At 41.2% G+C, this 72,089-nt stretch overlaps 1 protein-coding gene across 1 annotated transcript; it reads right to left on the bottom strand.

Moving 5' to 3' along the window:
* Positions 1-25,678: 25,678 nt before the first annotated feature.
* On the bottom strand, positions 25,679-65,920 carry MOB3B (MOB kinase activator 3B). The gene is made up of 3 exons (XM_075727111.1): positions 65,503-65,920; positions 26,215-26,417; positions 25,679-25,777 (listed from the first exon to the last, which is right to left on the bottom strand). The coding sequence occupies exons 1-3, from the start codon at positions 65,918-65,920 to the stop codon at positions 25,679-25,681; spliced, it is 720 nt and encodes a 239-aa protein (XP_075583226.1).
* Positions 65,921-72,089: the final 6,169 nt, after the last annotated feature.

Raw genomic sequence — 72,089 nt, 5'->3', positions numbered from 1 at the left:
AGACTTGGTAATAGCGGCTCCCCAACTACAAAGGGTACCACTCTCTGTGTCCTTTCCACAGAGACCCAGGAATTTTCTTGCACATGAACACTGAGACAATGTTTACCCCTTAGGTTTCTGCACATCTTGAGTAGTTGTCTGTAGGTCTCCACAGAGTTACACATTAACTGTTTTCCCCCTCTTTCCCTGCTTTGTTCTTAATGAATCCATTGGTTGGGAGAATTAAGTACCTTGTCTGGAATAAGTTTTGCTGCTTAGAGCCTGAGTTCTTGGAGAAAACTCAAGTTTTCCTAAGTACCCAACTCCTCTCAAATCTGATGGAAATCATCAATTTCACTGCTGTGTATCAGCAACTGCTCCCCCACCCTTTGTAGACCCTGGGACTCCAGCCTTCATAAAACATAAGGGAGGTTACGTTAAGATTTGTTTCCTGTTACATTTGTCACTACAGTGACACTAGCCTATGTTCACACAAAGCAGAAGTTCATTACAAAATCCCTCATTACAGAGACAATCAATGAAAGCTATTAAGTCTTTAATCACTGAAGGCAGTTTTGGTATCACAGGAACCTTTCACGCTCTGAAGTAAAGCTGACTGTGGTCTCAGCTGAAGTGATCCCTCTTATAGTGCCTTGAAGCTTAACACTAACAGCATCTCTTAAGTACCACACTAAAAAGAAATTGTTTTTTAGTCAAGAAAAACAAGACCTCATTGAAAGACCAGAAAGGTGATTAAAAAAAAAACCCAACAAACATAAACAACAACAACTTCCCCCTGCCAAATAGCAGAACCAAATGAAATGCTGGAATGATTAGGAACATACATAATTAAGATCAGGTAGAAAGTTTTTCTCAGTAGGTGAAATGGGTGCTTCTGCATACAATCATGTTTAAACTCAGTTCTCATTACATATCCTGAGGAATCACATAAATCAGGACCTGCAATTAACAACCAAAACACGATTCTGTCCAGACGTGGCCCTGAGCAAATTCCTGATGAAGCTGGAATCCTTGAGCACAAGATCCAACAGGACTGCTGCCCCTGTCTCCTCTATGGGAAGGGGTAATATGGTACTTTTAGGTAGTGATGCCACGTTCCAGACATTGTTCTTACTGGGATATCAAATACCAGGCACAGGAAAAGGAGAAATGGCCCATGGCATGAGATGGCCAGGCCATGGCTGAATACCTCTGCAGTGGAAGCAAGAGTACCTGTTGGGAGATATTCAGCTGAATGCCAAACCCTGCCATTTGGAGGAAGTTTATTTCATCACCTAGCAAACTCCACATTCTCCCCAGCAGAATAAGCAACCAAAACAAATACATTTTGCACTTCTTTGTGGCTGGTCCAGCTCCTGGGTTGTAATGGGCTTTTCCCATTATTGGAATTTTGGCCACATCAAACACAAAACCTGTAGGGTTCAACTCTGCATTTCCCCCCTTTGCCTCATGCAGTGTGCTGTAGTAGAAAAGGAAACAAGAGTTTATGAAAAACAGTTTTAGGAAAAGGAAAATACTACAAAAGGTAAGTTTTGCATTCACAAAATTAATGTACTCACAAAAAAGTTATTCAAAAATAATTCAAAGTAGCTGGGAACAAATTCTGCTTCATCTTCAGACTGAGCTACAGTGAATAGACTCAAAACAGCATATGGTAAGTAGCGCAATAAAATGAAGAATAAATTATTTTATACAAAAAATACCATGTTTTTCAATTTATGTAGTGGCTTTGTTCTTTATGCACAAAATTCCACACATTTGCATCTTCATGTTAATCTTTAAAATGTGGCACTGCAGTACTGCCCAACCAAAAGAACACCAGATGGGAACTGACCACAGTGAAATTCAAGAGCACTGTATCAGCTACGGCTGCATCTGCAATAGTGCAACAGCCCAGGCACTTTGGAAGAGTACAAGAAACCCTTTCACAAGCAATCAATGTCGTAATTCCAGGCAGCTGTCATCCACACGCACCTTCTTCCAAAGAGGTAACATTTCTCATCTTCTTTAGAAGGAGGCAACTAAGCTCAGCTGTGGCAATGAATTCCACAAACTAGTTATATCCTGCAAAAATGCCAGCAGGCCAGAAATTATCTGTGGGTGCACTCCAATCCCCAAAGAATTAACCTGATTGTGAAGACCACCAAAGAAGGTAGGAACACTTCAGTCCATCCCCTTGAAAGCAAAGGATAATGCTGCTTGCATAATTCTAAAGATGCAGAAAAGTCTCCACCCTAATTACACTGAATGTTCACAGACAAAAAGCCCTTTGTCCCAGCCAGGACATGATCACTAATATTTACAAGCCCTGTTTTAAGCAAGCAGGCAAGCAAATCAGAATGTACCACAATATGAGCTAGAAAAGTTTGACCTTATTCTTTAGTGTCTGCTACCCTGTTATTTTAAATGTTCCAGTCACTGGATACTCTATGAGATTTGCTTCTGATACTGTCTCAGAAGATGTAAACATACCTAACTCACTCACTTGAGGGGAAGGCAGCAACAGGGTTCAGCACTTACTCACAAAGGAGTTATCTTTCACAATAACACAAATGTGCAAAATTCATTAGAAGGCACAGAATCTATGGGTGCGTTCCACTTGATTCCCGTTTATTCAGCTGTATCTCTCTTGTGATCTCTCTGTCCAGTATTGCTTTATCTTTTTTTGTAGAAGAAAGCCTCTTATCAGGGCATATTTGGCATAGAAGACTTGATTTACTGCAATGGATCCTTCCAGGCTGTCCATACATGTGTTAGCTAAGTTGGACTGAGTACTGGAAAAAGATTTTGTGTTAGTCCAGTGTGGAAAGCAAATCACACTGCCGGACACTGTTCAGATGTAACAGAGAACTTCACTTAGTCCCCCCTGCTCTAACCTTTATAGTACTCATCCTGACTGTATCTTCCTCCCAGTTACTAAGATTAAATTTATTTTTCCCTGAAAAGATGAAATTTTACAGTGAATGAGAGGGATCCTTTTTCTAAGAGGACGGAAGGATACCAAATGACACGACAGATTGGTGTACTTCATAAGGTACTTCAGGAAAATGCTGCTATAGCTGCTTTTCTATGTACTGTAGAAACACTGAGCAGATTTGCTCTCAGTCACAGTATGAATTCAAAGAAAAGACTTCAACACTGCTATATCTGGATTCCCACTCATGTAACTGAGATCAGAAACTGTCCCATTGTCACCCAATTATGAGTCATAATGAAGCACAAACTGCCTGATCAGCTGAAGGACACGGCCATGTTCCTGGAAACACAAGGCTCACTGGCATTTGGGAACGGCAGCCAAGATTCGGGTGGCATAGTGAGGGGTGGGGGCTATAAAAGGTCTTCTGCGATTCCAGAACATCTTAATATTCTGCTGCACTTAGGAAACAAAGGACATACCAAGAAACAAAAGAAGAAGAAAACAACATTGCAGCTAACAATACAGTTTCATTTCAAAACAACTAATCTGGAGGTCAGCTCAGGGATCTGAATTTCAGTAAAGCTCTAGCAGCAGGAGCACAGTCTGTCATCATTCGTGGCTGAAGAGGTTCTTATCCCTAACGAAGGAGCTAGAACTAATATGAAGTTGATTTTTCTTTTTCTCAATAATCCATGCCACTCAGATGAGGTTCCTAGCAGCATATTCAGGGTTAAGAACATTGACAGTGGTGGGAAGCATTTGTGAAAGTAACTGTGGCTCCCAACTTTCCTGCTTTCATGGATTAACAAGCGGGCTCAGTCCATGCGGGCTGTCACGTTCTTGAACTCCGTGGTAAGAAGGAAATTGGACTTTGCTTGTCTTCAATGGGTAACTTTTTAGTGACACATCCTGGTTGTCATCTCTTTCTGTAAAACAAGAAGGGAAGATTAAAAAGCAAATGGCATTTGTTGTAAAGTGCACACACACATCTTCCCCATTAACATTTCTACATCTCTGCAAATTCATGCCGTCTTACATGCCACCACAGTTCTTCTCCTCTCTGTCACTTTCAAGGACAATGAACATAACTGGCAATTAGCATGCAAGATTTTGTCATTTTTGACAGCTTTAATACCCTACTAATTCCCTAGCCATGTCAGGTAAATGGTATTGCATTCCACAAAAAAGAAATAAATCACCTGCAAAAGCAGGAAACTTTTTAACTTAATGTAGGAAAAAGGATTCCAATTGAACCTGCAGCCAACGGGAAACATGGAGATACATTCTTTGCCTCATTATTTCTGCCTACACATGGACGCAAAGGGTGCGTGGACAGAATCTTCTTTAAGACTTGACCAAAGATGTGGCATTTGTCTCTAGGATGGGGTCTTAGAGCATTCACAGACTCCACAAGGAACTGGGATTTGGGATCCATATAGCATTTTATTTGATCTGATTTACAGGCACTCTGATACAAACTCTGTGGTAACTGGCTGCCCCATTCAATAAAACTCTTCATATTTGTCAGCAGATTTTCTGGAAAGATGTATCAGATGATCTGTCCAACAGCCACCCACATACATGGCATTACTGTGTGCCGTTTGCTGTCAGGTCTGAAAGGCTACCATGTCTAAGGGTCACCATAGTTGTGCAGGTTGTCTCTTTAGCTCCTCCTTCATAGTGTCTCCAGACCATACAGCATTTCCCATGGAAAGTCTATTTAGATTTGCCGAGTTATCAGAAGTTTCTGAAAATCTTCTTAGCTTGCTTGAATAATTTGTTATAATTTATGAGATGATTAATAGCTAATGTAAAGGTCTTCCTGACAGTCTTGTAACTGTATCTTACCCTGTGCTTAACCGATAATTTCTCCACCTAGAATCCTAGGCAGAACTGTAGGACTTTTTTCCTCCTTCCAAAGCTTTAGTTTTCATTTCCTGTAGATTCATAAACTATCTCACAGCACTTGTTATTTTGCTATCATGCATGTAACAGAATGGAATATTGTCATTTGCAGCTGTTATAAAGACAATGGTCATTAGTACAGTAATTTGTACAGTCATGTGTGATCTCCACAGTGATCCGTACAGTAATCTGAACTAGTAGTTGCTTCTTCTCTAATTTGTTAAAGGTGATAAAGGTGAATGTTCATGGAAAAATCTGTCCCTTTCTTTCCTTAAATGTTTTGTGTTTTTTTTTGGGGGGGGGTCATTTTGTTTTGTTTTTCTTTTAAACAGCTGTAATTAGGCTTATTCCTTCAGAGCAACAAACACCAAATGCAGATCTTTATATAATTAAGCACACTGTTGGAGAGCTTCCTACTGTTTTATACATGAGCAGATACAAAATGCCTCTCCCTCTTCTTTCTTTGAGAGATCAGAAAAAGCAACTATGCAATAGAAATACTGAAAGAAATACTGAAGAGCAGCATATAATTTGCTACTACATCAACCATGATAACTAGCTCTAACCAAAGTAGGCATCTAGAAGCTGGTAAAATCCAGCACCACTCATTTTGATCTGAAGCCCTCAGGAAGCTCTTCGCGGGGAGGGCAGGGCAGGGCAAGGGCCACAAGCCCTGATGTGGTTTGACACCATGGAGAAATTTTACTGACAGGGCCTGATGCTGTTTCCAGAGCTGGTTTTCCCAGCCGAGGATGCCAGGTGCTGCCCCGGCAGTTTGCCAGTGGTCTGCACTCCGAGCTGCCTCTGCAGGGTGGTGACAGCCTTGTGGTGACAGGCTTTTTGCTATGGGCTGAGGAGGCACATGCGTTGCACAGACTGCTCAGCACCTTCCTCAGCAAAAACTGCCACATGTAGAAAGGAGCTAAAACACGCTCAGGAAGGGAGTACTCGTTTCCAAAGTCTGTTTTCTTGCTAGATTTTGTATTATTCTCTTATTTCCTGTATCTGAAGATCAATTAGGCGCTAAAGCTTCTTGAGGCAGCATTAATCTTTGCAGACCCCTAAATTTACACATACTCAGTGTCTGCATGTCCATACTGTACTACCAATAACCACAGCTGGTATGTCTGTGAGGTAAAACACCAGTGCTTCTTTCTGCAGCTGCTGCTGAACAGCTGTTTGCAGCCAGACAGTAGCATCTTATCCTGTTACAAAAGCAGTAAAGAGGGTAATGTGGACAGTATCAGAGTCATTGTAAACTTGGCCACTCTCCTTCAGGAACAGTGGGACACAAACTGCCTCCTGACAGAGCAATAAAACATCATAAGTAACGCATTCAACATGCAAAATGCATCTCCATTATTACTGTAAAGAAAAAAACACCATCCAAGGCAGTTTAGACATGGATAAATGTGTTCAGGCAAAGGAAAGAGTAGGACCCTAGATTATCTATGTGTAAGATGTAAAATAGAGGGCTTTAAACCAGTTTGCTATGCGAGTTTCTGAAATGTTTCAGCTATGTGCACCTGTGAGTGTTTCACTGCTCAAGAGTCATGAAATGTGAACCTACCATGCCATTCCTGACTTCTCTGTCAAGGCAGAATTTATTTTTTATAGTAATACAAATTATCTCCAAGCCTCTCTCTCCCTTCATTTCTGGATTTTTTTTTGGTTATACAGTTATATTCACAGTCCCTTACATCCACTGTCTTCCCCCTAAATCCTTTTTCCCCCACCCTGCAAGGAGAATGTTGCTGCAAATGGCTCTGCAGTTTTCTCCCTGCTTCTACTTAAAGGCCTTCTGTTCCAACACCTGCTTGGCTTTTGTTTTGGAAATGCTCGCCAAAGTAGTAAAGTCAGAAAAATGTTAAAACTTACAAAACATCATCATCTCCGATGCACAGAAACTCTTTCTGAATTACCTATATTGTTATCTGGAAATGAATGACACAGAAGTACACATATAATGGTCACACTGCATTCCTCCATATATGCGCCTAAGCTTTTACTGGTTCCAATGACAATGAACTAGATGTGGTTTTCAAAAAAAAAACCAACCCAGACAACATGATCCTTATAACAGTGATTTGGTACATGCTTCGTGAGAGTGACCTACTTCTAGTTGTTTTTTTTTCTTAGAGGAATTTACAATAGGGACGAAAAACAAACAGGAAGTGGTTTCACAAAGAGACTGATGTAATTATGAAGCTGGCAAAGAAAATTTAGCTTCACGCAAAATGCTGGTGAGAATGAGAGGAAGGGTCATACCCACAGCGTCCAACCTTGGCTGGGTGGCAGCACGAGGCATGCTGTGTGCTGCTGAGCCTACTGATGAGCCTTTTACAGACTAAACCACTCCTATTTGCCAAATGCTCCTTCTCGGATACTTACCTTTAAAAACTCATCATGCGCTCTTCACAGAGCCTGCTGGAAAATCTCTCACTGATTCTCATGGGCACCAGGGAACTTAGCACACAGTCGCACTCCACTTACTCAGTGGATAAGTCCCCCTCAAACCTCATCAGAGATCTGGCTCCTTAGTTATTCTGGTGGTGCACAGCCATTAGCTGAGCACTGCCTTTAGCACAAACTCAAAGCTGAGTCTTCTTCAGTGTTTCCTGAGTCTTCCTGGTTTTGTGCTTCTCTGAAGTGTTACTGTTCATTTTAATTTAGGAAAGGTGTAGAGGTATGTTCTTGACTAATAATTGTCAATTAAAAGCATGTTAGGATACTTCCCAAACATGGGAAATGACAACTAGCTGTTGATTGACTCTTCTGAGAAGGCAGAAGACTGGAAACGCTGACTCTTTGGCTTAAGGTACTTATAATACCCAGCCCTGGCTGGATATTAAATGAAATATGCAGGCTAGACAGACAAGTTGGAGAATCAGACCCAGAGAAACAGACAGGCATACACAAACATTTTTAAAGATATTTAAAACTTTCAAAGTCTTTCTGTGCTGACTAAACACCCAAAACATCATTAACAGAAACTCTCCATACCAGATCTTTTGATGCCAGATATGCTGCTGCTTGAAAATGAATTACAAGAAATTCCAGAGCGTTGTTCTGTATTGCTACATTCAGACTTGTTCCTGCTCTCAATTTTGGATTACACAATTAACTCAAAAAATGAAGGCAGAAATAAATGCTGTTCTTCAAAGTCAAAATACAAACCAGAAAATAAAATCTGGACCCTGTTGATGTGTTGAATATGCCCACAGACCAGTCACTGAGGAGCATTTAACACAGAACTAACTTCCAAGTAACTTAGAGAAACATTTGCTATTCTTTGTCAAGTCCTTAAAGCCCTTCCTCATTTGCTGGAGTTAATGCTAACAAGCCATTCTGTAAGCACCAGAAATCCATCTGTTTTGTTAGTATTTGTGTTTTCACGGAAGGATGCATTCCTCAATATTTTTCAGGGAGTACCAACATGATTTCCCAGAAGAAAGGAAAAAAGCAACACACAGTCTTAAAAGGGTAATCAATCCTTATGTCTGATGGATGTCTGGTCCTCTCCCCTCCCTGCTGCTCTAACATGCACATCAGATACGTTCAGCACATAAATCTATATCTAACTATTTGAATTTCTGCTCCTCAGTTGACCTTTAAATAAAACAGGAAAAGAATGGAAAAAATCTGACATCTTACAGCATGCATGAGTAGCTGAAGAAATTTCTTTTTAACGGGACAAACCTACTTATGGGGAGATGCTGATCAAATCTGAATGGGCTACAAGAAGAATGAGTTCCCCAATAAAGAATCATGTTCTTCCAAGAAAATGGTGTTTCTATGCTTGTGTGATTCAAATATGGAGTTGGCAAAACACAAGGCATAAAAAAACCAGACATCACCTTTGTACCAGTATTTAATGGAAGCAAGGGGTCTGCAGTCTGTCTTGTGCATAAACTGATGGGAAAGTGGGTGAAGTGACATGGGTAAATATTTTAAATAATAGTATTCTATAAGAACACCAGAAAAATTAATAAATGCAATAATCACCTTCACTAAAACCAGGGCTGCTTTAAAGATTTGAATCCTCGTTCAGTGCCTGTGTCCTACTCTCACTTCCAGTTCCCCAAACTAAGGTGGAGCAGGGCTTGCCATTCCCCCTCCTCACCTCCTCCTACTGCCAGCTGGCAAGCCTAACAATGATGTGATAACAGCTTGTTTTAGCCCTTTGACAACTGTTTTAAACATAGTGAGAGTTTAAGATGTGGATACAAGTGTCTCAGCAGAGAAGTGATGAGAGAAAATGTATTACCTCCTGACGGGCAGGGATACCCTGCCCGGAGGTATCCAGCAGCTTGGAAGACCTGACCAAGTAGCTGACAGCAAGGAGATGCCAGCAATGGACACCATGTCCAATTCACTTGTCCCAATTTACCAACTTAGATAAAACAATCTTCCACAGGTAGCCTGTCATGTACTCACGTCTTCAAACACTGCAACCCAAACAAAAGCATTGTCCAGCCTTAACCATATTCTTATGGTTAAGGAACTTAACATCTGCATAACAATCTGGTGAATAAATAATGATGTTGGGCAGGAAGGCAATATACAAACAACCCTTCTGATCGGTGGTTCATGAATAGAAGGCTCTGCTGGAGCAGACACAAGCATCACTGGGACATACCTTTCTCCTCCCTACTCTCACAGACAGAAAAGCAAGCCACACCCAAGGGGAATCCCATATATATGCAGGGAGGCTCAGTGATGTACCCATGGAGCCAGTTCACAGTCTTTTTGTTGTTCTAATCAGAACCACAGAGTAAGTGGACAAAGCAGCAAAAGGTTTAAAAGAACATTTTACATACTGTTCTTCAAAGCACAATGGGCTATGACTTCTGTGACTTTTTTTGTTGTTTTCTTCACAGAGATTTCAACAATTGACAAATAATCATCATGTGGACAAAGCTCTTTGCATCCTGGTCACAATAGGGGCTGTTTACTATGGAATAGCAAAGATTACACGGTCTAAGATCCTGTGCTGCACAACTAATCTATATTCAGACAGCTAATCAACCAGGATAGGAAGGCTGAAGCCAGATTTGTAACAGTTAAGTCATTTGCAAAACTCCTTTTTCCTGGCATTTTTAGTCAGAGCCATGCCTTGAATCTTCACTTAGAAATTGTTTTCTCCAGTTACTAAAAAAATTTCCTCTACTTCTTTAGTTGCCCCTGTCTCCGTATACTGACAGAAAAAAACCGACAGACTGGTAATTGCTATCCAACTGGCATGTTGGTCATATGGGTATTTCCTTTGTTAGGTTTCAGGATGTCTTCCACTTGAATGAGTCTCAGATATCATGATGCACAGGACTAAATTAATCTCTCCTACAGTCTGTTTGGCTTCAGGGTAGTTATTTTGAAGCTAAGGATGGCCTGATAATAATCCTAGTTGATTACTCCTTAATTTGTATGGTCATGTTTGCAGGACATAGATAATACTCCTGTCTGCCAATGTAATCCCTTATCACTGATGACAAAGCCATTTTATCAACTGACTGCAAGTGGGAACAGGATCAGGAAATTACACCGCGAAATGCACCTGTCAGTAGGGTTAGATCCATGTAGATACACAGAACATGCATTTGGATGACCAACTTGCTCAAAGGCATCGTATTCCAAGGAGGTATTTTCACCTTCTGCAGGTTTTTGTCTTCTGTAACACTAAAATAAAAGTCATTCTGTGGTTGGTTTTAGCGTATCTTATCCTATTAAATGGACTTTAAATGTGCTGCTTTTGGCACTGAGGTCATGCAGAGTGGGTAAGCAAATAGTAACACTATCTCTAGTATGAAATGTTTTCAGAAAATTTATCAGGAGACATGTTAGTTCTCTACTATGAACTACAATTTTGTTGTATGTAGTACAGCTTTTACATAAATAATTTTATACACTAACAGATCTATTTACATAGGACAATAAATACATCTTTCCTTTTTTTTTTACAAAACTGCCAAGTTCATGTGGCACTAGATTTTTTCTTTTGGCAATTGGAAAACTTGGACTTGCTGTTTCTCAGTTTTCTGGTTCGTGTGGGTTTAGAAAGAGTAATAACAGTGCAATCCAACACTCAACAAAACTAAGAAAGTCACTCCACAAATACTGTTCAAATTATGAAAATACATCTTTTTAGTTACATAGAATAGCTTTCCTGAAACTTGTTCTTAACAATGTCTTCACAATTGCCTTCTGATGCCAGTTAGACTACTGGATTAAGCCATTAAATGTTACAGAAAGGAAATTATAGGTATTTTTTGAACAGTTATCCAAAATTTCAAGTTGTTTTGAGTTCTAGGATATCTCAAGTTTTGCTGCTGTTGGGTTTTTTTAAGCAGTCTTTTATTTGTGCAGGCTGACAACACTCAATCAGTGGATTGCCTCCTTGCTTCAGTCTAGTAAAGGCAGCTGATCTAGTTATTCAGAGAAGCACAGGATATATCTAAACTGAGAAGATGGGATTTTGTCAAAGAGGATGAACAGCAGTAGTTCCATCCACAGTAATAAGAACAGCTGAGATGCTAATGCAATAGAACAAAAGCATTTCCAAAAGCATTACAGGAACCATGGTGGAGGAGTTCCCATTGTACTTTTCACAACGCTGGTGGAAAAGCTTTTTCCAGTCTCCACTTGCTGTTAATGTGCCTTCCACACACAGCACAATCAGCAAGGACCCCTTTTGCTAATTGGTATAAGAACTAGTGTAAATGGACCCATAAAAATTATAGATAGAAAAGCCTGTTTGATTAAACTCTTAATGTTTTTGCCACTTTCTGATCCTATGATTAAACTCTTAATGTTTTTGCCACTTTCTGATCCTACCTACAGTGTATTCTCCAGGGTTTTTCCTTGACGGGGCATGAACTGCAACTGTGATTCATACCCACTGCAAGTTACTAAAACAGGCAGAGTAAGGTATCATGTTGTGGTTACTAAGGAGCAATTTTGGCTCTGATTCAGCTCAGAATTTAAATATGGGCAAGTCCATGTGCAGGAAGCCCAGACGCGAGTAGAGTAGAACAAGCACTTACGTATCCATTATAAAGCAAATAGTTTAAAATTCCTTTCTTATATCACACCTGACCTGGAATGCCCCTGTCATTTTTTGTGGGTTTGCAACCACAATGGACTTTTTCTACTCTCTTTTTTCTCCTTGTTGCTGTAACCAAGCCAGCTACTCCCCACACACACTGAGCTAGCACAGAGCAACAACCTATTGACTAGGCAAGATTCACACTAACTCGTCAGTAGCTCGAAATGAATTAAATAATTACAGAAAAGGTTCTTTGTATGTCATGTCTTTTGTGTTATGGCAATCTCATAGATGTTCACTGTAAAAAAAAAAGTGCAAAAATATTGGATGCTTTTTTGCAGTTAGTTTCTGCTCTTCCAATGTTTTGCAAAATTGAAGACATTTGGAGGAATAAGGTTCTTCAAGAGTTTCCTGTTCTTGCTTTATTCTGGACTGTTAACCTTAACTGTTTTTATCTTGTATTAATAATCTCTTCGAAGTACAAATGTAGTGTTGTTTATTACAAACTGTGAAATGTGGATTAATTTGGAGAAGCCTTTCTTATCCAACAGGCTATAATTTACACTCATTAGCTAAACTTCAAAACAGGACTTAGGTGGTGTACTCCTCACCAGCAACAGACACCTGTACTTATGTACCCGCAAAACAGAGATAATTGTGTCAAAGCATGAGACAGCAGAGTGGTTAATCCAAAGCACCAAAAAGAACCACTCCAAAACCTCTGATGAGTTGATGACGCACAGAAAATTGTCAGTAGGCAAGTCCTTCTGCCCTTCTGTTCTCAGCAGTGTGTGCTTGGGTTCAGTGCAAGCAAAGCAGCTGATGTGATAAACATAGTCATTAAAAACATGCATGCCAGAAATTATTTACTCAGAAACTCTGGCACTGCAGTGCATCTTATGACTCTGGTTTCTCTGAACATCAAAGTTGAGAATCCTATTTTTCAGCAATGTTAAGTCCTTGAGTTCTCATTTCCCCCCTAATTTCTTGCAGGAAATGGAGGAGATGGGAAAGATGGCATTTATTTAGCTACCACTGGTTTCTTGTTCAGTTAGTGATCAGAGCCATTTGTTGAGAAATTCTCATCATTTGTACAATGTAAAAGAAATCCTGTTGGATATTATCACCGTATCTCATTGAAGTGGAAAAACTTGGCTGGGGGCAGGCAATGCTTGGTTTCTTCTTTGTTTTTTCCTTTTTTTTTAAGAAGAAAAAAATATGCTGGCTCATTGGCAGCAGTGACAACTCTTGCCTGAATGGGGACTCTTTTACTAAAGCAAACAGCTTGGGGGAGGGTGTGTGTGTGTGAGAAATAAAATTATACCTACTTTAAAGTTGGCTCAACAGGTATTTATCTAATTTTGGATAATACCTGAACAAACAGTAAGTCACCCTACCACTTTGTGATGAGTAACAGAATTTAAAGCAACAGTAAGCAACAACCTTGTAGAGAAACTAAATTATTAGATAAATTCATATTGTGAATTGTGAAAACACTTGTGAACATACAAGTACCTGACTTTCGAACAGTTTTAGAATAGCTGTATGCCTACATTACATGCCTAAAGACAGCCACTGAACACACACACACACACACAGAGGTAAATGACCTCTGACTCAGTTATCTGTATGTACACACATACTGGGTATTAGTTCTGCATCTACTGGCACATGTAACTGTTGGGCACAGTTTTCTACAAGGCACATGGTAAATATTTAGCAAGTGAATTTTGCATTAAGAGAGGCTGACAGTCAATTCTATCTAGTAGAGGGCATGGCGTGCAATTTTGTGGGAGGATAGACAAAAGCACAGGAAAGGGGTGGGAAAGCTGGATGCCAGCTTCTCCAGCAGGAGCTATTTGGGTTGGGCTTGGCTGTTCTTATCAGAGTGGCAGGGGCTTGCCAGCTCTCCCTCTGAATGTCCCAGTGTCAAGGCATGAGGAAAGCAGAGAGAAAAGCTTTTCATACAGAAGCTTCACTGGTACATTTTTGGGACAGAATCTGTTAATGATAGATTAATTAAGGAATGATCAGTTATCCTTCTGGATCATGAGCCTCATCTATGACTCTGAACAAGATTAAACCTTATGTTTTCCTGCCTAAAGCTTAATCCATCCAGACAGCACACAGAACACACTGGGAAGTCTAGAAGGATAAAAAGCCAGAGATATCTTTAAAACAATGTCTTATTATGGTTGTCTTGCTTCTTATAAGTGCTATAATACTGGACACTTCAGAAGGATCTGAAGGGCTGTACTTATGACAGCAATGAGCACCAGTATAAAAATAGAACTGCATAGCTATAAAGGATAGTGATAACAAAAACACAGTGACTTTAATGAAATTAGTTCTCCTCTACTTTTGTGCTCAAACTGTCCTCTGCTGACGGGCAAATAATTTATATTTCACAGTCTATTGATTTATAGGTACCATCACTGCATTCATGAAGACTGTAAATGGACATATGGAGAAAATTGATTGGAAAAGTGCAAATTCTAATTTTCACCATAAACATAAAAAATTAGTTAAGCAGACAAAACAATAATTAGGAAAAAAATCAAGTGAATCAAGAAAGGTATAGTTTTATTTTAAAATATAAGCTTGAAAAATTTGTCTGCAGAAGTCTCATATAATCATCCTGTTCAACTCAGCCATGTTTCATCTGAGCATGCCCTTGTCAAAATGCCAATACTTTGCCATGTTTTGCTAAGCCTCCTACTGCTGATTTTTCCACTGTGAGCATTGGATGGGGCTAGTGCCAGATAGGCTATGTTTACGGTATTTCTACTATGTCTTTGGCATTTCTGGCAAAGAATTGCATGATGAGTAAACATTTTTTGTGGTATAGACAAAGATGCAGCAAAGCTGCTAATTATTTTGCAAAAAGAGGTACGATCCGTATTAAATTGGATGTGTAACAGCAGCCACTTGGGCCTCATGCACAGTAGTGACAGAGCTGGGGGACTGATATTTATGCCTTGCTGTAGGCCTGGCAAATCAAAAAGCATAAAAGATAAACTGTTAAGTGTTCACCTCAGCACCATCTGCCTACAGTACTTTTAATTAACTCGTCCTGAAACAGGCAGGGTACTTGGAGAAACTCATGTGAAAATGGAGGCTTCTTGATTTGGTATCTTGACTTCTGTGTGATCCCTTGAACACCTGGCAGGACTAGCACTAGCAACTGCTGCAAGCCCAAACACCCACGTGAAAGTAGGGACACTCACTCTTCCAGCACACAGTGAAGGACTGCACTTGAGCTGTTTGTGCCATCAGAAGTGCAGGCTGCCACAAAAGTGACAGTCGCACCATCACATTTCCCCCAGCTCCATGTTTCCACCACCTGTTTTGTGCCAATATTAGGCTGTGCCTAACTGCTCAGGAAAGAGTCCTGGCAAAAACTCCAGCTGTTCAAGGAGTTAGCCAATAGGACCCCCTGGGAAACTGCCCTCAGGGACAAGGGAGCAGAACAGAGCTGGCAGATCTTTAAGGATGCTTTCCATAGAGCGCAAGAGCTCTCAACCCCCACGTGTAACAAATCAGGAAAGGATGGGAAGAGACCAGCATGGCTGACTCGAGACCTGCTGATCAAACTAAAGGGCAAGAGGGAACTGCACAGGCAGGGGAAGCAGGGGCAGGTGTCCTGGGAAGAGTACAGGGAAGCTGCCCGGTTGTGTAGGGAGGGGGTCAGGAAGGCCAAGACGCAGCTGGAGCTGAATTTGGCAAGGGATGTAACGAATAACAAGAAGGACTTCTACAGGTATGTCAACTAGAAAAGGAATATTAAAGAAAGTGTACCCCCATGATGAACAAGAATGGTGACCTAGTATCAACAGACAAGGAGAAGGCTGAGGTACTCAACAACTTCTTTGCCTTAGTCTTCACTGGCAGCCTCTCTCCTCACTGCTCCTGAGTCAATGGACTGCAAGTTAGGGACCAGGGGTTAAAGCCCCTCTCACTGTAAGGGAAGATAAGGTTCGAGACCACCTGAGGAACCTGAACATACGTAAGTCTATGCAACCTAATGAGATGCATCCCAGCATCCTGAGGGAATTGGCTGATGTAGCTGCCAAGCCAGTCTCTGTGATATTTGAAAAGTTGTGGCACTTTAGATGAAATCCCCGATGACTGGAAGAAGGGAAATGTTGTGCCCATTTTTAAAAAGGGAAGAAAGGAGGACCCTGGGAACTACCGACCTCACAGCCTCACCTCTGTGCCTGGGAAGGTAATGAAACAGATCCTCCTACAAGCTATGCTAAGGAACATGGGGGACAAGGAGGTGATTCAAGACAGCCAGCATGGCTTCACCAAGGGCAAGTCTTGCCTGAACAACCTAGTGGCCTTTTGTGTTGGTGTGACTACATCAGTGGACAAGGGAAGAGTTTTTGACATGGTCCTCCCCACTATCCTCTCTAAATTGGGGAGATATGGATTTGATGGGTGGACTATTCAGCATCTAAGGAATTGGCTGGATGGTTGCATCCAGAGGGTAGTGGTTAACAGCTCAATGTCTGGATGGAGATCAGTGATGAGTGGTGTCCCTCAGGGGTCTGCACTGGGACTGGTACTGTTTAATATCTTCATCAATGACACAGACAGTGGGATCGAGTGCACCCTCAGCATATTTGCAGACAACACCAAGCTGAGTGGTGCGGTTGACACGCCAGAAGGACAAGATGTCATCCAAAAGGACCTGGACAAGCTGGAGAGGTGGGCCTGTGTGAACCTCATGAGGTTCAACAAGGCCAAGTGCAAGGTCCTGCACCTGGGACGGGGCAACCCCCAATATCAATACAGGCTGGGAGATGAAGGGATTGAGAGCAGCCCTGCGGAGAAGGACTTGGGGGTACTGGTGGGTGAAAAGCTGGACATGAGCCAACAATGTGCACTCGCAGCCCAGAAAGCCAACCGTATCCTGGGCTGCATCCAAAGAAGCGTGGCCAGCAGGTCGAGAGAGGTAATTCTGCCCCTCTGCTCTGCTCTGGTGAGACCTCACCTGGAGCACTGCATCCAGCTCTGGAGCCCTCAGCACAAGAAGGACATGGACCTGTTGGAGCAGGTCCAGAGGAGGGCCACCAAAATGATCTGAGGGCTGGAGCACCCCTCCTGTGAGGACAGGCTGAGAGAGTTGGGTTTGTTCGGCCTGGAGAAGAGAAGGCTGCAGGGAGACCTTATTGTGGCCTTCCAGTACTTAAAGGGCGCCTATAGGAAAGATGTGGACAATCTTTTTAGCAAGGCCTGTTGTGACAGGACAAGGAGCAATAGGTTTAAACTAAAGGAGGGTAGACTTAGACTAGATATAAGGAAGAAATTTTTTACAATGAGAGTGGTGAAACCCTGAAAGAATTTGCCCAGAGAGGTAGTAGATGCCCCATCCCTGGAAACATTGAAGGTCAGGTTGGATGGGGCTCTGAGCAACCTGATCTAGTTAAAGCTGTCCCTGCTCATTGCAGGGGTGTTGGGCTAGATGACCTCTAAAGGTCCCTTCCAACCCAAACCATTCTATGATTCTACGAAAACCACCAGTTTTGGCTGAGACAGTGCTCAGCTGATCCATCCCTAGATCTGAGTAGGCTAGCTCTGACACAAGGAAGGAGAGCAGACTATCCAGTGAGCAGTGACAGGAAGGGCAGGATCACCATTTCCCATTTCAGACTGCATTCACCTTGGCTTAAAATGATTGTGGAACTATGCCTTAAGTGATTTTTTTTTTAAATAGATTATGGAAGATACTGTATGATACTGGCTGAAAGGCCTGGAGATGGAAACACTGTCTTTTCACAAACAATGACAAATATATCGCAGCACTTCTGACATCCTGGCTGTAAGTATAAAAATAACTCTTCCTTTTCCCCTTGTAGTTTTTGGCTGTTCTGCTAAACATGCCTTCAAACCTGTTAATTAATACATCCATGGGGTGCAGAGCACCCTACAGCAGCACACAAAGCAGCATATTATAGTAATACCAGTATTGGTGGAAAACCAGCACATGAACTTGCGACTTGCAACTGTGGGGCTAGATTTTTCTCTTAATTTTATGAGAAGATCTGGAATAATTCCACTGACTGAAAAGAAAGTGCCTCAGATTCATGTCAGTGTCATCAGGGCATCAATGCAGCTCTGAATCATAAAATACAGGAAGGTAGAGTTACAGTCATTACACAAACCTCAATGTGTAATTTCCTTGAACACATTTAACTTTGAAATCTTCTGTCACCCAGATGATAATAGGTTTCTGCAAATAATATATAATACCGCTTCCTAGGGGGAAAAAACAGAGAGAAAAAAAAAAAAAAGGAAAAAAAAACCCCATACAATCAAGCAGAGTTTAATGATTAGGTTAATGTATTAAACACTCATTTCTATACTTAGTAGACTGCCTGGACAAGCACTAGGAATTACATTCAGAAAGACAGTTTTCTATACAGATGGGGAAAAAGAAAACATTTAGACAGTTACTTTTAAGCAGCTCCAAATATTGGATGAAAATGTTATCAGAAGCCAATCATGCTGTAACGCCAATGGAAGCTTTTACACTGAGAATAATGGAGAATAAGGCAAGAAAACCTTACTGTCTTTGCTTATCCCACAGATGATCTCCATCCTCAGGGAGGCAATTACCAGCTTCACCAGTTTTATACACTCAGCTCCACTGACTGACACCACTTCCAGCCCCAATGCTATCCACTTGCTACCACGGCTGATTGTCTCTGCATCTAAATGAAATCAGCATTTTAACAGTTGTCAGAACAGCACACATAAATAATATCCTTCTCTATTTTTCTTCATTCAAGTGTAATTAATACTTTCTGTTCTCATAAACAAAATGTTTATAAAAAATGGCCTTTGAGAAAAAGGTCAAAGTTTTCACAGGATGGGACTTATGAAAAAAAAAAAAAGACTTCTGGAGAATGAGCAAAGCAGATGGCCATATTCTGCTGTCTTTTACCCCTGTCCTCAGAGGGAAATTTCACTGCCATCAATAGTTTCCAAAGTTATGTAGGAATCTGCTGGAAATCTGACTGGTTTGCAACATATTTGCAACTGGAGGCTTGCCAATGTGATGCCCATTTACAAGAAGGGCCGGAAGGAGGACCCTGGGAACTACAGGCCTGTCAGCCTGACCTTGGTTCCGGGAAAGATTATGGAGCAGTTCATACTGAGTGTGCTCAACAGGCAAGTGCATGTCAACCAGGGGATCAGGCCCAGCCAGCATGGGTTCATGAAAGACAGGTCCTGCTTGACCAACCTGATCTCCTTCTATGACCTGGTGACCTGCCTGGTGGATGAAGGAAAGGCTGTGGATGTCATCTACCTGGACTTCAGCAAAGCTTTTGACACATTCTCCTTAGGAAGCTGGCAGCTCATGGCTTGGGCGGGCATACTCTTCGCTGGGTAAAAACTGGTTGGGTAGCTGAGCCCAGAGAGTAGTGGTGAATGGAGTTAAGTCCAGTTGGCGGCCAGTCACGAGCAGTGTTCCCCAGGGCTCTGTTCTGGGGCCAGTCTTGTTTAATATCTTCATCAACGATCTGCATGAGGGGATTGAGTGTGCCCTCAGTAAGTTTGCAGACGACACCAAACTGGGTGGGAGTGTCGATCTGCTCGAGGGTAGGATGGCCCTGCAGAGGGACCTGGACAGGCTGGACCGATGGGCCGTGGCCAACTGTATGAGGTTTAACAAGGCCAAGTGCCGGGTCCTGCACTTGGGTCACAACAACCCCATGCAACGCTACAGGCTTGGGGAAGAGTGGCTGGAAAGCTGCCTGGCCGAAAAGGACATGGGGGTGTTGGTCGACAGCCGGCTGAAGATGAGCCAGCAGTGTGCCCAGGTGGCCAAGAAGGCCAACAGCATCTTGGCTTGTATCAGGAATAGTGTGGCCAGCAGGAGCAGGGAAGTAATTGTCCTCCTGTACTCAACACTGGTGAGGCTGCACCTGGAATACTGTGTCCAGTTTTGGGCTCCCTCACTACAAGAAAGACATTGAGGTGCTGGAGTGTGTCCAGAGAAGGGTAACAAAGCTGGTGAAGGGTCTGGAGCACAGGCCTTCTGAGGAGCAGCTGAGGGAACTAGGGTTGTTTAGTCTGAAGAAGAGGAGGCTGAGGGGAGACCTTATCGCTCTCTACAACTACCTGAAAGGAGGGTGTAGTGAGGTGGGTGTTGGTCTCTTCTCCCAAGTAGTTAGTGACAGGATGAGAGGAAATGGGCTCAAGCTGCGCCAGGGGAGGTTTAGGTTGGATATTAGGAAAAATTTCTTTACGGAAAGGGTGGTCAAGAATTGGAACAGGCTGCCCAGAGAGCTGGTGGAGTCACCATCCCTGGAAGTGTTCAAAAACCGGGTAGATGTGGCACTCTGGGACATGGTTTAGTCTAGTCTACCCTTGATTGGTTTAGTGTGGATTTGGTAGTGTAGGTTAATGGTTGGACTGGATGATCTTAAAGATCTTTTCCAACCTAAACAATTCTATGATTCTATATTTTTGGATATTTCAGAAAGAGCACAAAAGGTACTCTTTGCTCTGTAAGAGGACACTACATTGGTTAAACAGAAAAATGTACAAAAATGACATATACTGGTATATCTGGCAAATAGAATTTGACAATTCCTAATAGCTGTGAGAGAGGCAAATATACTTAAACCACGAGAATAATTCCTTCTTATTTGGTACGGTCCTCCTTGCGCATCACTTCCCACAGCTCATTGGCACGATATGAATGCTTGACCTGCCCACAGTTCTGTAACTGGGTGACCATGGAGAGATGAAATATACTCGTGTTTGCCACCTAGGTTTTTATTAGAACATGAGTTTCAGAGAACATACTGAATATACAAGCCCTGCACAAATACTCAGTCCCTCTATGAGCCTGCATAGATCTGCACAGCAAAAAGATTAAGTATCTCTTTTTTAATCTCTTATTATATCTCTTCTTTATTAATGTTAAGATAATTATTAATTTATTTATATTATATCTCTCTTTAGAGATATAATTTAAAGTTATGTTAATGAGTAATGCTCAATAGTGAGAAAACAAGCTAGGTCCATACCTCCCACAAGTTTAAAAAAAATAAATGCATCTTGGAAACCTTGTTCCTTCAAGTGAGTACACCGTGCTCAGACCTCCAAATTTAACACTGAAATCTCATCACACTTTTAGGTGGTTTTTTTTTTTTTTAACTTAACTCTGGCAAACACAAGGCACAGTGAAATATCAGGAAAATTAAAATGCACAGATTTAGAAATCAAAACAAGATACTGCAATACACAGAAGATCAATGCTGAGAAGTTGGGAGCAGACTTGGCTGCATCATCAACTGTTATCTGACAGTATGCTTTGCACTGAGATTCAGTCACAAATCTCTAAGGCCTCTGAATCAGAAGGCTCTTACCTGACTGAAGGAGAAGTATAGCTGCTAGATTCTTTGCCTCTGTCTCTCTGTCTGACGGCACCTTCCTGATGGGGGCAGGGGAACCCACCTTGTGGTTTAATGCCTCTCTGGCAGTAACTTTATTGCTTTTCAGAAGATTTTAGTTTTTTCTTCCCCCTGCCCTTTCTAGAGGTCATGTTGCTGTAGCTGCACTGATCCTCAGGTTTCATGACAGGATCTGTGAAGCAGTAAACAGGCTCTGCAATCACCAAGCCAACCCAGGCATCTGAAGGTGGTCACCACTTACTGCTAAAAAAGACACCCCACCCCCTCACACTGAGGAATGGAAGGAGGAATTCTTTTCTTTGAAACGGTGTTATTTACGCCAGAAAAACTTCTTCCGTGACCTGATGATGCCATATTGCTAGAAGACGCTTTCAAATGATAGATCCCTTTAGGGGGGACCTGCTCTACCTGTAGCAGTACTTTATTCCTACTAGCTAGCCTTTCTTTTCTGAGATGGGAGTAATGGAAAGATGATGCATATCAGAGAAGATACTCACATCTCTTTAAGGGAAAATCAGATTTATGATGGTTTATGCTGCCTTGCACACAGCAGCTTGTATTCCTTAAAAGTAAAAAAAGCTGATGAGTGACCTGTCCCAGCAAAATATATTAAAAACAGGTCTCAAGTTATATCTTAACTACAAAAAGCTACACCTTTCGCAAGTGGGGATGGAGTATATAGTTGCATATATTGAGAACACTTTAATAGAGATGAGGCATTCTATGAAGCAGTTCTGAAGATGGACAATCTACCCCCTGGGAGAGAAGTGGAACAAGGGTCTGGATCTGTAGTTCAGAGCCCAGGCGAACAGATTGCTAGTTCCATGTGAAGCCTACAGAGCTAGGAAGCATGATGGCATGGTGCTTGCACACTTCCCATTTGCACCAGTGGAAAGCAACTAAAGCAACAGCAAAGCAAATGAGCAAACACCAAGTTAACAAACACAGGAAGCTTGGTCTTCCCATTCCTTTTGTATGTGTCAAGGACCCAGCTTGCTGCTGAAGGTAGGAAATTGAACTAGGAGCAAGTTCTACTCTTACTACAATTTTTATTTTGTGTCATCAGAGTACTTTGCAAACACTGTTGAATTCAGACTCACAAGAATATTTAGCATATTCTTATATTCCACATGGGACAACTCATGAAGAGATCTGTTACCCAGAGATAGGCAAGAAACCCACAACAAAACTGGAAACAGAAAGCGAGGCTTTAACCAATAGACTGCATATGACTTACTTTGCAGAGGATGCTTCATACTAGGCATCACTGGCAGGGTTTTGGTAGCAGAGGGCTACCAAAAGCGACCTGTCATGGTGGGAGGCCATGAACTGCCCTGTGGCAGTCACAGCTACTTCCAGTTGCCGCTGAAACTGATGCAAATAACCTACCATGTGCCAAAACTTCAACCAGTCAGAGAAACACATGGTGCCCCTGCTTACAGCTATTTAAGAAACCAGCAGCCACTAAGAGGAGAGGACACATGGCTGGTGGCACTGTTGGGGGTGTGGTTGGAGATGTATTCTTGGAAGGAAGTGCCTTGTGACAGAGCAGGCACACCCCAGAAGGGACTGTGGGTCATGGGCAACCCACACCAGAGCAGGTACACTGCAGACGGACTGTGTCCCACGGTGAACCCATGCTGGAGTGGAAGAAAACAAGTAAGAAGCAAGAAGCAGTACACACATCGCCAGTCTCCTGCATTGCCCCTCATCTCATCAAAGGGATTAGGACTAGCTGAGTGTAACGTAGCAAAACCAAGGTGAGCTGAGACCCGGAAGGGGGGAAGAGAAGTTTTTTACTGAATTGGAGCCTGGGGAAGAAAGGTGTTTCTTCACCAAGTGTTTTGTTTAATTGTCTCGTTTTCCTCAAGTTGAAAGTTTTGTTAGCTGGCAATAAATTAAGTAAAATTCCCCGAACGAAGACTGTTTTGCTCATGATGTGCTTATAAAGTACTCTGGCGTATTTCTTAAGTCCTACATACTATGAAATCTGTTCTTAGAGAAAAGGGATCACAGGGAGGAAGTAGAGGGGCATTACTTGCCATATCTGGGCTGCCATTTGAACAGTAAGTTACTGTGCTGAGGCAGCTGCATTGAGATTCTCACTAAAAAGCAAGTTTAGATGAAGTGTTTGAAGCACCCTATACAAGCAGTCACGTGCACAGGGTTTTGGTAGGGTGAGGGTGGGATGGAGATAATAGGCACCACTCCGCTCAACAGTTTTCGCATGGGAAGAGGCTCAGAAGTGAACCAAGGTGAGCTACTGCCAGTGGAAAACAAAGCTGGTCACACAGGGAGCCAGCACAAAGCACATGCCACATCTTAAAATTCAAACCTTAGTTTATTTCATGATAGCCTCCCTATGGAGGCATGCCTTAAAGGTCTTCTGAGAGTTCTCATGGTGCAGACTGCCTTGTCTTGCCAGTAGCTGCAGGAAAGAGCAGATAATGGTTTCAGACTTCTTTTCCCCCAAATTAACCAGTTGGACATGCATTTTTTTTTTTTCCCTCAGGACACCTGTGGGGTCAGTGACTGTGCCAGCTTCCTTTTCTGTCCCCACATAAACCAAAAAGACTTGGGGATCTGTCAAATTAACATAATGATGGGGATGGGAAAAAGATATGCAGCACTTTAAACTATAGCCCCCGTGTTTGATTGCACAAAGGACAAGTTATGCAATCCCCAAATGGGAGGGGGAACCCTATTTGACTCATTTGCTTCATTTGTTTTTGTAACTGCTGCACTGGGTTGCAAAAGGCTGATAAAATCTATTTTAAACAAAGAGCATAAGTCCTGCAGGCTAATATTACTATTCATCTACTGCCTGCTTCCCCAATTACTCTCTCTTCTTGAAGTTATGTTGATAAATCAGTTGCCTTCCAGTTTATTAAAGCATGTGGCAGTCTGTTTATTTAATCAGCTCTTGGCCCATTTTCTAATTAAGGGAGATAATGTGGGCTCATTTCCTGCTGTGGTGAACCTGGCAGGGCACAGGTTGTCCTCAACTACTGCAGTAAAATTCAAGATTATTTGTAATGTCTGCTTTTGTTTGGCAACTGTTTCCCATCTCTCTGCCCAGCTGAAGACAAAAATACAGACGTATGTTTTTTTCTGCATTTCCACACTGCTGACACCCACCCAAGTCAAGGACAACAAGATGGAAGCAGGCAGAGCTTTGTCAGTTTGCTGACATGGTGCCTCCCCAGTGCAGGTGAAATGTTTTTCTGGGAGACACTGCATCCCAGCAAAGTTAATAATACTGCATCATATGATGATCCTAAGGATAATTTTGTGAAGGGAGGGAATGCTGGAATTCAAGGGGAATGCACACACCAGTTGGAGCATGTTCCTAGCTTGCTCTGCTGCTGGACTTTGGCCACCTCCTGCACCACTCTGGCCCCAATCCTTCATCTGTCTGCTTAGTGCAGGAATATTGCTAAGCACCAACTGCAGCATTAAATCATTTTTGTGGTCTCTGTATTCCAAAGCAAGCAAGGATCTTGTAATGGCTTTAAGATCACCTCTCTTCCTACCTCTGAGATATCCTGCCTTGTATCTTGCTTGTGACACGTCCTCAGCATTTAATAGCTACAGCTAACCTAGGATCACTAGTCTGGCAGGGAAGTTCTCTTTTGCAGGGCCTCCTTCTATCCCTTAGGGCACATTTAGAGGGCATATTAACTTCTCCTATCTAGAAAGAAACCATAGATACATTGCAAGTTATCAAAACATGCCATACGCAGGGTCTTTCAGCGGGCCTTGTGAACTGCTGAAAACAAGACCATCTATTTTGTCTCACTTTACAGGCTCTCCTTCAATTAAAATGAGCATATACATGTACCACACCTGCAACAGCTCCAATTCCTGCAGAAATGCAGGCAAACATCACTTTGCACACTTTCAGAAGTGTTTTATACAAATGTGCTATATATCTCCTTGCAATGTGCCTGTATGTGGAACAACTGAAAACTTGATGTGGTCCTGGGTAGCTTTCTCTAGGTGACACTGCTTTGAGCAGGGATTTGGACTACATGATATCCACAGGTGCCAGCCAACCTCAGCTGTTCTGTGATTCTGTGGAAGAAAAAATCCCAGTGGTTCTAGCACTTCATCAACAAGCTGTATGACACAGTATTTTCCAAACTCTGACCCATGGCGAAATGTTGCCCTGATCCCTTTTAAAGCTGGCTAAATGCCCACGGTGAGGGTTTGTGCATAAACTGCTTTCTGAATTGCACCTTACTTTTTGTTCTCTGCTTCCACTTTTATTTTATTTGCACTTGCAAGCAACAGCAAAACTGTTTCCATTTCTGGAGCCTTACTTTTGGAAGCAATGAATTTAATTTTTATCTATTTCAGTCCAAAAGGAAGCATCTGGTTTTGTTACGCTGCTAATTGTCTGAACCTTTGTCTCACTTCATCTGTCTCACTTAGATCCAGAGTGTGCTCTGGATCTAACACACTCAATACCTTCACAAACACCTACTTAAAGATTAAAAAAAAAAAAACAATTCACCTTTATACAGACCACGGCTCCCTTCACATACATTCAAGTGACTGCTATGAGTACCATGCTGTTACTGACCAATGAAAAAAGACAGAATAAAATTATATACAAAATGTATAGTACAGGAAGACAAATTAACTTCTTTTTTCAAATGGCAATGTTTTCCACCTTGTATTTTTCCATACAAAATACATTGCACTTTTCTCTTTCTACTGAGCCTACTGAGCATTTCACAAATACTGCAGCAGATGGAATGGGTCTATGGACAGAGGCAAGAGTTCATCCCTTTAAATTCCCTGCGTTCAACCATGGACCTTATTCCCAGAGGAAACCCACTGCAACAAGTGTGGGAAAGGCTCAGTGAAGGGAGGAGGAGAATTTCCTAGAGCTTTCCCTCAGATTCCACACTTACCAAAGGCTCTAGTTCTTTGCGGTCTATGAGGTTGAGCTCAGTCACAAAGTAGTAAAAATGCTTGTAACAGGTATTGACGTGGGCCTCAGCCCCCATAAGGATGATACGGTCAAAGTGATGGATGTAGACATGAACAAACACCCGAAAAAGCCGGCAGAGTATCTTCTTGCAGATCTGAAGGAAGTTCTTTGGAAAGGGAACACCTGTGAATAGAGAAGGCAGGGTTGTCATAACCATCCTGTCATCCTCCCAAGACAACAGCTCTGGAGAAAAATGTGAGTTTGTAACTGCAAACTAGGTTATGACTTCCTAGGCCTCCTTTCCAATCCAGAAGATCACTTAATGCACACATTTATCTGACCACTAGCATCAAAGATAACCAAATACTTAAGCAACTTTAATGCATCAAGACCAACAGGTACTGGTCCTTTTTCCCTGATAATTTAATGGAGGAACATCCAGTATTGTAACGTTTAGAAATGTGATTTTCACTGCAGTACACACTGTCCTATTAACATCAATGGCCTTCCGTCCGGAGATGGCTGTTCCCCATAGTGACACATACAGAGCTCACCCTAGAAGTGATAGACACTCTCCTGCTCATCTTATTCAGCAGTAGAATTTCGCAGCATCAAATTTAATAACAGATTTGAAATAACTGACTGAAGGACAGACCCCTTTGGTTTCACCTTCCTCTCAGTTATGTGTACCAATCTGATTGCTCTTTTAATGGAAAAACTGTTAAAAAGACTCAGGAACAGCTTTTCCAAAATACCTTAGAAGTCACACCACTTTGCAGCTGAAGACTCCAAAGCAGCAGCAAAAGCAACACTTGCAAGTGAACAGCCAGGCATCCACAATGTGGCACCAATAATTCCTTCAAAACTGCCCTTTATTAAAGGCTGATCTTGTATGGCATTGGGTACCATGAGATGCCCCAAAAAGCTGAAGGATTCAGCTCCTTCTATGATTGTGCATCAGACATGATGACTTTAGGGCCATGCTTGAAACTCTACTGCTACTTTTTTGCACATCCTCCTGACTTTTTAGTTATAGTTCATGTTTTAGACAGATTTTAACTACGTAACTGTAGTTATTGCTTCTTTTAAAAAAAAGTCACAGCTAACCAGTTCCACACTCCCTGAAAGCCTAGCCCATGCTCTCAACAAGAAAAGCATTTATTATTTGTGGAAGGAAGATGGAGATATTAAATTAACACTGTTGCAAGCTTTCTAGTTTTCAAATTTTAGTCTCCTGTTAAATACTGCTCAGCACTCCTTAGAGTGGTGAATTAATGGACAAATTGCCCAGTTCAACCAAGGGGGACGTGAGGACATACAGTGAGAATTTCCATACTGAAAACAGATTTTTGATTACAGATTACAGAAATTACCAACTGTGGCTGTAACCAGCCTGGGTCCCATTAACAGAAGCATATGCCTTGTTTTGGACTCCCTGGCCAAGGACATACTGTGGTATATCCATTGTGGATGTGAACAACGCTGCATCTGTTAGCACAAGAGTAGGGAAGCACATCAGCATGCAGAAGTGTCCTGCTCAGTGTATCCTTGAACTGCCTCTACATTTGCCACCACTGAGGTGCAGATAATGTGGGAAAGTGTCTTGGTTTTTTTTGGCCTGTAGTGGGTTCATCGGATGCAAATCCTTTTGATATAATTTCAAACCGTTAGAGATGTAGTACAGCCCTTCTTACTCCTAATGTACAAACCCAAGAGCAGAGAAATAGCTGCATCTATCAAAGCACAACTACTTCATCTCCTTAAGAAACGTTTGCTTTTGGTTGTCACATCCATTCATCTCAATGTTAAAGCTAGTATTGAGGGTCACAGACAAGGAAGCCTAAATGCTCAAGCCATGAACTGAGACCTCGCTAAGCTACAGAAATGATAGTATGTACAGATGTCTTGGCAATCTTTGAATCAAAACTTCATGCAATTAGCCAAACACCTGGATTATAACAAACAATTGTTATTTCCAAGGTGTCCTGGTTTCGGCTGGGATAGTTAATTTTCTTCCTAGTAGCAGGCATAGTGCTCTGTTTTGGATTTAGTAGGAGAAGAATGTTGATAACACGCTGATGTTTTTAGTTGTTGCTAAGTTCTGCTCATGCTAGTCAAGGACTTTTCAGCTTCCTATGCTCTGCCAAGGTGCACAAGAGGCTGGGAGGGGGCACAGCCAGAATAGTTGATCCAAACTGACCAAAGGGCTATTCCATACCATATGACATCATGCTCAGTATAGAAACTGGGGGGAGGTTGGCCGGGGAGCAGCGATCGCTGCTCGGGAACTGTCTGGGTATCGGTTGGTGGGTGGTGAGTAATTGCATTGTGCATCACTTGCTTTGTATATTATTATTACTATTATTATTATATTGTTATTATTATTATTTTACGTTATTTTTTTTCAATTATTAAACTGTTCTTATCTCAACCCAGGAGTGAGTTTCTCACTCTTACTCCTCCGATTCTCTACCCCATCCCATCGGGGTAGGGGGAGTGAGTGAGCGGCTGCGTGGTGCTTAGTTGCTGGCTGGGGCTAAACCACGACACAAGGGTAAAATAAATACAATCTATCAAAAAACCTAACAGAAACCCCAATTAGTTGCTTATTAATCAGGGGGATCACATTTCAGCCATCAGGGCACGCCTAGGCATGATTACAGCAACAGCCTGCTTTTACATTTCTGTAAAAGCTACCCAAACCAGAATTTTAAAAATATACCCAAGACAATGCTAAGTCTTTAAAAAGGGGAAGGGGGAATAGCTGGCACTTGTCACTGCAAGGTGGTTCACTGAACCAAGAGATGAATTCTTGAAGGAACCATATTTTCTGATCCAGAATGGGCATGTCCCAAAATGGAGAATAATTAGTTTCATCTTCCACAGGCTAACATATGATTGTTACTGAAGAATGTTATTGTAATGAAGAAACTCATACTTCTGTATTAACTGACTAAAACAAGCTGAATAAACCAAGCTGACAAATCCTTTAACTTCTCTGCAGTCCATGTTCCCACTTAACAATTATAGGTAGTAAGTGCAAAGGCCATAGAGCACTGTTTCTGCTGCAAATGAGGACTTTCATCTGACAGCTTTTTAGATGTGTTAGGCAGTCAATTTGAGGACATGTAAATAACACACCGAACAAAACCAGCTAGTACAGAACAGCCTAGGGTGCATTATAAACTTGCAGTGTTCCCACTGCTCCTCACATGCATTAAGTTTTCAGACAGGCCATGTAGTTTCATTTGCCATTGCAGAACTACTCCAATTTCGCAAAGCTATCTCTGTTTCATTTACTCCTAAATAAACAGTGAAATGTTCCTGCTATCACAGATTTATCATCTGGGTATGGCAGAATCCATAATGGCTGACTTCTCTCCCCTTCCTGCAAAACTGGTTTACAAACTGACTCAGTATCTTAAGTAGTTAAAAAGTGTCTCCTTGTACCACTGAAAGCAGTTGGTCCTGTGTAGTGAGTTAGACTCCTGAGCCTTGGAGAATCTGACAGCCAGTCTGTCCCTGGAGTACAGATGAGGCTCAAAGTCTGGTCAGCCTTAAGGTACATATAAGCATATGGAAGTGGCTGCAGCACTAGTTTAAACATACACTCTGCTGCACTTTGTGTTCAAAATTAGGCAAAAGGATGGTAGAAATGCAGTCTTGAAGAAAAAAATCTAATACAACAGAACAGATTCTGATCTCAGTTACAATAAAATGAATCCAAAGTAATGCCATCAAAATTTTAAAAAAATCAGAGTGAAATTATTCTAGATTTATATCCCGAGGTCAGAATTTAGCCTATGTTTTGTTCCCACTGCAACTGCTACAGTTATAAATAAATCAGCCACAGAACATAATCATTACAAGTGGCTCTTGGGAATGGACTCGCTTAGATTTAGATCCTTGACTTCTTAAGGAGTCTGTTCTCTGTCCTTCAGCTCAGCCACAGTAGCCCTTGCCTTCTACCCTTCCAAGCCCTCACTTAACATGGAGTCCAGGTTTAATAATTCCTTTCCTGGAACTCTGTAGTTAAAAAAGGAGAGAAGGAGAAAGAAATAAAACCCCGAACCCACCAAAAGTCCAAGTATTTATTTAAACTTTGGATTCTTTTTAACAGAAAAATTTTAAACAGAAGAATTCCCAAGAAGAAAGATGACTGTCTTACTATCTGCAAGGTGACACTGCAAAGAGACAGAATGTAAAACCACCAAATTAGATTGCTGAATTACGGTTATTAAAAGGCAAAGAAATAAAAAAGATGAGACTGAAATTTTTGAGCTAGCTGCTACTTGCTGAAAAAAGTACTTCTGGATGAGTGAACTGGCAGCCTTGATTCATCTGTAGCCTGAGCCCCAGTGCTGCTGCATGAGAAGAAAGAAACAGAAGGGTCCTTTTTGTTAACCTGGTGTTCAAAACCCCGGAGCTCCCCATTATGTCCCAAGAATGTGTAAACAGCTTTCAAACATCCCAGTCACACAGTAGAAGCTCCTTTAACTCAGGGTTACATATGCAATTGGGAAACAATTCAGTGGTGTGTAGATAGGTGGGGTATAACCAGCAACAAACATGACCAGCATGACTGTATCGATACCTCTCTGGAGTGTGTGCTGTACTTGCCAGTGCTGTACTAACAGACAGCCTCCTCCTGCCGAAAAGCTGCACCCGTTTACCCTGGTGACAGATGCACCACAGCAGCATAGGGAAGCAATCACGTTGTCTCCCCTGCGCTCCAACCTCCCCATACTCCCTTGACCTTTTTGCTTCTGTTGACTTGCTAGAAAAGGCTACTCCTAACATAAGCAGGACTCTCTACAACTTCCAAAGCTCAACTTGACCGATCCATTTATTAAGTTCTTTTCTATTGGAAAATGGAGGGATTTTCCCCTTCTTTTTGAAAACAGCCTCATACCCACAGTTCTCTGTAGGCTATCAATTTAATTCCATACATGTTCTTAATTTGCTATCAGGTGATTTGCTCCTGTGCTGGAGTGAGCATCCAGATCTAATCTATCCATCACCAAACAGACATATAGCACAGTGCTAACAAACTGAGTCATGCCACTAATCTGTTGTCTTATTTCTTTGAGTATTCCACATATATGACAACTGCAGACAGTGTCATGGCCCTCCTCTCTTGACACTCACTCCTGAATAGCAGTATTACAACCTCTATCTGCTCAAAAGGCTGGCTACAGTAATGTGGAAAAGTATGCTGACCATTTGTGCAGTGATTACCAGTAAGTTAGTGGTCTGTTGTTTTAAAACACAGACGTTTTAATGCCATGATGAAGGTCCTCATTTAAACCCTACTGATACAAAACCTGTTCTTTGTATGATGCAAAAAAATCGTGGAATAAGACAGAGAGACTAAAAGTTGAAGAAACTAAATTAGGTGGGGACAAAGGAGGTCCGAAATGAATGCAACAGGCAAAAAGTCTGTCTCATTTGATATATGACAATCTTGAATCTTCTTACTTCAATATGTGTCACAACCTCCCCTGAAGTAGGTCAGTTGCACAGGTTAGAGAGAGGAAACAGAAGAAAAGTTGTGACACAGTTTGCCTTTGTTGCCTGATTTGTTATCTCTAGGCGAAAGTCAGAAAGTATATGGTCCCAGAAAGTCAATGCTAAGCAACAAGAGTGAAAAACCTAGACTTTTTGCCTGTAATATTGCATGTGGTTCTCGACTGCCTCCTGCTCCCACCTGTAACATGCAATGAAAATGACTGCCCATTTGAATCTTCTGTGATGCCAGACACATGAGCATTTTTAACATTTTTAACCTTCTGTATTTGTGTGGTCTGGAGTCTTGGTTTACTCAAGGGAAGCTGGTAAGCCCTTTGGCAATTGTGCACAGAAATTTTGCTGCACATTTGAAAATCCTTCTACAGGCCACAGACATAATTCATTCTTTTTTAAAAATACACGTGGGAAAAAAGGGAGACTCCCTTCTCCATTGGCAAAAGTCTTGACACTATACTATTGCAAACACAGCTTAAAAACATACCAACCTGGTAAAGTAAGATTTTTTTCCATCTTTATAATAACGAGCAAGACAACACTGTTACCAGAAACTAACAATTTGGAGAAGGCACCTGAACCAAACCCTTCCTCCCCTCCTCCCTCCATGTTTTCCTTTTCCTATCCCTGCCCCAAGTACAACAATTTGCAAAAGATGACTTCAGCTATTGCTCGAAGTTTTGCTGCACAAACACCTATCCTCCTCCAAGCAGATGTTTAATATTATCTCAGTGTGCTAGTCAAGTAAGTGTCTGTCTCAAGGGCCAATGAAAACAATGTCAGTTTTGCTGAACTTTGTTCCTCACATAAATAAGCAGACAGCTGCAAAATATTAGGGATAAACTAGACTAACATGTACCTACATCCTTCTGATACTGCCCTGCTTTCTGCTCTCTTATCAGAGAGAGCAGAAGAAAGGAGTATACTCTTGAGATTATATGGCTTTCTAAGCAAAATTGTGTCCTTTTCTCTTTTTAAGCAGGACTGGCTCTTAACAGTGTTACACTTGAGTGAATAAATCAGCAGGCAGGCCCACTGTCAGATCTTCAACAAAGGTACTCATGTGCTGTCCTGGAGAGAACTCTAAATGGAACAGGGTACATATCAGAAAATTGTTTGAGGCTTTGCACTACCTGAACATCCACAACAGCTCTCCCTGCTGCAGTATATCAAGAAATGGGTGATGGCACTAAATTTTGCCATTTAATTAACAATTTCACCAGAAAGAGGTGTCTTATAACGCAAATATTGCAAAACACCTAAGTATTCAAAGCACCTGAATTTACTCTCCCTGAAATCAGAGGACAGAAGGACCTAAATCCTTGCGCTGCATAAGCCAGATCCCTTAGATTTTAAGCAAAGTTACAATGGCTGTTTCTGGTTACAATCTGACCTCCTCCTTGTTATGTACTATTTTTCCTCCTGCTGCTGCAGAGGAACAGAAGAGAAACACTGCAATGCCAGAGTACAGAACACTCTTGCTGCCTGTACCAAGCAAGGCTAGTTTTACCCCAGACAATAATCAGGCTGATAAACCCATTAGAATAGATCTGTAGGTCTTCGAGGCAATAAGAACACTGAATGCCTTAAAAAGCTGCAGAGTCATGGTTGTGTGACAGTGTTAACCCATCTGCCCTGCAAGATGCAAAATTAGATTTGTTGGTACATTGCATTTGAACAACTTTATATGACATTAATATATACATAGTCTAAAATAGGCTTGAAGATCCATTAGAATAATTTAGAGCTCTCCTTGCCTTAGCAGAAACTACAGTGCAGGTGAACAAAATGCAGCTTCTTCTGGGACAGAAAATATAGCAGCCATTTGGCAGTGTAACAGCTTAGGATGGGAAAAGAGAGTTCATTAACCCAATGAGTGAACATAAGGAAAAAGTATGTATGAACACTGGAGCCTGGCCAAGATATCAATGGAAAAACTTTCCTCCCCACCTGGCAAAGGTTTGTTCATAGCTTTGTTCCTCCAATGTTTACCACAGCCTGACAACTTCTGGGTAATGACATGGTTTCGGCTTTCCATGCTGAGTGCACCACTAGCCAGCATGGTTTTTATTTTTGTAATTAACTTCTGACATCTTCAGGACACAACCATTCTGGTTCCCCATTAATTTCACAGGGACACTGGGAGAAACATGCTGTTCTAAGGGCCCTTCTTGGGCTTACTGATGCAGCAAGATACAGCAATATGAAACATTATCAGATGCAGCAAGCAGCATGGTCTTGGAGATGCACTCGGAATCAGACAAAACAGCCTCCTGTCCTCCAGACACAGACGTTCCAGCAGCTAACTGAAAAACAGAGGCATTACATCTGCCAAAACTCATGGCATGACATTAACAAGTAACTGCAGTTGAAAGGTTAGTATCACAAAATAAATGTTTGTTCTTCAGATGATTACTGCACTAAATTCCTTTTCTGTGGGCCATTAGAAGAAACATTCAGGCAGTTCTAACACCTCAGATCACAGCCTTTATGTCTCCTAATGCAAGTCATTTTCTGACCCTTTGATATCTGTGCTGACTTAGGAATCTTGTATGTGTATGAGAATATCCTCATATCACTAGTTCCTTGGAGAGGTGATTTAGAAGTTTTAAGTGAGTTATTTTTCCCTCCAGTAAAATGTAGCTCTTTCATGAGATAAGGGAAGACTATATAGCAGCGTGCAAGGGAAGTTTAGTGGAAGACTGGAAGTTCTAATCCAGAAAACTACGAACAAAACCACCCAAAACCAGAATCCTGGTCCCTGACTTTGCTTGAGTTAATCCTGATTTACTACAGCACAGCCTGTAAGAAAGTCCAGACTCCTGGGAGAGAATTCTGCAGGCTGACAAGCAAGAGCCAGTCAGAGCTTTTAAATCTGCTTTTTACATGTTTAACTATTTTTGCTTTTGGAACATTGGATCTGGGTATAACACAACAGATGCTTTTCACTACTCTGTTTTTACAACTGTTAAGGCATTGTAAAATTGAATTAACCCATCAGGTGAAGAAAAAAGAGCCAAGCAACTCCCTCCAAGCACACTTAAGCACTCTCAAACAGAGAGCTAAGCCAGATTCACTCTTCTGAAGTCTGTAACTGCAACCTGCGCTACTCTGTCTTCAGTTGCTTCCAATCCATGCCCTTGCTCAGAGGGCCTCCCCAGGCACCCAAAATTTTGCTTCCCTTGTTTTCTCAGAACTGCTTTACTGGAAGAGGTCAGTCCCTCCCTCCCATGTAAACACTAACTGGTGTTCAAATACTAAACCAGATACCCAGCTTTCCTCTGAGGATCGCTCAGCACATGCCCGGTATGCGCTGGCTGCATCAAGTTCAGTACCAATGGCAGTGGTAACCATTTTCATTTCAAAGTGGAGCCAGAGAAGGTAGAGTTGTCTGTCTTTTATATATCACTGTTTTTTTGGCGGTATTTCCAGAGCTAAGGACACTCAAATCTCTTTCTACTGTTTTGCAGGGAAGTATGTTATCAATAGAAAACTGATGAATCTGGGCAGCTGCAGTCTTCATGCCATCTTGAAGCCACTGTGTTGAGAAGACTGGCAATGTCAGAAGGCAGCCAAAGACATAGCATGACTCTGTAGCCCAGTGGGTAAAGTCCTGCTCCTGGAAGTGCTTCTGCATTTTGCAGTAACATATTCATCTCATAAAAGGAAACCCACTTCAAATCATTCTGGAACAGGAACCAGAGTACGCAGGACTTCATGCTCACAGATGACAACACGTTCTAGGAGATATCAGGTTATGTTAGCAGGCATGTGCACACACACAAATCCACACACGCAAGCACACCCACACGCACTCGAACTGTGAAGCCTGTGTAAAAGCTATCATTGACTGACAGGTTTTGGATCCAGTGTAGTTTGAAAACAAGAACTAAAGTCATATAAAGAGGATTTGAATATTTTGATTGCATATGCCCCTATAAAACTGTCTTTACTATTAAAGTATAGGCTAATGACACTTGGATTTACAAAACACTCAAAACCTACTATTGCCCACACAAAGGAGCTACTATCATTTAAACAGATTCTTCCAATATGTCATGATAGATAAGATCTCTTTTCAGATGCCTAGGGCTCCATCTGGTACCTAGAAACCAACAGAAGCTTTACCACTAATTTCATTGAAAATGAGTCTGGAAAATCAATGAGCAAGAGTATCTTGTATCTTTTAAAGCATCGTGAAGCTAAGCAGCATAATCTTATTTTAATGTCACTAGCAAAGGACAATCACAGAAACAATTTCAAAAGTTGCATTAACTTGACCTTAACCAACTACTTTTGCAAGATCCATGTGCTAATAAAAATTTTGAATGAAAACAAGTCAATAAAAATCAAATGCACTACAGGACCAAAAGTTTTCAAAGAGAACAAATGAAAAGAATATTTTAAAACATAACTAGCCAAAACCAAGTTGATTTGCTCTATTATTAAATTCAGCTGAGAAAGGGAGGGACCCTGATTTCACTAGAGTAAAATTTTCTCTTTAACAGATCTTTTACAGGGTTAATAACCTCTGAATCCTTCCCTAACTCAGCATCCATCATCCAATTCCCACTCACCAAAGCTTGGAATATCAAAGATTTTTGACAGGCTTGAACACTACCTTTAGAAGAAACACCTCAGGCCCCACTAATCGTGGGCAACATCATCTTATCAACAGACCTTTCGACTATTATATAAAGAACATTTCTACATTGCAACAGCTTCAGCTGCATTAACTTTTCTTTGGGTCTTGAAAACCTGTAAACATTTTCTGTTATTCCATTTAATGGTTACTGAATGTCACAGAACTGAAAGGAAAATAAGGCAAAGATTATTTTAGCTTAATACCTTTTTCTAGAAGCTAGTTCTGCAGGAATTACTTTTATTTTATTCACAAGAAGAAGAAGAAAACACTCATGAGGCCTTAATTTTCATAAGTGAAAAGCTTAAAGAAATTCAAACACAGAATCATAAAATGTTTTGTCTGCTTTCCATACAAACTAATAAAACTCTTTTTTACATATGCCAGAAAAAACAGTATATATTCTCACTCCACCCCTCAGACGCTCAACAGATACCATCTACACATCTGCCTTCCCTTTCACCTTATATCTGAAATTGAAATATTGGTCAAATACCCACATTGTTTTTATTATGCAGGGATAATAAACTTTATTTAACTGAAGGTGAGATTTGCAGGGATTTTGTGTTGGTTTTAGCACAGCTTTAGAAATCTACAGTAAGACTAAGTGCACTTATACTAGCAAGGGTGATCACTCCACTTCAGTAATAGAGCTAAAGAATAGAAATAGAGCTAAGAAACTTTTAAGCTTCTTGCTGAAGAGACTGATTTATCTATATGTTTAACATTAATCATCTGAGGATTTCTTCATGTTTAATGTTTTAATGTCGGTATGTTTTTATCTATAGGTTTAACTTAAGTTTACATGATTGCTGCCACTGCCCATATAACAACAATCAGCTTTGAAGTTTATGGGCACATATACAGTCACACTGTAACTAACATAGCCTGAAAGCTAAGACACTGAAGGACAGATAAAACTTGTGTGTAAAACTTGAGAAAGAGCTGGCAGCTTTATGTATCTGGACACTTAAAATTTGCAGTCTGTAAAGCGGGATGATGGGTGAATGTGGTCTTGGCTCAGCAATTATCCTTAAGCATCCTCAGAGAATAGGCACACAGTAGCACAGGTGCTAGTTGCCACCTCAAAGCTTGCACGCTTTGAGTCTGTGTATTTAGGCCCTGAGCACCAATGACCTGTGTAAGATGCACAGCACTTACATCTCAGACAGCACTGCCAAAGGCAAATTAGCTATTAGAACCTGGAGTGAAGTCAGCTGTACATTACTGAAAAAAGGACTACCAAGAAACTGGATGGGGACTTTCAAACTACTACAGACCAATTTCTCTGACACATGGTTACTAGCAGAGCTCTGACAGGTCAGTGTGCTGTCCAGCAAGGACAGACTTGCAAAAGGGTTTCACTTTTGCATTTTGAAGAGTATCTGCAGGTGCTGGGCTCAAGGTGATTCTTCCATGGAACAAAAAAACATGAATAAATCATAGAGAAAATGGATTTCTTATTTCCTCCTACTTACTCACAAGAGACATGTTTATATTTGACTTCCAAAATCCTGAGGACAGCATCAATACTAGTCTCTTAAATCCTTCTCTCACCCTCAGGATTTCCAGTTCAGTGTGTCTTAAAACATTAGACCTTCATGTAAATGAATAGTCCAGCCTGCCAACTTAGTGATGTTCCAGGAAGCTGAACATTATGGAAATAATGTGTAATGGGGTGCAATTTGTTATGAGTATACTGAAGAACTCCACCTGTGACAGAAGCTACAGAGAGGCTCTAGAGCTCACATGCTCAAGGCATTGTGCCTTTTTCTTTCCTCCCATCTCAGAGATAAATGCAGCAGCTTTTGTGATTCTGCTGATGGCAACAGCTTAATATGGCCATGGAAGTGGGGCTGTTCAAAGAACAATGGCAATAAACTCATATCATACATTTTCACAGCAAGGAGTTCATTGCCAGTAACTGTAATGAAGTAAAACTGATGGTCTGCAAAGACCAAGTACTTGATTTTCTTTGCTTAGATCACATAGTTCCATCAGGACAAGAGCAAAAAACCAAGCAAAACATTTAATTTTTAAAAATAGCATAGTACGCACTGTTGGTGCACTGCAAGAAGCTACCGCATGGTAAGTGGAAGCAGGGGAAGGGATCTAGTGATGTGTTGTTACATGTCTACAGATTCAACACAGTGCCTTCATCTGCAAATACATATAGGGTCGTTGAACGTCAAAAGTAGATTTCTACAAACGCTAACTAAATGACTGTGAACTTAGACAACATGTTCTTTAGGCAAGTGGTTATTTGTGCATGCCCTAAGATCCAGCAGGTTTATCTATTACGTTTAAGAATTAACACGTGACTCTGAGGAAAAGAGAAAGTATTGAGGAGGCTCTGCGGTCCACCACTTGGATTCAGCATAGATCTGTGCTGGAAAATACAGTGACATTCAAAGAATAATGATTACAGACTGTGTTCAAAAAACTCCTGCAACAAACATGCTATATTGAGGGTAAAAACCTAGACAGAGTAGAAGTGGTAAGATGAAACAGATGGCTGTTACACTGCATTTGGCCATAACAGATTGATACTACAGCATAGTGCTGTTCAATATGCGGGGCGCAGAACTTCACATACTAACTTCTCCATCAAGTCATACTTTCTGGCTATACCATGGTTAGGAATCCACTCATTGTTTCCCAGAAATGTCACCTTTTGTATTAACAAAAAAAGAGTAAATACAAAAAAAGAACTTTTCAACAGCAGCACTGCATCATTATGGATGGTCCATTATTATACATTCTAGTAGAGTTTCTAAATTTCTACTTATGGAAACTGAGTTAAGTTTACCCTGAATCCAATGGATAAAACTGCACTGCTCTCCACAGACTTGAGGCCATTGTTAGTCTGTAGCCTCTTTAGTCAGTATACAGATCAACCTTCCAGATCCAGTTACCTTTAAATTACTGTTTTCAATTAAATTTAAGCTGTTCCAACTGAGAACAGACAATTATAACTTTCTGTTTAATTTTTCTGACAAAATCTCTGTGTGACAAAGAAAGACAATTTCTGCCATTCTGATTTGTAATCAGTTTAGAAACCCCATAGTTTGGCAGGAAAGGGGAGATAATGTCACATCCAAACATAACTTCCCTAAATTATTCTTTGAGTATGTGATTCCATTAAAGCATCACATTCCTAATTGTCAGAAAGCTTGGGAGGTCAGTAAAAATAAAAAAGACGTGACATAAGGACAGCTGATGGCAAGATTCCCTAATACTATCATTGCCTATTTTAGTCTTTGCTCTTGGGTGTTTAGCTGAAGAGGGATGGATGTAAGCACAGGCTTAATATTAAATATATAAGGTAGGGCTTTGTGTGGAATCACAGAGTTACATCCCACCTGCTTTGTGATTTCTTTCCTTTTCCATTCTGTCTTTTGCTCTACTTCCTTTATATTTTTCTCATGTTAACACCAAAATATTGCTCCATGCAAGTGGTGGATTGCAAAGCTCTCTTTAGCTCTGCCAGCATCTAAGGCTGGCCCTTCTCCTCCTCCTGATGTCTCGTACAAAAGAAAACTTTCTAGAGTCAAACTATTCATTTAATGGCCTGATTTCATTTTGATGCCTTACCAAATTTCTTCATTAGCTTGATTATTTTTGTGAATTTTCTTACGGCTGTAAATGTATTTAGCATTTTTGTTTGCCCACAACTTGTATTATTCTCTTATGTGATGAGAAAACGCTGAACATCTTATTCTGACAAAAACCAGAAAAAACTAACAAACAGTATTTTTTCTTTGATGCTTTTGGGGCTGGTTTACATACTTCGAATGTGAGGACTGGCAAAAACTAACTGATTTCATGAGGTTATCCTTACCCTTCTAACCCCTGCAATGAGATAGAAATAAGCAGTGCATACTGAAATTGCCATGAAGTTTAACTTCTACTACAATATACTGAAAATTAACGGTTTCTGATTTCTGGGTGATCCATGCAGATAAATGCACACTACTCAAAGCTGGAAAGGAAAACGACGACGTTGCTCTATCACAGTATTTGCAAAAAGGACAACTCTAGTTCCCCACAAAAATACCAAGCCCCAGGAAGAAACGAAGTAATTATTCTGCATTGAGACTTGCTGCATAAAGCTTTACAAAGACTCCCTTTTGGATGCTGCATAAAATGCCTAAGGACAGTTCTTTCTGCCACAACGACAAAATTAGTATGCATGGAAGCCCTGGAAAACTATGGCCAGAATTCCCTGTGATTCCTGGGACTTGTCCAAGCACCCCGCCAAAAAAAAAATCCTGTGATTATTATCGCTGGTCCTTTATAGTGGCAAAACATACTGCCTGATTGAATACTTCAAAGGAGGAAGGTGTACTTCAAGAAGTCCAAAATATTCTTAAACAAGTTGGTTGCTTTGTTCATGTAAAACTAGAGGAGCTGCTACACTATGTGATGGCTGCTAAACACCTACCTTTGTAAAGTGGTAAAGCTTCTTAAAATAATTCAGGGCACAACATGAGGTGACAATTACAAGTTATATGGGATGCCATAGCGTAACAAACATTTCTCACTGCAGTGTTACAAAATTTCTTATCTTCCTATTAGCCCCCCTTGAAAATCTAAGAAGAATATTAGTAACAAAGCTAATAAGAGGTGGGGGGGGAAAGCCTGTTGCACCCAGTGCTCAGTGTAGCACTACATTAGTAACTCAAAAGATCTACTACACTGTCAAACATAATGGAGATTTTCAGCTTACCATCCACAGATGTGTCTGTCTTCTCTGAAACTTACTGCTTGGGCAGAGAGGCCATGGGGCACAGCAAATCAATTGGCTGTTACCTCTTCTGCCTGACACCCTACTCCCTTCACATACTTTGCTGTTATTATGATATGTATGTCTGATATACTCCTAAAAGTTAAATCGGAGCTGGTTGGCTGCAATGTGCTGAAAAGCGCAGCAGTTTGGGTACTGGTTCACAAGCAGGCCACAAGGGAAGGCACCGTCTATCAGAAGGGCACAACGGACAACTCAGAACAGCAGCAGCTTGGGCTATGTTGCTTCCATTTGTTTCTACCTGCTTGTCCAGGATGAATTAGATGTAGAAACAAATACATTACATCCAAAGGACTTAATGAGGAATAAGCAATTTACTTCATAAGTAACATGAAAACAACTGTTCTGGTTCAGGCCAGTATTCTATATATAATGCTTTCTCCTAATGCCCTCCTTGGCTTTGATCACTTTCTGCTCAAGCAATTTGCTGAGCCTACTAGAGGTTGTCTATTCAGTAGCCTGCAATGGATCTTCAGACTGCCTCTCCAGCTACCCCTAAATCCGCCTGTCATTCTTCCACTTACAGCTTCCTTCGGCAAGGTGCTCCGCAGTCTGCCAGGCACTGTTTCTTGCATGCCTCACTCTCCCTGGAGAGTTCTTGGGTTGGAAGAGGCAGTAAACAGGCAAACCCTGCCTGCAATGCTCGTCCCATACCCTGCTCATTAGCTGGCACCTCTTCTATGGAGACATGTCTAAGTCAACTCCTCTGTTCCTAATTCAGAGGCATTTCTATATACCTTTGCTCATCCTCATTGACCTCTCTCAAACTTTTCCAGTTTTAACATTACCTTCTCTATGATGAGAGAACTGCAGAATGGTGTGGGAGAAACAGGGATTTACACAATTGTACAATTATGCTTTTTGTTTTGCTCACAATTTATTTCCTAGTAATTCTTAACATTTGGTTGGCACTGAACTGTCTTTCTTAATCTGCATGGTTACAGTCACCTCAGAGATGATAATTTTACACAGAAATCAGGACTGTTTTCCCACATGCATCACTTCTTACTTTTTTACACTGAATTATACCTGCATTTTTAATGCTCAGTTACTGTCTGACAGTATTGCCCTCTGCAATCGTTCAAAGTCAGTCCCCGTCCTGCTACCTTGAATAACTCCATAACATCAGCAAAGGTATCACCTTGTTGCTCAGCTTTTTTCCTGCTTATCTATGACTGTGTTAAGCAATCGAAGTACCAGCATGTCAGGCTGCAGAACTCTACCATTGACTTCCTTCAGTTCTACAGTGGAAGAATTTGACTATTTACTCCTACCCTTTGCTTCCTTTTCTAGACAATATTTTATGCATTTATCACCTGCAGTCTCAACATTGCAAAGTAGCTTTTAGTATGTGAATATCATAGTCGTGTCACAATCAAGTGACTGCTTTTTCAAGGGGATTCATCAAAAATGGATAAAGAACAAGGACCAGATGGAGAAAACCCTTCATATACAGTGTTCTTCAATTGTGTTGGTTCTTAACAGAAAACAGAAAACCCCTCTACATATTAGGAGGTAAACTGAGACAGTTTATGGGACAAGGCTCCAAAAGTGAGTCAAAGCAAATCAAGTCACCCTGAAACAAATTTTCTAGAGAAAGATAAACTAATGCACAGAAGAAAATGACTCTATGATGATGACTCTACAGAAAATAGATATAGTTTTTTGAAACCCTTTTGGTTAGCCACAGCCATACCCATGATACCATGGCCAGTTATCCAGACCATTGTCAAAATGTAGTCGTACGGCTAGGAAAGGCTCACATGAAGAAAATCCAGGGTGTGAGGAGACATGAATACAGACACAAAAGGTAATCAAGGAGATGGATTTCATTAATAAATATCATGTTTGGGTCAATTGATTCAAGAGACAAAACAAAACACCAGCAAGGTAGATCAACAGAGTAACACTGAATACCTAATTCCTAAAGTAAAGCAACAATAGGAAAGTTAATTGTCCCATTCCCTGCAGTAACGTCTCATTAACAGGAATCATTAGATCTTTCTGGGAAGAAATGTCCAATTTCAGTCGCCACTGAAGCTGGAGTACAATCTACTTCAGCTATTTCTGGCTTGTTACTTCTTACTGTGTTAGCTCACCCACTAAGAATCCCTTGGCCCACTTGACTTTCTTAGGCAGTTATTCATAGTCAGTCAACCATGGTAGTTTAACAATTTTCTGCTATTTCAACTTAGTACATAGGTGTACAGCATCACTAATCTGTTGCCCTCGGTGTGTAAGACTTTTGTAAACAGCTCCTCCCACTTCCCAGCTCACAGAAAACTCACAACTTTCCTACTGCTCTTTACTGCATTCTTTCAGGCAGTGAAGTTTCACCACACTGCTGGAAGCTAATGCTGAGTATGGCCTTAGATTCAGAGATTGTCCATTGCCCTGAATCATGTGCTGCCTCTTACACATTCCGAGCATCCAGAAGTCAAGGTTTCTTCAAAGAATCTCTGATTTCTGTCATTCACACACCGACATGCTCAAATCATTAATAATTTCTGAGATTTTAAAAGCTACTCCAAGCTCTTTTTCCTTTGAGACCATCAAAGCTAAATGTAAGCATTCAGAGAGCTTTGCAAACAACTCAAAATACAGATGATGTTCAAAACCAACTGAAATACAAATTGGAAGCTTTGTGGCTGTCTCTCTTGGGAAAACCATGTTAGTAACAAGGCAGTGTGTGGAGTTCAAATGTGGTACACAGATGGAAAGTTTAATAGGTATCTTTAAGTGCCATTAGATGATTTTACAGCTTGTCCCTGGCCAACACGGGGAAGTGGGCCATTAAAGATGCCGTGCTAAGAAAGAACCATCTGCCAAAGCCAGCAGAGACTGGCTGGTTGAATTAGTGGTTGGAGTCTGCAGCTGCGAGTCCTCACGCGTATTTCTTTGTCTGTCTCAGTCACTAGGAATTAACAATAGAAAGTTTAAAAAGAGAAAGCAGTGTCCATTTTGCTCAGCAAAGGGTATTGGAAGTTCACATGGGAACACAAACTACTTGCCTTTTTGGGATCATATTCTGACAAATAGGTTATAAGTCAAAACTTCAGTCCCAGGGGAATGGGATTGGTGGTGGAAGTTCACAGCTTTGAATTCCTATCTGGGTGATTAAATCTAGACCAGATGAATGTAGGCATTATAGAGGAAAATGCTGGGGACACATAGCAGCCAAACAGAGACAAAATATAAACAAGAGAAAGATATTGTTCACTGGCATTTTATTCAAGAAGAAAATATTATGAAAATCAAAATACGGTTTTATATGAATTTTCATTATAATTACTGAAGGAAAAAAAAAAAGTCAAATTAATCTGTAACTAGCAAGCCTGATCTTTAATATCCTATACTTTTTGTAATCAGCCACACTACTGTGATGGCATGTGGTGGGTTGACCCTGGCTGGATGCCAAGTGCCCACCAAAGCTGCTCTATCATCCCCTTCTCAACCGGACAGAGGAGAGAAAATATAAGGAAAACCTTGTGGGTCGAGATAAGGACAGGGAGAGGTTACTCACCAATTACTGTCATGGGCAAAACAGACTCAACTTGGGGAAAATCAGTTTAATTTGTTACCAGTCAAATCATAGTAGGATAATGAGACCACAGCCCTGGCTTACACGAAAGCATACTTCAACCTCTTCAGAGATCTGCTTGGAAGAATCCCATGGGATACAATCTTGGAGAGAAGAGGGGTCCAGTAGGGCTAGCTGATAATCAAGGATCACCTCCTCTGAGCTCAGGAAAGGTCTGTCCTGACAAGTAGGAAATCAAGCAAATTGCAGAAGGCCTGCATGGATGAGCAAGTTGCTCCTAACTCGAGTTGAATCTGGCAAGGTATGTGAGCAGCAACAATAAAGGATTTTACAAGTACATAAACAGCAAAAGGAAAACTAGGGTGTGGTGGTACATCTTCCCCCTGCCCGTTTTTTTTTTCTGTCCTGTTTTTCCCCTTTACTTCGTCTACTTTACAATCTCAGGAATTCGCAGGCCGCAGCTTTTGCATAGAGAGTTGGTCAGTTAAGCACCCCTTAATTGTACCAGAAACTCCTACATGGCTGGAGCAGAAAGCCACCCTGTCCTTATCAAGAGTCATATTATGGCTAACGAGGGGAACGAGAACAAACAGCTATCCCGGACAGCCTTGAAACAGGGTGGTATCATCGCTGCTGGAATTCCAGCAACAAGCCGACCCAAATTGTGGCTCGGATGGAAATTTACTGGTGATTAAAGTCAATCATCTCACAATCCTATAAACAGCAGTCCTAAGTGAGGCCCTTTGAGATCTCCTGGACCACCACGGGCAGCATCAGCATCTCCCTCTGATCGAAATGTCTCTCAGAGTCAGTGAAAACTAGCAGACTCCGAAAGTCTGCTGCCACCAGAACTCCATTGCGGACAATGGAGCCTGGGCTGCTGACATTCTTCACTCCTTGAGGCTCTACTCTCGCCTGTTGAGAAATGCCAAGACATCAGACCTGAGTATTTCACTAAACTCGAGGGGAATTTTTAACAGGTATACTATTCTCATATATGCATTCATATTGGTGAGTGTGCATGTGTGAATCAATTTAAGTAGTCTGTAATGTATGATTTAATTTTAAAGGGAGTTTTATACTGCTGTATTATTCTTACAGCATTACTCTCATAAACCGTTGACCAAGTCTGAGACTAAGAGTGGGACCAGCCGCACCTCGGCTCCTCTCTGAGAAGGAGTTTAGAAAGCAAGGGGGTCTAGTCTGAACCTTGTGACTCAATGGGAGGGTCTCCCTTCCCCCACCCCCCCTTTTTTGCCTTGATTCCATATATACACAATGCTTTTATGAATCATCTTAACTTGTTGTGATTTAATTCTCTTTTATGTGCTTCTGTGTAGTAATAGAGTGAACCTTGCCATCTTTGAATCTGTAACTAAGTCACTGTTTGATCAATTTTGTCTAATCACTTTATTAATCATTGATGATTGAGTGCTATTAAAAATACTATAATCAAATTCTGCAATTCGCTATAAGTAAATTCTAACTTTTACTAAATCAAACTGTGTAAAGTCACTCATTCATAGTGAATCGACATAATCAGCAGGATTCACAAACCTGCATTCGTGACATAGGGAAAATGTGGGTCTGCTGCTGAATGGGGCATGGAAACTGATGACAAATGATACAGAAAAGGACAAGGTATTCAATGCCTTCTTGGACTCAGCCTTTACTACTAACATTGGCCTTCAAAATCCAAGGCCCCTGAGAGCAGAGGGAAAGTATGGAAAAAAGAACTACCCTCAGTGGAGGAGGGCTAGGTTAGGAAAAAGTTAAACAAACTGGACATGCGTAAGTCCATGTAGGGGATGCACCCACAAGTGCCACGGCAACTGTCTGTCACTGCAAGGCCACTCCTGATTACCTTTGAAAGGTCATGGTGATTTGGGGATGTTCTTGGAAACTGGAAGAAAGCAAACATCACTCCTATCTTCAAGACGGGCAAGTGGGAAGATGTGGGGAACTCCAGGCGAGTCAGCCTCACCACAGTCCCTGGGAAGGTGTTGGGAGAAAAGCCTCCTGGAGGGCATTTCCAAATACATGAAGGACAAGAAGCTGATTAGGAGTAGTCAGCATGGATTTACATGGGGAAATCTCACTTGTCCAACCTGATGACCTTTACAATGCGGTCACTAGCTAGGCAGCTAATGGGGAGAGCAGCTGATGTTCTTTACCTTGACTCTGGTGAAGCCACTGTATCCCGTAACGTCATCATAGACAAGCTGACAAAGTACAGGTTAGATAAGTAGACAATAATGTAGATTGAAAACGGGATGAACTACTGGGCCCAGAGGGTTCTTACCAGTGGCACGAAGTCCACTTGGTGACAAGTCACTAGCTGTGTACCTCAGGGTACAGGGGCCACTACTGTTCAGTGTTTTCTTTAATGATCTGGATGCTGGGTCTGAGTGCACCCTCAGGAAGTTTGCAGATGATACAAAGCTGGGAGGAGTGGCTGATACACCAGATGGGTGTGCGCTGTTCAGAGAAACCTCTACAGGCTGGAAAAATAGGCAGAGAGGAATCTCATTAAGTTCAACAAGGGTAAATACGCAGTCCTGCCCCCAGGGAGGAACAACCCAAGCACCAGCACACTCTGGGGGCTGAGTGGCTGGAAAGCAGCTTTGCTGAGAAGGACCTTTGGGTTCTGGCAGAACAAGCTGACCATGAGCCAGCAATACACCCATACAGCAAAAAAGGCCAACAGTATCTTGGGCTGCATTGGGAAGATTATTGGCAGCAGGTCAAAAGAGATGATCCTTCCCTCTATTCAGCCCTGGTGAGGCCACACCTGGAGCACTGGGTCCAGGTCTGGGCTTCCTAGTAGAAGACAGGCATGGACTTAACTGAACTGAGTCCAACGCAGGGCCACAAAGATGATGAAGGGACTGGAACATCTCTCATATGAGGAGAGGCTGAGAGGTGGGACTCTTCACTCTGGAGAGGAGAAGACTCAAGGGATCTTATCTATGTGCATAAATAACTGATGGAAGGAAATGAAGATGAGGGGGCAGACTCTTCTCTGTGGTGCTCACTGACAGGACAAGAGGCAATGGGCACAAATTAAAAGACATGAAATACCATCTGACCACACTCTATATAGCACTGCTTTGAGCAGGGAGGTTGGATAAGGTGATCTCAAAAGGTCTCTTCCAGCCTAAATTATTCTGTGATTCTGTAATTCTGTCCAGTACAGCTCCAAGTGCCAGGATCAGGGCCAGAGTGCTCACTGTCTTACCATGTCTTACTCCACCTTTACACTGGAGCCACTAGGGAACTATTTAAACATGACCACATTAGGAGATGAGGAGGCTTGTTGCCATCTGCCAATCAGGAGTTGTACTGGAGTTGCACTGTGCAACTCCCATGTGGAGCTGTACTCCAACAGGTGTGAGTACTTTGACAGAGAAACTTATGGTACCAGTTGTAGACCAAGCAGTACTGAATTGATACTCATCTTGACAGGTTCAGAGAGCAATTCCTTCCCCAAGAGCAGGAGAGGAATGCATGTACACTTCCACTTCAGACCAACAGCATAGCCTGGAGACTGGGAACAAATTCAGGGGTGCAGATAACTTAGGTTTTTGTGTACCTCAGTGAAGGTAAAATATGACTCTGACACTGGACAGTTTTTTTTCTCATTGCTGGAAGAAGAGTGAAAATTAGTTATCACTGGAAAACTTTGTAAATGTCTATTTAGTAGTCCAAGGCCAGAAATTTAGCAGTGACAGTTTACATTATCAGAATATGTAACATGTAGTAAGACTGAAAAGGAGTTGCTCAATTTGAAAATCTAAGACTCCAAAAGCCAAACTGTTAGAAAAAATGGGGACTTTGAATTCTCTGAAAGAAGAGTGCTTTAACAAGACCTCTAACTGCACGTGTAGCCTCCATAGCTATACATCCCCAAGATGATGAAAGGCAGGTACAGTTCATTAGCTGTTGCTATTTCAGGTGAGCTTTTGTGGGTTTGACTGCAGGATAAAGCAAGAGATGAAATAGCTTTCAAAGGTGGCTACAATTTTTTGCAGGACCTCTGCAGCTGCCTGACACAGAACTCTTTGCCAAAAGAGAAATCCAGTTTTGTTGTCCTATACTACACCCCCACTAAACTGGGTTTGGTGCACTACAATGGTACTGGTGTATGTCTGAGGATCCCCACCAGTTGGAGGAATTTTTCTAGACCTTTAGGACAGCTTTGGCTAAGCAGTGAATACAGACTGCAGTTGGTGGAAAGAACTGGGCTTTTTTATCTATTTCTCTATTTTGGCCTACACATTCTGAACTACTTCCAATGACAGAAATCATTAGCTTAATGCTCCCGGTTATGCTATATAGAATCAGTCTGCCTTAGAAAGGTTTTATAAAAGATTTAGATTTTAGATTCAGAAAGCTCACTGGCAGTCAATGACATTGTCAGAGCCTGACTCTGTTTCCTCCGTATTTACAAAACCCAGTCTGATGATAAAAAATGTCAGGGGAAATTGCAATACCAACAAAACAAGATTCTGATACAACAAACTTAACTTTTGTAAATTAGCCCTGTAAAAACTCACATAAAGAAAAACCTGCTCAAAAAATCAAGGAAGGTGTCATTGTCACCAGCATTTACTCTGAGAATGGAAAGATTTTTAAATTGTATTTAAATGAACCACTAAGACATATTTCAAATGGAATGAAAAGAAGTTTTGCATGCATTAACAGCTGAGCCCCCCCATAATAGGAGACATGCTAGGATAAGCTTGGGCAGATGACAGGAGAGATAACAAGGAAATCCTTCATTTTAGCTGAAGGCTACATTCCATGCGACAATTTTTTCATCTTGAATATTTACATCATCGCTTGCTTTACTGTAAAGCTTCTCAGCTCATGAACAAGGAGCTGCAGCTTCAAAATGAAGCCCTCAGTGTCCTGCAGCCCAGTTGTCTGCAGGAGGCATGGACTATGCAAAACTGAAACTTTATCACCATCCCAGTGGCACATGTCCACATGAGTAAATAAGACCAATTTCTTTGTGTTAACAAGCTTCAGTTGTGGGTTTTTTTCCTCTGTTTTGCTGCTGTTGGTTTCTCAGAAGGCAATTAAATTACTATACATTTTTTATAGTTTATTGACACCTGTTGCTGTGCCTTGGGACAGTTACAAATGTTTGTGGTCTCTGCAGCAAAAATATATACTGTTAGTTAACCGGTAATCAACTAGCTCAAGTTACAACACGAATACTAAAACGAGCACTGATTTTTATTCAAAAATTTTGGGTCTGGATGTGACGGCTACTGTGACATAAAGAGTTTTTAAAACATGCCTGTCCAAAGACAATTTATACAGTATTTAAAGGAACAGCAGGTGTAAATGAAAGGCAAAATGGGCATAAAGTTTTAGATCCCTTATTTTCACTTCAAAGGAGAACAGAAGAATGTATCTTCAGCCTAAACCTTCCAACTGCTCTTTTCTTCACCACGAAAATTTGTAGGCACAAATTCTCAATGCAGCCTGAAGCAGTAGAAAACTGAAATGAGCAGAACAGGGAGTCACCATGAAGATAAAACAGTGGGAATGCCATTTGTGAGATCCTCATTCTTGCCAGAATCCCCCAGATAAAAGGATGTTCTGAAACCTCAGAGACAATCTCTACCACGTGGATTGCTGGAAGCTGGGAAATAGCACCTTCCCCTTTTCTTACACTCTTCTCCCATGGACATCCTCTATTGGGCTGGATGGATCCATGCTTTGAACTTTACAGACTCTCTTCTTCAAATCATGTGCTCAAAAGCCATGGATCTGGAACCAAATATTCAAAAGACTGTAATCTTGTAGGTCCTCAGTAAACAAACACCTAAGCAAAACCTTTCCCTGTCTGATCTGCAATTTTAATTCCTCCAGAAACTCTGTCAAGCATTCTCCTGGAGGGCTAGAAGTGCATGGGACTGGAGTTTTTCTAAAGCCTTCCAGTTTTCAAGTCCTTTACTCTAAATGCATACAAGAAGCTAGGGGTTTAGGAACAGATCAAGAGTACTCTTGGAATCACTGACACTACCTGTTTCTGGATCAACCAACCAACCACTGTATAATCCAAGAAAAATCACTTCTACTCCGAATTTCCTATCTGAATAGCTACTCATACATTATGTAGACTACTTTGATCACCTGAGCTTTAGTCTCTTATTTGACAAGTGAAATAGTAAACTCACCTTGCTTTATAGGGCTCCTCAACAACTAGATCTTTAAAAAATATACCAAAACCAAGCCCTAAAACTCTAAGAGAAAGGCAGTCATGGTATGCAACTAATTTTAAAACACATAAATTCTAAACAGATACATTGTTTTAATGCCTAAATATTCACTGGCACTTTTCTAAAAGGTCTCATGTCATCCAGCATGTGGTTTGGAAGTGTCTCTGTTGCTGAGTATTAAAGCTTCAAGCTTTAGGGATCTGTCTATTAGAGGGCTGAGTTTCTTTCTAAGGCTGATTAGAGCTGATGCTGTACAAACAACAATTACTATTATTTCACCATGTTCATGTTGACAGTATACATTTATTGGTAAACTGAAATGTTTCTCAGTTCAGCTGAGCATCCACTTCTTAAAAGAAAAGTTACTTCTTTCCATACCAAGATGAGAGTTTTGTCTTTCAAAAACAAGCTGTTCATTGTCCTCCCTTTCCTGTTCCAACTATTAACAGAATTTGATTATTCCCTTCTTGATCATGGAAAGCCAAGAAATGGGCTTAAGCTGCGCCAGGGGAGGTTTAGGTTGGATATTAGGAAAAATTTCTTTACGGAAAGGGTGGTCAAGAATTGGAACAGGCTGCCCAGAGAGGTGGTAGAGTCACCATCCCTGGAAGTGTTCAAAAAACGTGTAGATGTGGCACTTCAGGACATGGTTTAGTCTAGTCTACCCTTGATTGGTTTAGTGTGGATTTGGTAGTGTAGGTTAATGGTTGGACTGGATGATCTTAAAGGTCTTTTCCAACCTAAATGATTCTATGATTCTATGATCTCTGATTCCAGATGTCTTGGCAACTTTCCTTTTGTTTCTCATGAGTCCAAGTGCCACTGATTCATGTTATAAGACGGAAAGACAAGTTTCCACTGTATATTTTCAAGCATATGAAAGGGCACAGCCCCTGTGGTGTTCCTCAGACATGTGACTCACTGTGAGATGGAAAGAAGAAAAAAATCCTCTGTGTCGGCACCGTCAGTAAAGCCTGTTTCACTCTGTACTGTGTTGCTGAGATGCTCTGAGCATTTGTCAGGTCTTTTCTAATCTTTGACTTTGCTGTAAGTGGATTTTTTTGCTTACTTATATGAAACAGTCACCCACGAGGCACCATGGCCTGCATTTACCCCCTATTCCAAGGATTCTAAGCATGGCTCAAACAATTTTCCAAGTAAAGCAAAACTTTTCAAAAGGGAGACTCATGAAACACTACAGAGATCTGTGTTTTAGGAAATTCCTATATCCATTTGCATGTGGAGGCACCAAGTTCTGTGGTGCTTCATATGCTGGAGAACGTCTTGTGTCAGTCTTCAGGGAAAATGGAACAATTTAGACCTTAGCTTTGTGGTTTCCTCTACTTGAAAACAATTCTTGGAGGTTAAATGTGTAACCACAAGACTTTGGGTCTTGTACAAACAGTGTCAAACGCCGAAAATTATTTGATATTTCCACAGTCCAAGTTTTGCGCCACACTGCCCGTTATACTCAAAGAATTTTTACTGTAAAAGTTGTTCACCCCTGTGACACAGAGCTTACAACTCAGCCTGAGAATGACTGTCAGGCTGCAGAGCCTTTCTCTGGGGACCCTGTCGTCAATGTGAGTTACAGCATAACAACAGTTGTCTGGCATCTCACAGCACACTGCTTAGGCACATGGAAGCTACATTAACCATCAATGGAGAAGAAAGGAAGCTCGTTGCTTTAATTAAGACAGCTTATGCAGTTCTGCCCACATGGCTGGTAGAAGGTAAGAGTGAGGATAACTATTTCACATTATTTCTGTGACTCATCAGATATCTTTACAAGAGAAGTGCTTGTCCTGTCACAGCTACATGGGTAAGATTGGCCTTCATCTTTTGGCTTCAAATGCCAAAAGGCACATGCAGGATGCACATTTTGTTTCCTGTTCCACCACAAGCAGTTCTTGGACTGCATTGGCTGATGGGTTCCAGTCAAAACTGCCCAGCTTACGGGGAAAAAAAGACAAACAACTATGCCAGCAGCTACATATGTTAAGAGGAGAATGAAAGAGAACATCAATGAAATTCCAGCTTCTGTTGTATATCTGTGCAATTCCAACATTCAAATAGTAAGTAGATTTTTGCAGGGGTAACAGTGCTGCATAGAGGTACCTTGAGGGCAGATGGGAGAGTTGATGGAGTTCTACAGTGGCTAAAAACCATGAACATGTAAAGTTATAGACGTCATGTGTACAGCTACAGGACAGTTGTTTTAGGAGCAAGGAAGCAAGTCACATAGAAAGACAAGTTTGCATGCACTGGACTGAAAAACACAGCTCACAATTATCAAGGAAAAAAACCCTTTCACTCACCACCTACAGGCATGCCTTGTGTTGGTCACATTTATAGAAGTGTTTACATTGCAGCTGTGGAAGGCCAGCAGCCAGTACTTAAGGACTTCTGCTTAGATTTCTCCAAGACATTAGCAAAGGTATATGAAAGCATTTTATCCTTGCTTGGATAGACCAACAGAAGCACAGAAAGGAACAACCTACCAAAGCTTTTAATTTTTGTTTTAGTTTTCCTGAAGTCAGGCGGTCCTCCAGCATGTAACAGTTGGCAGTGTTAGAATCAGAGCACACATACACTCTATTGAAGCATGGAGCGTAAGCTGACAAGTATCCATTTTTGTTCTGTTGTTCTAGTGTTTTCAGTTTCTATCACTCAGTGTGGATCTGTACACACACAAATACACTTCAAAAACTTCTGTGCCCCTTACTTTTTGAAGTTAACATGGATATTGCAGAAAACATGTTTTGGGAGTATTACAGCACAACTGACTAGTATGAATGGTTCTACACTCAAAACCCATTTTTGAAAGGAAAACAATTATCCATTTAAAAATACCTTGCTCATTACAGAAACATAAAATGAAGAAACATGTTTTACAGCAGTATCGCTAACTAATATTTGTGTACGCTCCCAAACCATTTAATGGAGTATTTCTTGCTTTACCGTTGTTGGATGCTAGCTGGCATCAGCAGCACATGCCTGGTTTAACTACATAGAAAGCAATGAGGTATATTACATGATGGCGAGACAAGGTAAAGTAAGGTCCATTCTTGTTATACATGTTCTGTTCAAAGATCCTGATGAACCTCAGTACACAAGGATCAGTAAAAACAAGAAGGATGTTTTATATTACCACTAAGTATGACTACTAAGCAAAATAACTGTATTGACTTGAACATAGAGGAATTCTGATAACTGGCATTCATACTGATTCATATCATACTAGATTCACATCTGTGTAATGAAACAGGGTTCGATCCATTAATTTTAAGATCACTAAATGTGAACTGGTTGAATTACGATGTCTGATAATTAATTAGAAAGTTGCACATAAACCCAAAGTTTTTGCAGGTATTCGCCAGTGTCAAAAAAAAAAAAAAAGTTAAGATCATATGATTTAAGGGTCAACTTTAGACTCAATCCCCACCTTATTAAATATCTCCATTTCTTTCTGCTAACCCAATGCTAGGCTTGCTTCAGCTGAACAGAGACCACCAACTGTGAATCCTGTGTGGCAATGGTAGCTTGGTAGCTATGACAAAAGATACCAGCAAACTCTTCTCCATTACTGAGCCAATGACGATTTGAACCTGCTTTCAAACGTAATTCAGCTTTTCCTGAATGTAGAAAATAATCAAGCTTAAATGTGTTCCATTTTAATGAATAGCTGAGTGACTCTAATGCAGTCTTGTGGAACAGAAACCACAAGCCTTGGTCCCTTCTGCTGAGGACAAAGGGACAGTGAATAAGCAGGAGGTTTGAGCATACTGTAGAAAAGTTGTTCTAACAAAACGAACATTGTCCTTAATGGTGCAAAGACTGGCCTCTGCTTTTTTCTTTTCCTCTACCTTCTAAGAAACCTTATATGTTTGTGTTTAGGGTTGTATCAATTCCCATTTTTCAAAAAAAAATGAGACTGTTGTCCTTCCTACTTTATGCCTGTTATCTGTTAAGTCCCCAGGCCTCTCATCACCCTTAAGAATCAGTACAGTAGAAGAAATACAGCTATCTTCTTCAAGATCACATCAGAGTCAAGATTTCAAGTTGTTTTCTTCAAGGTACTGAATAGCTAAGGCACCAACTATCAACAATCCCCTGCGTGAGGGACTACAGAAATGGTGAACCCAATGACCACAAAGTTAAAGGGGAGCCACTCTGAGACTCTGAAATAAACTCCCTTCAGAATCACCATCATCGTCCCCAGCTTTCACTTTTTTGGTGTGGCCTTTTCCAGTGTAAACACATGCAAACACACTCATGAAGAAAAGATAAACCATAAGATGCAGCCATGTAGACAAAGGTTAGTCAGGTCATGTGCAGCACTACCAGTGAGTGTTCAGCTGAAGACGGTTGCCAAACTAATCCGGTGCAGAAAATCCAATTCTAGCAGGAGCCATGCTAAATAGCTTTTCCCTGGGAATAATTTTAATTCCCATAATCTCTTGCTGACTTTTGTTTCTCCAAGCATGTAAACTCCTCAAGACAGAGAACTTCTGCATAACTAGGCAAGAAATGTACTAGAAAATGTTGTCTTTGATGGTGAGCACACAAGTGCCTTAGTCACACTTACAAATAATACTGGTAAGAAAGTTTGATGGTTTTCTCTGCAGCATTATCACGATGAACACTGTGCTTACAAATGTTTCAGATTATCTGAATATGTCATTCTTGCTTTTATGTTAAAGAGTCATAGAACTATAGAATCATTTATGTTGGAAAAGACACTTAAGGTCATCAAGTCCAATCGTAAACCTAAAACTGCCAAGTCCACCACTAAACCACATCCCTAAGTGCCACATCTACATGTCTTTTGAATACCTCCAGGGATGGGGACTCAACCACTCTGTTGGGCAGCCTGGTCCAGTGCTTGACAACCTTTCCGTGAAGAAATTTTTCCTAATTTCCAACCTAAACCTCCCCTGGCGCAGCTTGAGCCCATTTCCTCTCGTCCTATCGCTAACTACTTGGGAGAAGAGACCAACACCCACCTCACTACAACCTCTTTTGAGCTAGTTGTAGAGAGTGATTAAGGTCTCCCCCTCAGCCTCCTTTTCTCCAGGCTAAACGACCCCAGTTCCCTCAGCCACTCCTCATAAGGCCTGTGCTCCAGACCCTTCACAAGCTTCATTGCCCTTCTCTGGGCATGCTCCAGCACCTCAATGTCTTTCATGTACTGAGGGGCCCAAAACTGGACACAGTATTCAAGGTACGGCCTCACCAGTGCTGAGTACAGCAGTGTGATCACTTCTCTAGTCCTGCTGGCTACACTGTTTTGATCCAGAGGCTCACACATGGCTTTTATCAACACAAGGGGTTTTTAACCATGTATTTTTGAAGTACGTATTTGACCTTCCTCCAAAAAATGTCCATAAAAGACATGAGGACCTAATTTAAGAGAAACTAATGCATTTTCCCCTGTTAAGGTTTCTAATTTTGTCCTATTTACATACTCTGTGTGAATCTATAAGGCCAAAATTGTATTTGAAAGAATGTGGCCAAACTTGAAGGCAGTATTAGTGCATATAGCTCTGGCTGAAGCGAAGACCTTGCCCTTGCTTTAGGCTTTCCAAAAGTTCCTTTAGAACCACACTACTATAGCACTCTGTTCCACAGTAAAGTTAAACTGCAATTGTACTTTAAACAGGACTAATTTTTTTTTATTTTCATATCTCTATGACCACACTTTATTCTGATGATTGTTACCATACATTTGGGGCAGGTGAAGACCCCACTGACATATGTCTCTTCCATTGGCTAGATTCTGCATAAAAAGTGCTCCAAAAGTACCACTGTTGTCCTCAAAAGATTGACCTTAAGGATGAAAATACATTGTGGGAGTAGGGACTACCGTGAATTTTCTACAATACTTCTGAGCTTAAATAACAACTTAAATTTGGCAAAATAAACATAGACAAAAAGTAGGCACTAAGAAAGCTGATACTTGTGAATCTTATTTCATTTGGGTTCCAAAAATTGAACCAGCCAAAGTCATTATGATCTGTAATTGATACTCCTACACATATTCTGCTTTGCAGCATATCAAAGTCTGTTTTACAAGGTTTCAAATAGAATCATAGAATCATTTAGGTTGGAAAAGACCTTTAAGATCATCCAGTCCAACCATTAACCTACACTATCAAGTCTACTCTAAGCCAGTCAAGGGTAGACTAGACTAAACCATGTCCCAAAGTGCCACATCTACCTGTTTTTTGAACGCTTCCAGGGATGGTGACTCCACCACCTCTCTGGGCAGCCTGGTCCAATGCTTGACTACCCTTTCCGTAAAGAAATTTTTCCTAATTTCCAACCTAAACCTCCCCTGGCGCAGCTTCAGCCCATTTCTTCTCGTCCTATCGCCAACTACTTGGGAGAAGAGACCAACACCCACCTCACTACAACCTCCTTTCAGGTGGTTGTAGAGAGCGATAAGGTCTCCCCTCAGCCTCCTGTTCTCCAGGCTAAACAACCCCAGTTCCCTCAGCCGCTCCTCATAAGGCCTGTGCTCCAGACCCTTCACCAGCCTTGTTGCCCTTCTCTGAACACGCTCCAGCACCTCAATGTCTTTCTTGTATTGAGGGGCCCAAAACTGGACACAGTATTCCAGGTGCAGCCTCACCAGTGCTGAGTACAGGGGGACAATCACCTCCCTGCTCCTGCTGGCCACACTATTCCTGATACAAGCCAGGATGCTGTTGGCCTTCTTGGCCACCTGGGCACACTGCTGGCTCATCTTCAGCCAGCTGTCAACCAACATCCCCACGCCCTTTTCGGCCAGGCAGCTTTCCAGCCACTCTTCCCCAAGCCTGTAGCATTGCATGGGGTTGTTGTGACCCAAGTGCAGGACCCGGCACTTGGCCTTGTTGAAGATCATACAGTTGGCCTTGGCCCATTGATCCAGCCTGTCCAGGTCCCTCTGCAGGGCCATCCTACCCTCCACACTCCCACCCATTTTGGCGTCATCTGCAAACTTACTGAGGGCGCACTCAATCCCCTCATCCAGATCGTTGATAAAGATATTAAACAAGGCTGGCCCCAAAACAGAGCCCTGGGGAATAACACTCATGACTGGCCACCAACTGGACTTAACTCCATTCACCACTACTCTCTGGGCTTGGCCACCCAACCAGTTTTTTACCCAGCAAAGACTACGCCCACCCAAGCCATGAGCTGCCAGCTTCCCAAGGAGAATATTGTGGGAGACGGTGTCAAAAGCTTTGCTAAAGTCCAGGTAAATGACATCCACAGCCTTTCCATCATCTACCAGGTGGGTCACCAGGTCATAAAAGGTGATCATAGGGAGCTATTCCCCATGTTCATCAGGGAAAGGAATGCACATCACACGGTGGAATACAGACTACTCAGTTCACACAAACCTGCTTTTCAAGACAAAGCATGTTCAAGGTATTGAATTTCCCACACTTTTGAGTTGGGCACAAGCTCAGCCCCAGTATGCCATAGACTTAACACACTGTAGACATCAGCAGTGCTGTGAAGGTATCTAAAGAGAAGAGGTCACAAGTTCAGTTAGGGCAGAAGTTGTGGTTGTTGAGTTGCATCCTCCAAGAGACTAATTCAAGTAATGTCCCACAGCGTATGCAATCACAGTGTGCTGGAGAACTAAATTCCTTGAGAACAAGGGACCTGGCAGCTACAGGACCGACCACTCCAGTTCCCATGTGAGACACCACTTCTTGCCGGTATTCCATACTTCTTTCTTCCTCCCAAAGCAGTATCAGAGTAAGCAGAGATCCTGAAACCTTGCAGCCTTTGCAGAGCCAGCTAACACATCCCTCTCCCCATGAGCTTTCCCTCCACCACTCATGCTACCACTTAAGTTTTTATTCTTTTTTTTTTTAAGTTTCCATAGCATCTCAAATGGAAGAAGACATCTGCTGAGACGTGCTTTTCTATGTGTTCGTAAAAGTGCTTTTCAGCCCTTAATGATTGCCATAATACAGAAAACCTGGCATACAAAGCATCAGCCTTCTAATTCCCCAGGTGAGGCAGTGTTCCTTCATACCAGCAGTGCCAAACCCTTCTCATGGAAAAGGGTATTATGCTAAAGAATTTGCACTTATTTTCCACCACACATATCTTCTGTTATTTTTAGAACTAGACTGAAGAATGGGTTAATTTATATGTCTGAGCCGGAAGCGGATGTATATGTTCCTCAAATGGCACACCTAGCATCAGATCAAGAGGGTACACTGGGGAAGACAGCTAGGGAGGATAGCTTTGGGAGCAGTCACCTGTCAGTCAACAATGACTGGGCTTGAGGATAGTCTAGACTACTCCTGATCTTCAGTCCCTATTCTTGTATAAGCAGAATGCCCAGACTAATCAAGGCATTTTAGATACCAGACAAAAATAGAGAATCAAATTGTTCCGAAGTACAATCAGTCAGCAAGAAAGTAATGCAACGCTAAGAAGGCCAGACAGACAGCTATCTAGTAAACTGCATCACTCACCATACAGATATGGCCAACAGAATTTTTATCAATCTTCTTTGATGGTACTCTTGAAGTGTACTAGGTTTGTGGGTTGATTTATCTACCAGCTTAGTTTACATAGAAGCATCTGTTAGATCCTGAACCACAGGAACAGGAAAAAGGGGTAGGAAGCTCTGACATGTAATCTAGTTGTAAAATATCTACTTGATATTTTCCAGGCACATACATTTCAAGATGCCAAACTTTCTAAAAGGACAGCTGTGCTGCTGGTATAACTTTGCTATAACATACATATATGCACAGACTTCACAATGTTTAATGACTAGAGGAAAGCTACAGACATACAATGGTCTATGTCTTGCAGAATTTTCTTTATTTAATTTGCTCAAGAGATTAACTCAAAGCTCTTGGCAAGCACATCCATGTGCTGAAGGAGGGACCAAGGAAGGGCAGCAACAGTGAAAAGAAGATAAGCATTACAAAACAAAATTATTCTTTAGCCCAAATCCAGCATTGGTCTGACAGGTGTAAAGATCAGGCAGAAAGGATTGTTTGGAATTTACAAGTCTTTAGCTGGCAGCCTACAGCTACATACATCCACCACAGCAACTGAATGACCAGTTCACAGCCAGCAATCTGACTCATCCCTTCAGCCCCTGGCAAAGCTTTGTTTTAAAAAAAAAAAAAGAAATAAACCAGCTGTAGAGATTGCACATTTTTTATTGCAGGGCGAGTGTGCATGAAGCAATGGCAGTTCCTAGATGGTGCAATTGCAATGGCTGCAAAGAATGAAGAAACAGTATACACAACAAATGCCTGCAAATGCCACTTTGCCCACACCATGGGCACCTCCTCATACTTTGGAAGAGCAATAAGACAGGGACAGTTGTAAGACAAAGTCAATGATGTCAAACACTCTCTCCACATTTCTACAAGCTCTATTGTGAAGACACCTTTGCTCAGTGAAAGCAGTTGAGGAGTTTCTATTCACATCCACCAGTCAGCAGCTCCCCTGGCCCTGCAGAAAAGTGCTGTAAGTGGTAACTATTATCACTAGCTAGAGAACCAGAAAAATTCTACCACAATATTACTAAGAAACAATTGAAAAAGTTTAGTTCTTCATTTAGTGGTTGTTTTGTATCACATTCATGAGGGCCCTCCAGAGTCTTGGTCTGCTTTGTAGATGCATTGTGGTGACATACTCTTTTGGAAGCAGCGTCACACACATGCTCTGTGCAAAAACTCTGAAGCTGCCCGCTACCAAAATTTACTAGTTAAGCATGGACCAGGCAGTGTATTTCTAAACACACATTAATTTTTCAGCTGAAGTCCTAGGCTTTAAACACTTTAAAAAGTATGTTTTCATTTTGATCAGCCATAACTAGGCTATTTGATTACAGTAACTTAATAACCTTTGAAATCCTCCTCTACAAAAAACTCTCATAGCTTAAAAGTGATTTTGTATTTCCATTAAATGCTGAATTGCAGCTTCTTAAACTGCTTAGTTTCTAATCAATTTAGCTCTTGTTCCTGAAGCAGCCTGTCAGTGCTGAAATTAGAATTAAGAATCACAGGATAATTCAGACTGGCACAGACTTTGGGAGGTCTGCATCCCAGCTTTCTGCTTTTCCTGGCTATCTAGCCATCAGATAACATCAGGTTACTGAGGGCTTTATCCAGCCTGGTCTTGAAAACCCTGGAGGATGGAGACAGCACAACCTCTCTGAACCCCCTCTCAACTGTTTTATTGTCCTCTTCGGGAAAAGTTTTTCATTATGTCAAATCAGAAAAGAAGTTAATATTCTTGTTTATTTCAGCAGAACTCTCTGTCTTCCGACTGTCTTCCCATTTCAAACTATGGACCTGATGAAGAGATCACGTGGTGAAGTTCTCTGGCCTGCGTTACGCTGGAGGTCAGATTAGAATAAATGAAATAATTCCCTGTGGCTTTAAATATCTGGCTGTCTTTCCCAGTGACTCTTACAACAGAAAAAAACATTCCATTCACTGAAAATCCAAACAAGACAGAATTACTCCCAATTTAAGGCTGCAATGATGAGGAGAAAAAACCTAAGGCAAGCAAATTTGTCTTGTTTGGGCATCAGGGCCTGAAGCGAGCACAGCAGTAGAGAGCTGCTTGCTTTCTTAGCTCCTTTTTTGATACTGCCCAAATACATATGGTGAAAGCTGACAACTGCAGTTCACCAAAAACTGCAGCTGTCCCAAGGATCTACTGCCTCCCGCTCCAAATGATTTCTTCGGCCTGTCTACCAAAAAGCACAGAGATAAAAAAAGTAACGGGGGGAGAAAAAGGTACTTCTGAGGCTATGGAGTCTTTAAGTTACCCATATAAGCCTGAGAAATGCATCCCTTGAAAGGTGTTTAAATAGTGAGACTACTAGGTGCCTGGAAGAGCAACTAGTATTTACCGAAGAAAAAGAGTTCACCCTAAAGCTAAATAAAACTTCCACATACTACAAAAAATCATACTGGGGATTAATATGGATAGCTTCACCAGAGTGGCCTGAGCAGGCATACAGAGTGAACTCTGTTCTGTTCTGTTCCCGCATTTCCACTCAGTGAGGGCTGAGACAGGTCAGGGTGTATCTGTGGTTACATACAGCCTCTTACATGCCTTAAATCCACGTAAAATGAATAAAGGAAATTGAGAATAATGGAAATAAGAACAAGGACATAATCATGTCTAAAATACTCTACAGGCTGTGAGGCCATTTTACAAAGACAGTCCTTAAAGCTTTGCTGTACAAAGAAGTTGTCCTAATATTCAGCACCTGTTTTTGTCACCTGCACACAATTCTTGACACCTCTTCCATCCCATACCAGCTCCCTTTTCTCTTGCCAGCCAGTTTAGTATTAGTAGGAGTGGCTGGAGGAAGAAGCTCTTTACCAGCAAATGAATACATCAGAATGACTGCAGAAAGGAAACAGCACCAGACCACAAGAAGTACAGAGACTGCTAAGTGGCCAGAGATAATCGTGCCAATGTAAATACCGAGAGAGTTAAATATAATATCCATAACAATTTATAACTCAACTGCATTTGTGTTTTTTTAAACCACAGAGGAACACCACCACACACACACAAAAAGCCCACCAAGCCTGGCTATCCCTATCCTGAAATAATTTTCCTTGAAAGTAGCTCCTCAATGAAAGCTGCGCTTTGTCACAGTTCTTGAAATCCCTTTTTAGATAGTTTGCATGAGGTATGTCCAGTGTAAGAGGACCAGTTTAACAGGATTAAGCTGAGAAAAGTGTGTTCAAGTTTCTGTGCACAGCTCCTATGAATCCCACTTGATCTCTTCATCAAACTCATTTGCTAATGGAAAGGTCAGCCCAAATCCCATCCACTGGACATACACTTTTTCCAGAACAATTCTCTAGAGACCATATGCTACAAAGATTCAAAGGAATATCTTAATCTCTTGAAGTTACAGCCACTCAATGCTTTAAAACTGTTGTACTATTAGTAAGGACATACCTAAGCCTGTTCTGTTTTCAAGATTTCAAGATCTATTTCAACTGCTTTGAAGAATGAACAATCGTCATTTTCACCATCATTAATTTCTCTGAATGAAAATAGAGGTTGGCATTAATACTAAGCCTACGGTGCATCTAACCAAAGGCTGCTGCAGAACAGGTACAAACAAACAGTACCCAACACAGTAACAAAGCTTTTCTCTCTCATCAATTGTGAAAAACGAAACACATAACAATACGCATGCTGAGCGACTGCATTTCATTCAACAGCTGTATAAGCAGTACCCACACAGGCTGGCAGGTAGTATCATCTCCATTTTACCGATAGGGGATTGATGTGCAAAGAAATCAGAAAGATTCCCGTGAAAGTAATTTACCCAGGAACAGACCCAAACTTCCCTTTGACTGTTCTGGATGCCTAAGTAGGGACTTGCTGAGAGAAGAGGCACCCTGAATGCCAAATTCAATGCAGTGTGCATCTGTTTCTGAATTGTAAGATCTAAGGCCTCCCAGGCAATTTTACCAACAGTTTCATACCACAAATTGGTGAATCAAGAAGATAATGAAAAGTGTGCAGGTGGCCACTGTGGCGTCTGCAACAAAGGCTCAAGAGGAGGGCAGAGCGGAATACAGATGCAAATGCTGCTCTATGGAATAATGCTCCAAAGGGTATCTATAAAATCTCTTTATCAGACTGTCCAGTGATCTCAGTCTGTAACAGAACCGTGGGGCAGTCCACCAATCCATGGGGGCTCAAGCAGATGTTTCCCCTTCCTGTGGGTCATATTCAGAGTGAGACGATTTTTCACAGACATTAAGCATTCCTGTTCTGACTTGTAACTGAGTTCAGCCACATTCTAGAGACCACAGGTCTTTCCCCTTCCTCAGTTTCTTCAGATATCATTTAATCTACAACAGTAGGAGCAGTCAGGAGGAGAAAAACAGTAGACTGAGGGTATTTACTGATTCCATTCTTAGGCTTCAATAGGTAAGCCTTCAGGATAAAAGTTCCTCCAGATGTATCTTGCTAAAAACATAAAGGGGAAGCATCTAGAGCTGAAAGCTTGTGTTACAGATTGTTGGTTCAGTAAAACCCACCAGCATGCCAGTGTGTTACCTGCTCCCCATGCTTGCAGACAGACCACATTTTCTGCATATGCAGACTGCAAGAGCACAGAGTAATACTGGAATACTCCAAGGTGGAAAGTTGGTCTAACAAAAGCCTGCAGAAATACCAACAGAAGCAAAATCACATACCTCACAGCACCTCCAACCTACCTTCAATTCCAAAAATCACCCTGAAGAAACATAAAACAACAAATGCTTGAGAAATCAAACCCATTTTTCACTACACAAAATATACGATACTGCTTCCTTTGAAATCCTCCTTCTTGCTATGTTGGCAAAGTCCAGATTAAAAGATAAGAGTTACTGCCTTCTTTCTACCTATTAGTGTAGAAAAGAAAAGTGATAGGAACTGGGAAACAAACCACAAGTTTGTCCAGACAAATAGCTGTCAAGGCCAAGAATAAGGTATTTCAAAGGTCAGGAAATACTGATAGATGCAGCTTCTTGATGTATCATCTACCAATTAGCCGCAGGCCCTAGTTGCATATAAATTGCAAAATACTCAGCTGAACTAATTTTAACATATGAGCATTCTTCTTGTTTGTTATTCATTTGGGCCAAGTACTTATATATAAACTCTCACATTTCTTACAGCAAGCTCCCAGCTTCCCCACTTGCAAGAAGTGAATCACTGACATCTCTAAGATGTAACAACCCATCTTTTTTATTACCTGCAGCCATAGCTAAAGATTTAGACTGTCTACACTACCAAATGCACTCTTCTGCAAAGTCCTCCTCATCTACAGGGAACTATTCCAGCAAAGATATTTCCACCTACTTACCCCACGCTTCAGGAAAACGAACTGTAGTATTATAAAAGGCAAACTGTGCTGCCCTTAACAGCTCTATCATCTGGGCTGTCTGGTTAAACCATAGTGAAGCTTGTTAGTTATATATATAGTTTTAGTAATTTGGAGAGTAAGTCACTTCCCAATTCATCAGTTTTGGATGGGAAGTCAAGAGAGGGTGGGAGGGCAGAGTTCCCTGCATTCCTGACTCTCCACTGCCTTGTACTGCGCATAGCTGTACACACTTTGAAGGGAGCGTACCACTCTAATTAGGCTTTGCTTTCCATCCATTCTGTATCTGCCTAAGTGGCCAGGCAAAGTGCAAAGCAATGTAAACTCGATTAGCTTTCAACAAGCTAATAATGCAATGCTGACCACTCTTAGTGATTAACCTGAGAGGCTTACCAGGGAGAAATAGCTAGAATGAAAACATTTTAGGCTAACAAAACCCACCATATCTAGCAGCCACAGTTAACATTGCATACATCTCATGCTATTCCTGCAAGACACCCTCCTCCTCCCCACCTGCTGTTTAAAGGCTTGAATTTCACAATCCCTAAAAACAAGGATGGGAAGAGAATATGGTTAGTAGACAGAATGAAAGGCAGTTTATGCTTTAGGACTTCTTCTTTGCACTTACCTACACTCGTAGGAAATATATCCTCATTGTTGATTTGCACCTCGATCCAGTCCATAAGAAGATTCATATATTGGGGTGCTGGCAATGCTGTAGGCTTCTTGTATTTCATGTCGTCCTGCCACCGATACTCATACTTAGGGCCTCCAGACATCACTGGGCAGGTCCTGTCTGTGCAGAACTCACAGATAGTTCCATAAATGAGGTTGATCCTATTGAAGAAGTCAACAACATGTACAGCCACCCAGTCATTTTGGTCTTCTCCACTGGGCAACTGCACAGCCGCTTTTAAGTCCACACCTGAGTTCAGAGAGGCCTGCGCTCGTTTGTGAAGTTCAAACCTCTGTGTTCCAGGTTCAAACTTGCGTTTTGGGCGGAAAGTCTTATCTTTATTAAAGACTTGCTTGAGTGCTGTGGACATGTCTGCTAATCTTCTGCTCTGCAGCAGCTGGGAGAAAAGCAGGGCTGAGACACAGGTATCTGAACACAGGTGCTCCCTACGCAGGTCCTCCAGGCCCTGTTCTTTTTCTCAGAGAAGTTCGTATCAACTTCAGAGCAGTCTACTAGCTCTTCCTCTTGAAAGCCTTTCCAAAAGGCTTCATGTCCCTAAGGGTATGGAAAAAATACACATTAGCGTTAAGCTCAAGTCTGGCCCTGTCAGTTTGTTACTGTTTTACCATCATTTTCTAGTAATTATGAGCCAATATAAAAAAGCAAATATATAACAAGCTAGCCTTAAAAATTGGCCAATCCCTAACCTGATAAACATTTAAAAGAAAAAAAAAGCCTAATTTTTTAAAAGTATTAAGGAATTAACTTCTCTGTCCTTTTTAAATATCTACCCAAGTAGAGGCTCTTAAGTTATCATAAAGATGGGAATTCCATAGATCTTGTATAATCTTCCCATCTTTAGATAATTTTTAAACCAACTTTTTCATTGTGCTGCATTTTTATAGTGACTGCATACCATACATAATGTATGTCTAAAATTAGTAGACGAAATTTACGTTACAGTTTAGAAGTCTTATCTAACTGCTCCTAAAGTGCCTCTAAGCATTTGCCATATCTTCAGCGCTCTTCTCTGTAGGAAAAAAATCCCCGAGCAAGATTCTTCCATATCTGTTCTCTATTTTTAATTTTGCAAATTTCATAAAAAATAGTTAGTGAAACCTATAGTATTGCACAGAAATAATTCATGTTTCCCACAGAACTGTACAGAGATTTTTATTTTTATTGACCCATCTTCAGGAATTCAGTAGTGGTCTTAATATTCTATTGGATTGTGTAGAATGATAAGAAAGCAATGGTGAAGCTGCCACTTTATAGCTCTATTCATCTTCTCTACAGGGGAATACTTGGCATTGTCATTCTTACAAAAGGAAAAGCATAGACTGTGCTGTTCCATCTAACCTACTCTGGCAACAAAAAATGGTTTTAACAGCCAGTCTGACTGAAAAAATAAATTACTGCATTAGAGCCTTGTTTATTCTTATATATTCACATGCAGATGAGTATTATCATCAGTAAACGTAGGCATTCAGTAGGTGATAGGGTAGATAGGGGCTATCTCAATTAGGCTTTTGTTTTAGAAGTGAAGGTTTTATGATTAAAGACAGAGAATAAACATTTCATGCTGTGCATTATTTAAATTCATTAACACAGTATGTTTTAAATTTGCACAGCACTACAAAAATCCTACCCTATCAGTGGCTGATGAATTCTTATCATGGGATTATGCATGCTCCACCATTTCCCTTAACAGAAATCATGTCTATGAAAATTTTACTAGGCTGTGTGTGGAAAGCACTAAATTCTTCTGAAGATAGTTGCCCAAAGCTTTGCTGAGGGGCAGAAAGGAAGAGAAAAAGGTGCTGCTTTTTTATTAAGCACCACAAGAAAGCAACATGTACCTAAGCAAAGAGAAATCTGGTGTGCTAGACCCCGTTCCCACACAGTAGAATGCAAGTGCCATAAAAAATCCTCTCCCAAATAGCTGAAAGATTAGCATCCAGCCAATTTGCCAGCAACCAGCAGCTAAACAAAACCAGCAAAGAAGTGCTTGTTTTTCCTTTTGCTGATGGCATAATGCAGGGATACTCCAATCATGAGTTTATAAACAGTCATTCTTTCTGTGCCAGCAAAATATGAGAAGTTCACAGATTAACTCCAGGGAGGTTACTGTTGTATCTGACATGCCCCTTGGGGTAATGGTCAAACACAGAGATCCTGAGTGTTCAAATCCAGAGATCCTGAAGCCTGACAAAGGTTGGGGAAAGGAGACTTTAAACAAAACTAGCCTTACAACAGTTTAGTTAAGTGTCATTGGCAGGAAAGGAAGGGACTTTAGAGAGACCACTTTGTCCTACAGTTTGTTGTTTGTTACTAAGACCCATAACCTCCAGCTCTCAAATGCTCTATGGGAGTCAGCTGTTTATTTAAAATCCTTTCAAAGAATAGGTGAGTACTGCTGCACAGACAGAGCTTGTGACTGACACACTTTGAGATGGCACGGCGCCAATGTCCCAGTTTGCAATAATAAGGTTGTGGCTTCAGAGTTTTACAGCTCAGGCAACTACTTCTCTCCCACTTTAATATACCTGCTGCTCTTACACGGCTACTTTGCTCCCGTCCTCACCTGTAAATATCCACCAGAACATGCAAGGAGTTTTTATTTAAAACAACAAGCTGAGTACCAAATATAACTCATCTTCAAAAGACACATTTTGAAGCACAGTACTCACTGCTGTTAAACCTTTTCCAAGAAAAACATAAGACACCATATTTTATAAGCTACTTTCTACTGAATATGCAAACATAACTGATCACATTAAATACGTACACTTTCCCACTCCTCTCCATACATTCAGTAAGTCTGCATAAAACCAATTAATGCAGAGAAAAAGCAACGAAAACATTCAACAAACAACTCATTATCTCAAGCCTTCTGTGTACCAGAAATCACATGCTGAAACTCTGTGGAAGCACACATACATCACAGTCAAATTCAACCCAAAGACTAATCCAAAAGATTACTCTACTATGCAGCAAGATGAAACTCTAGAGCTAAGGCTCTTCTTCTCATCTTTCATCACTTTACACAATACAAAACTAAATACTATCTTTGCAAAGCTGGACTGTAGAAGTCAAACTCATTGTTCAACTTCTCTTAGAGACTTAGCTCTGCTAAGAGCTGATTTTTTTCTCACAAAATGTGACTGAAGGCTGTGCAAATACAGGGAAAGGAGCATAGACTTGTTTTCTCATGCATTTTCATGTGCAAGAATACAAAAGTGTATGACCTGAATTTCACAGAAATACTGTGGTGAATCAGCCCTCTGAAATATTTTTTTTTGCATTGTGCTTCCTGAGGGTGTTTGCTATCTAATTAACCCTTGCCTTCACTCAAAAGTGAACAAAAATGAACAAAGAAATAAAGAATTTTGAGACTCACCCCCTCACTTCTGAAACAGACTGCTTTCCTGTAGGTTACACAGCTGCCCTTACTCCCCCCAGTAAGTAACCAGCTTGGTTAGGCTTTTCTAAACAGTTAAACAACATCACCTTTACTTCCCTAGAATAAAGAAGCTTTCACTTCACTCACAAGAGACAAAAGAATAGGCTCACCTGATTTTCAGCAGAGATTGAACACAGACACTTTAAGTTCGGATCCTTCAGAGGCTGAAGCTAATGGGAAAGCTCTAGCCAGCGTCTGTGGGCTCTAAAAGCATCTTTACTGCTTAGGCAACTAAGTGGTGGTAGTTAATGGTAGGATGGCCACTCCTCTGCTTTGCACTGAATCACTAAGCCATTGTAGGAACTCATTCACCATTAGACTACCAACATGTTGCTACACTGTGTTCAAATCAACAATCAGTGACGAACGATTTGTCATTTCATCCCAGATCAAATACTGTCAATTAAAACTTTGTAGTGTTGGACTTACAAAGCAAAGCTATTGCTTCAAAATTGCATAGCATTAGCGAAAGGAAAACCATCAGATAACCTCAACAGCAAATGGTGACTAAAACCCACTGATTTTTAAAGCACTGACAATGTAACTCGGTTTGTCGGCCACCACTTTCAACTTCCATGACAATTTTCATCTGACGAGAATGAGAAACGCTCCCAGTTTCATTATCTTAATTGGTCTTGGGAGAGTTACTTCAGAGATGAAACACTGAACAATGTTGTGGCATTGGTTAGATTGGATCATAACTCCTTCAAATCTGTGGTGCAGTAGCACCCACCCTCCTTCCACATAAAATTAAATTTGACTATTGCTAACAGATATTTTGCAGTCTCCTCTCATATCATAGTAAAGCCAGCAGAACTGCTCCTGACTTATACCTGTGTCAAAGGTGATAGAAACCAGCTTCTGATCTTTTACGACAGATCCCAACTATACAATGGTGCATAAAGAATGGTGGCGTGGTTCATGGCGTTTGGTTTGATGGTATACAGAGCCGGTGTTCTGCATGCTCTTCTGAAGTAGATGTTTAATATATGCCTGTGCTGGTATGGGCAACTCAGATAGATAACTCTTTCCAACACTTCAGCTTCTCTTCTTTCTTTTCAGAGCAATGTATTTCTGAAGATGTGTGACAGTGACCAAAAGTTTCTCCCAAGGGACTATTCCATGGTGTGAATAATGCAGTTGGGTGAATTGCCTTGCTGGCAGAGCCATGACTGAGGACAGTAACCACAGATTTGGAGATGATCTCAGGACAGAGAACCAGACCCTCACAAGCTTCATCCATGGCATCAGCACCTCAGTAATCAATGCTATCCCTGGCCTTACGTAGAAACACACACACATAGAGACAGCAACTCAGTTTAAATATCAGGTATACCAAGTCAACATATGGAAATAATAAACCAGTCCTACCCATGCAGGTACCACTAAAAAAACCCACCCACAACAAACCACACACCATGATCACCATCACGTCTGAGTACTGAGTTAAAAACTGTATCATTTTGTCATATACTTTCTATTAAATCACAGATAATAAGAATGTTAAATGACACACTTTATAAACATGCACCTTTCATCACAGCACTCTAGTGAGTATTACGCAAGCTTTAGAGAGCCACTGGGAAGGTAGCTGATATAATTCCTGTTTTATTAATCAAGAAAGTGAGGAGACATGACTTCTCCAGCAACAAAGACACAATAAGCTGTCTATCCAGCAAGACACTGTCTGAAAACCAACTCTGCATCAGCCAATTTTTACATTTTTCTTTCCAAAATGTAAGTCTCCAGTTTGAGCATTTGCATAGTCTGATCCAAAGCCAGCTGAAGTCTGTAGGAAAGCACACAGTTGATCCAAATCCCATTAAGGTCCAACTTTTTGTAGACTTCTCATGTTTGGCTTCGTACTTCACTATCCATACAAGGGCTATTTTACTATGGCTACATCAGACAACTGGGGCAGCAAATACATCATATGGAGGCACATACACATACCATGCTCCTTTCTGACTGAGCAAATGTACACTTTTTCTACTTCCAGGCTCTTGTTTGAGAGCTAATATTATGCTATACAATGAACGGGTTCTGTGTTTAACACACTAAAGTACAAAAAATTATTCAATAAGGAAAGGCCTGTCCTGAAATCTGAAAACACCTTTCCTATTTACAACATAAAAATCAGCCAAGTGAGTAGGAACAATAATATTCCACGTATCTTATTTACATACTTAAATTTGTGCAGTTCAGCTAAGTTTTACCTGAAATCACAAGGGGAAAAAAAAAAAAAAGTTGTGCAATTATTTGTATTAATAGTGAAAACTTCATGATATGAGAAGACATACTTCATGGGAAAAACCCCTCCCCTTACTAACCTATAATGTACACAAGGAGATTAAGATTTGTCTTATGGTTGTGCCGGAGTTGAAAGGGAAAGGAAAAAAGATCAAAGCAAATTTAGGTTACAGAGAAAATGTGTCTTAAAAACAGCATACACAAACACAGGAACGAGGTTCCAAGGGTCGCTGTATCCTTTCCTACATTCCATCCTATCCTCAACAATCTTGCCAGTTCCATAAAGATTAAGTTCCCAGAATTAAGGGTGTCTGATTATTACTGTAAGACTTAGAAGAATTATACACAGCTATGTGTAAACAATGTCTCAGTTTCCCAGGTGCTGGCTTGGATAGCTTCTCCATGGCTTCTACAGTGAAAGTTTTCAGGTAGAACCATCACTACTAAGGACAACAATGTCCTGCTGCGGCCTTGGTATCACTTTTGTAAACAGTTACCATATGGGTGGATTGGGGGGTTTGGCTTACTTACTCTGGTAGGAGTAGCAATAGAACCAGCTCACTAACCCTGCTTCTCCCAAAATCTTTCAGTCTCTGTTGATGGAGTCCTCACCACAACAGTGTATGGTTGTTACACTTTTGTAGCATGTTTATTGCAGCATTTGCTGCAACAGAGAACTGTTGTCCTTCATTCCTTTAAAAACAATATACAGAGGACAGGTGAAAGGAGTAAGAAAATTTTAACAGCCTTGAAGAAGAGGAGATATAAATTAAATTACATGATATGTATATGATATGATAATACACATTTGTCTCCTCCAGCTTGT

Source organism: Pelecanus crispus, chromosome Z (genome assembly GCF_030463565.1).
Source record: "Pelecanus crispus isolate bPelCri1 chromosome Z, bPelCri1.pri, whole genome shotgun sequence".
Taxonomy (NCBI): Eukaryota; Metazoa; Chordata; class Aves; order Pelecaniformes; family Pelecanidae; genus Pelecanus; species Pelecanus crispus.
The sequence above is the reverse complement of the archived record's forward strand: the minus strand, read 5'-3'. Positions and strand labels throughout refer to the sequence as shown.

Excerpts from the sequence above, each read along its gene's own strand:
- MOB3B (XM_075727111.1), bottom strand. The coding sequence starts at position 65,920 with ATGTCCACAGCACTCAAGCAAGTCTTTAATAAAGATAAGACTTTCCGC. Across the intron at positions 26,418-65,502 it reads TATATTTCCTACGAGTGTAG|GTGTTCCCTTTCCAAAGAAC; the intron begins GTAAGTGCAAAG and ends CTCTATTCACAG. Across the intron at positions 25,778-26,214 it reads GCAAAGAACTAGAGCCTTTG|GTGTTTGTGAAGGTATTGAG; the intron begins GTAAGTGTGGAA and ends ATCTTTAAGTAG.